This window comes from Lissotriton helveticus, chromosome 9 (genome assembly GCF_964261635.1).
Source record: "Lissotriton helveticus chromosome 9, aLisHel1.1, whole genome shotgun sequence".
Lineage (NCBI taxonomy): Eukaryota > Metazoa > Chordata > Amphibia > Caudata > Salamandridae > Lissotriton > Lissotriton helveticus.
In genome coordinates, this window is record NC_136070.1 from 749942583 (window position 1) to 750014671 (window position 72089).

At 46.4% G+C, this 72089-nt stretch overlaps 1 long non-coding RNA gene across 1 annotated transcript; it reads left to right on the forward strand.

Moving 5' to 3' along the window:
- The first annotated feature begins 12169 nt into the window (after nucleotides 1-12169).
- LOC144782960 (uncharacterized) lies at nucleotides 12170-13357 on the forward strand. Its single transcript, XR_013601337.1, has 3 exons — nucleotides 12170-12265; nucleotides 12380-12495; nucleotides 13297-13357. It is a non-coding gene; the product is annotated as an uncharacterized LOC144782960 (long non-coding RNA).
- The last annotated feature ends 58732 nt before the right edge of the window (nucleotides 13358-72089 follow it).

Here is a 72089-nt window from a genome sequence, read left to right on the forward strand (position 1 = left end):
GAAGCTGAACCCTGCAGAGGAGTGCAAAAAGCCAAGCTTGAACAGCTTCGGAAACATTGTTTGTCTGTCAAAAGCCGAGACTGGCTGTCGGACCCAAGACTTCTTCCGCTGACGTAGCTGAAAGACTATGTAAAAAAAAGAAGAATGTAGAATTATGAATGTGATCATGGTGGTGTGATTGAACACCCCCTAAACCATCCAATGAGAAGCTGATTTTTATGAATTGTTTCAACTGTTGTGGGTTGGACATGAAGGTTTTAGGATATAACTGGGGTGCCTTTAGGGGTGTGGTTTATGTAGGCTGATGCAGTGCTGAGTGGAGCAGAGAGAGTAGAGATAGAGGGGTGATTTGTCACTATCCGTCGGTTTGCAGAGAGGCCTAGCTATTCCTGTCCCTGTCCCATTCCTATATTCCTGAAATCTTTGTTCCCTGACTCTATTTCAAGGGGACCCCTCCACTACCTCCCTGGCCAGGGGAGTGGTATTTCTTTGATCCTTTGGGTTAGAATATCTTCATGATTTGTACTTTGCATAAATCATTTGCAAATGTATTTTTGTGTCTCAAACATATGTCTCTTCATCTATCCACTCCTTCATATGCATATTGTTCATTTGATGAGTATGACACTGTTTACATGTTGCTGATGTTTTCTCTCCCTTTTTGTGAGATTCTTTGTTTACAATGTAACCTATACGCGATGAGCCTTAATTTTTCACAATATTTTGAGATAAACTTTATTAATGTTACCAAGAGTCTGTGATTATTTAGCTAACTAGACAGTTAGATAGTACTATTATTACCTTCAACTTCTCAACTAATTGGTCCATCAACCAGAGGGAAGAGAGTTGATATACAGGTTCAATTATGTGTAAAAAAATATTAGATATGAACCTGCAAAGAAAACAAATTTTCACTTCATTAGAACTTGACCCCCAGCAAAACAGAGATTTCATGAGTTGGGTGAATGTGTATGGGCCATTTGTATGAAATGTTAATGAGTATTGTACTATTGATTAAGTGTAGTGCTGGATCAATAACCACATAATTCCAATGCACACAGCATAAACATACTCCACTCCATAACACAGAAATATTTACATTTACAATGCCAATAGCTCTAACTCTCATTTTCTAAATTATCATGTCACTGAAAACAAAACAAAAAATAAGTACAAAAATATTGGGGAAGATGTATCATTTTAGTAGTTTGCGAGTCCTTAATAGTGATTTTTAGCGAATCGCTATTAAGGACTCGCAAAATGCTATGTAGGTAGGAATTGCAATAATAATTGAGATTCCTTGATATTCCTCAACTGCGAATCGCAAATTGCGATTCGCAATTAAGGAGTACCTTCCATTTATTCCTATGGGCCTAAAGATCATGGGAATGAATGGGAAGGCATTTGCAATTTGTGAGTACCCATTAGGTAATCACAAATTGCAATTGCAATTTCAAGGATACCCTGAAGCACCCCAGAAATATCTATGCATGCACATGTGGAGCACATACATGCGCCACATGGCACTTTGAAAAATGCACAAAAGTGCATTTTTTGCGATTTCTTAAGGAGAAATCTCACAACTTGGGTGCTTCCTTTATTGCATTTAAGAAATCGCAATTTGATATTCCTTAAATGCATTCCCAAAAGAGGGAATCACAAATGTTGCGATTCCCTATTTTGCGAGGGCCTTTTGGGATGATACATCCCAAAAGGCTTTTTCCCGTTCGCAAATGGACCTATTCTGAGAATCGGCCCCTTTGCAAACGGGAAAAGTGCTTCATACATCTGGCCCATTGTCATTTAAACGCCAATAGATCTACATCTACATACATTGCAAATGCTTGTTTAATTAGCATGGGCACAAAAATATTGGGCAGACTGGTAAAATGCCAACAATGATGTATGAGTCTAACCAAATATGCACAGTTATTCAACTTACTGTGCAAGTTATATGTTTGTCAATAACACCTTGTAACATATTCATTATACCAAAATCAAAACACTTTATTTCCCCGTTTTTATACCTTGCTTTTTAGGTCTCGCCTACGCAGTGCGCATCCACTGCATAGGAGACCTTTAGCCGCCGTGTAGCTCTTTTTCCAAAGCACATATTCGTGCTTGTGGCGGCATATGACTTGCGGGAGTGCGCACAGCCGCGCGCCACAAGCACGAGTATGTGCTTTGAAAAAAGAGCAGGATGTGCACGCATGCACGCACCTTCGCCATGCTTGTTTTTTCTTATTACTTTTACAGAGTGTGTGAGCATTTATATAGCGCAAACTCGACCCAAAGGCATTGGAGCGCTTTACACCCGCATCAGTTTACATGCAGCTTGACTTGTTCGCCTTTGAGAGAATGCGCTAGTGCATGCCCTCTCAACTCGACCCGAAGGCATTGGGGCGCTTTACACGTGCACCAGTTTACATGCAGCTCGACTTCTTCGCCTTTGAGAGAATGCGCTAGTGCATGCCCTCTCGCTTGCAAGATTCTTGTATGCTGTAGTGGGCTGACTTGGAACCGGCTGTTTGTTTGCAGCATTGTCACTCTTATTTTCTGCCTTCTAGTTGGGCAGTTGCTTGCCATGCGTCACTTCCTTTTTTATCAGCAGCGCATTGACCAAGCACAGATTAATTAAACTTAATTAACTTGCCTCCACTGCTCGCATTGTGATTCAGGTACTATTTCTTTGTTTAAAAAAAAACAAAAAACTTTATGACTAGATCAATGCTGGCTGCTTCATTGTGTTTTATTTTTTTACATTTCCCCACCGGTTTCTTCTCTCCCTACGTGCACTCATCTTGTTTCTCCCTCCTGAGCCTTCCGTTACTCAACCCCACCTGAAAGACAATAGCTCGCCCTAAGGGGCTACCTATTGACTTTGCCAATGCTTTTTTGCATCTTTTCATCTGCTTCCAGAGCTGGGTGCGCCCTAGCCACTCCCCCTCCCTCCCCCCACTCCCCCCCAAGGATGAGGCTAGAGAATGTTTAAATAGGATCTGCATGACATAGCGCCTGGAAACCAGCACAGATCTGGCAGGATATCTCAGGCAGCATTTGCAAACTGTAATTTGAGCAGCATGTGTCACTTACACAGGATTCCTCAATGCTGCTGCTTATCGTTCTGGTGAAAAGACCCGCAGCAAAGGCCCCATTTTCTGGCCACTGCACGTTGCTATTCACAAATATGATCATGGCCCATTCCTAATCTAGAAACGGTTGGAAAACATTTTTCCTGTGGGAAAGCAAGTGTTGGGACAAGCGCACTTGTCTTAAACATTTACAAATAATTAAGCTTTTGAATATTCGTGAAAAGCTGCAACTTTTCTGAAGAACCCCAGTGGAAATGTTAGAAAATTACAACAAACAAACAAGCATTGACATAGCCAATAGATCTCGCCTTTGGGACCTTATAAGTGTTTCGCCATGCAACAGTTGGTGTTGTTGCACTAAGGATATTGTGCTGCATAACTAAATACTAATACTAAATAAGGTCCCAAAAGCGAGACCTATTGGCGACACCCTACTCGCTCCTAGTACGTTCGCTCCTTTGTCTGATCTTTTCCCAGCCCGAACACTCATATTCTACCATAATATGTGTATTGTATATATGCTTATAATGCGCATAATTGTACATGTTGTGAACCACTCTGATACCCTTGGATCCAGCTAGCGCTATACAAAACTCCTAAAATAAAAAATAAATAAAAAATAAAATGCCAATGCTTGTTTTCATTGCTATGTTTTACCTTCGCCCTTTAGTCTTTTGCAATTTTTGATTTTGGCGTTCCCCTTATTTTTCACTTGCCTTTGTTTCTATTCTGTTTAATTCTCTCTCCTCCCCCGCAAGATTACTTGCTTATGAATCATTCGCTCCAGCAAATATTTTTCCTGCTTTCAAAATGGATTTTAATTTAATTGCCCTTTAAATTAGGTTTCCGTTTCCGTCTTTGCAATTATTGCGCTTTTTTGTCTGTCTCTACTCATACAACAATGACCAGCTGCAATAATAGACAATTTCCAGGCGAATTATAGAGAAAGCAGAGTTTGGCATCCTGTTGAATTGTGTATCCCCTAACTCAGCCCGCGCAGTGATCAGCTGCTTCTGTCTGAACCTGCCCGGGCTGAGTTTCGTTTCCGCGAGCTGCCAAAGAGCAGGGGAAACACAATACGATGGGGATACCAGCATGGGCGTAGGAACTGTGGGGGACGCGGGGGACATATCCCCCCCAGATTTTGGAGTGGGGGGACACAGGGGACAAGGGTGGGGGGGACGAGGGGTTCAACAAATTTCCCCTCTACCTCCTGAGAGGGAGATTGGCAGGCCATTAGCTCGCGAAAAAAAGTGCGAGAGGTGCTGTGTGTCCTAATGGCCCTGCACTTGACCTGGCGCCTCTCCAGTTACCTGTCTGTGAGCCACCAATGATCCGATAGTCACAGCATAAGGTGACGTCAGAGGCCACTCGCCCCCCTGCCTCTGCCCTTTTGAACACTTTGTGCGGCAGCACCCCTGAGGCTCCAGGAATTATTTAGTTCTCACCTCAGCTGCCTGTAGCCAGTGCTCTGGTTGATTTGCTGGCTGACCTGACCTCGTCGTCGGACTCCTCGCCCCGTGTCTGTTGCCGGCTTGAAGACTGAAGAGCTGCAGGCAGCAGCACGCTCTGACGCTCGGTTAACTTGTAAGTAGGGGCAAGGGCTGTTACACTGCATTGCCAGGGGCGCCTGGTGACATTTGAAAGTGGTGAGGTTGTGGGGTTTACAAGTTGTGACTGAGTGGAGTCTGGAGTGCAGCATGAGCCTCGGCTCAGCAGCCTCGCCCTCACCTCTGCTGCCAGTGCTGCTGTTTTTAATTTTTTTATTTATAGTGCGTGGAAGCCCTCTCCTCGTCGCATTTTGTTTAAATTGTGCCCACGTATGTTCTGTCTTGATTCCGCACTTTGAATAACTCCCAATAACAAAGGGCCCTTTCAACCCGTGTTCCTGTAATTATTAGATTGGAATTGTGTAAATGTCACCGCGGACTAGTGTTTGCAGGCCTGTCTCTAAATTCGGCTATTCACGGGCATTGTGGCTCAATATGCTTGCTAAAATGTGATACTTTTCTAATTATCTGAATGAGGCTTACAAAGTAGATTTAGTTTTATGAGCACGGACGTGAGAAATCTAACCTCATAAGGACTGGGAATTAATCAGACGGCCGCTTACAAGGCTTTAAAGGGGCGAATGAAATATCTGCGAGGTAGGAAAATGGGAAAAGATTTTGGAGATTGTTGTACGAAATTGGACATTCGTGTGTTTTTAACGCATAGGCTGGGGTTGCTAGCGCTACCTTCTGTTCTGTCATTCTTGGCACTGTCCATTTGTGAGCAGCGTCCCGCACCGTTGTTCTTGGCATGCAGTCAGTGCAGTGAGTGTATACATCGCGGCCCCAGGTCACCTCACACAGCCGCAGCTCCGCACACACCTTTGGTTCTCTGGGCACACTAGGTGCAGGTCTCTTCTCGGGCCCGGCGCGGCGCAGCCCAGCCGCAGATTGGACACTTATATAATGCTCTGTGTTGACGTGCTGTAGTGTTCTTTAAGAACTCTGAGGAAGCCTTTTGGACATTTTCAAGACTTTCTTCCTTAAACTACTGTGATAGTTAAGACTGGCAATGTTTTCAGTATAACTAGATTCGTACTGACACATCTGACATTAGGTCAAAAGGTTTTTTTTTAATATTCATTTAGGGGATGGTGCTAGACATTGCTGTATTACATTGTGTATTCAGATTTGTCAGTGTGTGAAATGATATGTGATCACCTTATGCCTACACTGTAATTTTCATAGTGTATTTTCATTTAAAAGGCAGGGGCGGCTGGTGACATTTGAAAGTGGTGAGGTGTAAATACTGCACTGTGACGAGCGCGCACAGCGAGCGAGGCCCAACCACCTATGGGGGATTCGGGGGTTCTCCCACGAGAACATTTTGAAAAAAGAGTGGGCAAATGGTGCATTCTTAAGCACATTTGAGAAAGAGGTATCTTGGCCAATACATCTCTGGGAGTAGCCAGACAAGTCTCCTTGCACTTGCACAGATACATCTCTCTCCCTGCATTCGCATAGGCACAGTCACCCTGCACTCATAGACCCATTACTCACCCTTCCCTGACACATCACTAAGCCAGCATTCACCCATCCACATCACTCACTCTGGACTCACACAGGCACACTGCTCAACCTGCACTCACACAGACATCACTCACCCTGGACTCACACAGGCACACTGCTCACCCTGCGCTTACACAGACATCACCTACCCTGCTCTGTCACAGACATCACTCACCCTGGACTCACACAGGCACACTGCTCACCCTATACTCACACAGACATCACTCACCCTGGACTCACACAGGCACACTGCTCACCCTGCGCTTACACAGACATCACCAACCCTGCACTGTCACAGACATCACTCACCCTGGACTCACACAGGCACACTGCTCACCCTGCGCTTACACAGACATCACCAACCCTGCACTGTCACAGACATCACTCACCCTGGACTCACACAGGCACACTGCTCACCCTGCGCTCACACAGATATCATCGACCCTGCACTGTCACAGACATCACTCACACGGGCACACTGCTGACCCTGCACTCACACAGGCATCACTCACCCAGGACTCACACAGGCACACTGCTCACCCTATACTCACACAGACATCACTCACCCTGGACTCACACAGGCACACTGCTCACCCTGCTCTTACACAGACATCTCTTGTAAGCCACTTAGATGGAGCCAAAAGACTCGAGGAGTTCACACCCTATTTGGGTTTGAAAAGAAAGCCCTCACACACCGACCTAGTCAGTGTCATGCTTCATCATCGGGCCCCACCGAAGAGACCTAATGCCTCTTCGGTGTGCTGCGACGCCAGGAGACTGCGGAGCTGGTATTGTGTGATGGGTGTGTTGAGGGATTAAATTAAACTTAAAAGTGTCTAAAGGGTATCTAAAAAAAGGTTTATTAATGATCCCTAGGACACAATAAAAAGAGTTCTATGTGTCTGAATTGTAAAGCCAAAGGTAATGGATGGTTTAATTCAGAAATAACTTAGTCAACATGTTTCAGCCTTAGTGTTGGTTTAATTTTACCTAGGCATTCATCAGGACAATGTTAAACCCCGGCGGTATGGACTCTCTAATCGTCCACCCTAACCTGGGGGCGTGAAAGTGAAAATGAAAAAAATGTTTAAAGTGCATAAAAATTGGAAGAGCAAATGCTCATTCCGAAAAATCACTCCTAGTTATGGAGTGTCTTGGCACTTTAAAGTTAGGCGCTATCTGCACCATGGGTCGGGGTCCGGTTGAGGAAGTACGAGGTGTACAAGCGGGCTGCGAGTGCTGAGGGCGATGTGCCAGGGACACTCCAACCCCCCTCCTGAGACCCATGGTGCAGATAGCGCCTAACTTTAAAGTGCCAAGACACTCCATAACTAGGAGTGATTTTTCGGAATGAGCATTTGCTCTTCCAATTTTTATGCACTTAAACATTTTTTTCATTTTCACTTTCACGCCCCCAGGTTAGGGTGGACGATTAGAGAGTCCGTACCGCCGGGGTTTAACATTGTCCTGATGAATGCCTAGGTAAAATTAAACCAACACTAAGGCTGAAACATGTTGACTAAGTTATTTCTGAATTAAACCATCCATTACCTTTGGTTTTACAATTCAGACACATAGAACTCTTTTTATTGTGTCCTAGGGATCATTAATAAACCTTTTTTTAGATACCCTTTAGACACTTTTAAGTTTAATTTAATCCCTCAACACACCCATCACACAATACCAGCTCCGCAGTCTCCTGGCGTCGCAGCACACCGAAGAGGCATTAGGTCTCTTCGGTGGGGCCCGATGATGAAGCATGACACTGACTAGGTCGGTGTGTGAGGGCTTTCTTTTCAAACCCAAATAGGGTGTGAACTCCTCGAGTCTTTTGGCTCCATCTAAGTGGCTTACAAGAGACATTAACCTCTCTTCTTTTGTTTACTGTCATATTATTGGGGATCAAGAGAGTGTTCCTGTATTTCCCTACCTCTCCCATTGTTTTTTGTACTTACACAGACATCACCAACCCTGCACTGTCACAGACATCACTCACCCTGGACTCACACAGGCACACTGCTCACCCTGTGCTTACACAGACATCATCAACCCTGCACTGTCACAGACATCACTCACCCTGGACTCACACAGGCACACTGCTCACCCTATACTCACACGGACATCACTCACCCTGGACTCACACAGGCACACTGCTCACCCTGCGCTTACACAGACATCACCAACCCTGCACTGTCACAGACATCACTCACCCTGGACTCACACAGGCACACTGCTCACCCTGCGCTCACACAGACATCACCGACCCTGCACTGTCACAGACATCACTCACACAGGCACACTGCTGACCCTGCGCTCACACAGACATCACTCACCCAGGACTCACACAGGCACACTGCTCACCCTATACTCACACAGACATCACTCACCCTGGACTCACACAGGCACATTGCTCACCCTGCGCTTACACAGACATCACCAACCCTGCACTGTCACAGACATCACTCACCCTGGACTCACACAGGCACACTGCTCACCCTGCGCTCACACAGACATCACCGACCCTGCACTGTCACAGACATCACTCACACAGGCACACTGCTGACCCTGCTCTCACACAGACATCACTCACCCAGGACTCACACAGGCACACTGCTCACCCTATACTCACACAGATATCACTCACCCTGGACTCACACAGGCACACTGCTCACCCTGCACTCACACAGACATCACTCACCCTTCAATGCACTGCACTCAATGAGTTTCTAGTCTTTCAGCCTGTCTAGGCCCGACATTGCCTGGTGACACACTCCAGTACATAACACCACGTCAGCTGGGGCCTTTGAGCAGCTGGGGGTGCTCAGCACAGACCCAAGAATGCAAGCAGCCCCCCACAGACACTGGTGGTATTGTAGGCTGTTCGTCACTGCAACACCCTACACTGCAAAGGAAAGTGGGACCGTGCTGGCATTCAGCCACTTTTTCCTGTTCCTTGGTATCTGGCCTTTTTCTTGAGCTCATCACTTTAGTCCCTTTGCCCACCCTTGTGTTGTATCCAAAAGCCTCAAAGGAGAAGCCCAGCCATGTGGGTTGGTGCTGCTGTGAACTAAATGTATTGGCATGCAGCTTAGACAACAGTGAAACTTGCCATTCCGTACTTAATTGGTCTTATTTCACAGGTATGACATGACAGTGACTTCGTCCGGGAAGGGGGGGGGGCAATTACTACTACTAAAACAGCAATGAAATCAGCTGACATGAAAAAATAGAATGATCCAGAAAACCAAAATCCTGTTGTGATTGGATATGTTCTGTGACATACATTACATGTGTTTTTATAATACATGTGAAAAACACATGACTTTAGTTTTGGTTAAAATTCTTAATTTAGGGGAACAATTAATAATTTAAGGAATAAGTTACTTCCAGTGAATTTTGACAATTTTACACATACCTCCAGTCTCTCCAAAGATTTTGCTTCGTTAGTACCAGTGTAACATACAAATGCAGCAATGAGAAAGGTGACCAGTCAACCTTTGCAAAGGGCCCTCCACTTTGCAGCAACATAAGTCACATTTTATCAGTAATTTTTTATCCCGGTGAGCTACAAACCATTTTTTAGTTAAAATTGTCAGATTATTCAGCAGATGATGAATTATGGTGCAAATATGGTACAACTATAATTATGTGCAAACTAGGATATTTTGCTATTCATATTTGAACTGCGGAAAAGAGAAAAGTACTGATGACAGAAATTGCTTGGCTCAGAGACAAATGGCGTGTGATTCCACTTTTAAGCGTATTTGGGACATTCAGTGATTGGAAACATATCCCACTTTGTGAATGTATTTTAATGTCAATAACTCATATTAAACCTTAAATAAGCATGTGCGGCTATTGGTTGAATTAGATAGCGTAGTAGTTTGTAACTGGTCAGTGAAATGCCAAACAAGTACTAAAAATAGGGAAGTTTTGCTCTTTCTGGCCACACCTCTGCAGGGGTCACACCTATCGTACAAACAATGAACATAGTATTTGCACAATTTTTTATTTGATTTTTAAGTCTGGGAACTGGCAATTTGGTACTCACTCCTTTACATATTTTGGGAGCAAGGGCAGACTATGGCAGAGTACTGGTGCATTTACATAAAGGCTAGAGGTTCCATGCACCATGTTTGAGCCTTCGTGCATCTCACACACACTCACACTATCTCATAGTTCTGTGTTTCACAATTCTCTATTGCTCTCAAAACTATGTGGATTTTTACACCTGATGGTATCTTGGCTCAGGATACTGCTGGTGAAGATTTTGTCTCAAGTCCCTCAGTTTCATTTCTTTGTACTTGTCACCATTTAGCAACTGAGCAGGATCATCTTAGTACCGAATTTGAGTAGCCAGCACCTCTTCCAAGTCCTCAGACTGAGCTCCGGCTCACCTGAACCATTGTCTGATGGTAAGTCTCCAGAGTCCCAGGGCAGAAGGAAACGCAGCACTATCAGCCGTCGGAATCCAGTAGTCAGTCCGACCAGCAACTTACTGCCAGTGAGTGGATCAAGAAAATCGCAAAAGAGGGCTACGGCTGCCACTACTACTGCTAATAAGTAAGTGCACTATAGTATTGTCTAGCGTAAAAAAAAGAATGATTTCTTGGCCAATCTGTTTGGATACTTTTTGTCAGATTGTGGTAAAGCACTCCCTTTCTTAGCATCACATTATTTGTGCATTTTTTCTTTCTATGCTATGTTCTGAACAATTCTGTAGTACAGTACTTGTATTACTCAGACCAAAAGCCTCACAATGTATTATAAGCATCCTTTATATATTAGCGTTAAGGATATGTCTGATACTGTCTCCTCATTGGAATTTTAACCTTTCAGATTAACTAGAGTAATCACATAATATCTAGCTCCACAATAGGATATAATAGGGCTTTATATATGCTAAAGCGAAGTAGTAGTCTATCTTCATGACATGCAGTGCAGCGTACACACTGCCTTGAGTTAGTCCTTAAGTTTTAATTTAGGGTCGGCTTCATATATAGACTGATATTATGTAGGTCGAACACGCTAGTATAGTCTGTTTTCTATATCGATTCCCATCAACGTCTGACTTTAGTTACAATTTAGTACCAAAGAATAGTCCGTTTTTTATTTTCAATTATCCTATGTGGATCTCAGTCGTAGGCTCAGTGATGATAACGTTTATACCAAGAGAGAAACTTAATAAAGATCACTATATGGTATGCTGAACACGTTAGAATAGTCTGGTTTTTATATTTATTCTCATTAACGTTTTACTTTAGTTATAACGGAGACATCAAAGAATAGTCCTTTTTCTGTTTTTGGTTATCCTATGCGGACCCTAGTCGCAGATTCAATGACGACAATGTTCACGCAGCTGAGAAAGATAATCGCAATAAAGATTGCTATTTAAATGCGCTCCATTCTAACGGCAGTAACATCGCATTTTGACGATTGGAGCCGTCGGGACCCCGTTTCTCGCCGTCAGACTGTTAAGCTTCGCTAAAAATTAACCAGAAGGTAAGAGTAACATGTCCTTCCGAAGCCACTTGGACTATTAAAGACGAAACTATAGATTTACCTGGACATTTGTCCCTAAAGTCGGTATAAACTAACGCTACGTATTTCCCCGTAGCCTCGTCAGAAAATTAAGAGAAAGGAACTTCCCCACATCAGGAGGAGTCACATATCTAAGGGTACATCGACACCCATACAGGTAGATCCCTAATTCGATTATTTGGAATCACTTCCACTAATGAAGAGACGTAGTTAGTCTGTTGATATTGTTTCCTAAAGAGTTTTCATAACTTTTTTCTTTAGAGACCTACAAGCGCACGTATCGTACTTATCTTCTATAACCCTGTCCTCGTGACGGCGAGAAACTCAAGTCGTTTCATCCACTTTACCAGGTACAAGCTGTGGAGTTAAGTAGAATGAGACTGACCAGAATATAAGTATATAAACTTAGTTACTTATCTTGTTCTTTGGGTTTCTTTCCAGTTTTTCTTTTGGCTCTCCCAGACCTGGTTCCAAAGAACAATCATAAACTTAATACCAATCTTTTATATTAGAACAAACCTGTGCTTTGTTTGTTCATTATATCCTGATATTCACATCAGACATCAATTCATGGTAATTATTTGGATTAAGCTTCCTTATCTTTGAGCATGCATATATCTATTAGATTAAAAAGTGCCAACTAGTAACCATGACACTGTAACTATCATTCACTTTTTACATCTCTAGTGTCCAACTAGCTGTTCATCACCTTGGATACCGCTGATCTTTCAAAAGAAACGTTCTAAAGAAAGGAAAACATTTGAGTCAGTCCGGCTCTTATTTTATGCACATCGTTTCAAAATGTAAGTACATAAATAAAGGTATTCTGCTTTAATTAGGAAAAGTTCCATATAAAAAAACTTTTGGTCCATAGTTCTCCTCCATTTAAATGACAAAGATAGAAAGATGGTACTGTAAGAACCTAGTATCTATTATTGGTTCAGTATACCACAGTTAAAATAGCATCTATTATTCCTTATACAAAGTTGTCTAAATTTCAGATTCTTTTGTTCTGCCGCAGTTGTAGTCTAATTTTGGAGATATACAGGAAAATGAAGTAGAATGTCCTTGTTGACATGGTTAAATGAAGCTACCAATTTGAAAATGTGTTGTTTTTAAATCATGTTGATGTCGTCTTTTTGATTTAGAATTGTTTATAATTATTTGTTTTCTGTATCCTGATTTTTTGTATTTATAGAACATATTTGGCTTCTCCAGAAGAAGGCGCTGGTCGCCGAAACGCGTGTCGAGAATTATTAGGCCATATCTATTGTTTTAATGAATTTTTACAATGAGTTTTGAATTATGTATGATATTGATTCACAATTTCCTTTTCATGTATTATGTTTGATTGTCTTGTCATTTATTTTATGCATATACAATTTTGTGTTAACTTTTTAATATATATGTAAATAAATATCAGAATTTGAATTCATTGGTAGCTCTTTTTTCCTTTTAAAATCTTATGTTTACTGTGAACTCTAACTATTATTGCCTAGGTTGTTATTTATCGATTACTTGTTTTTCCCTGACCTAGGAATCTCAAATCCATTGTAATCAGGCGGTCCTTGATAACTATACATTATTATAATTTTCCCCAACAGGTTATTTTTGCTACAAGTACAACAATACTTCGCTTCTGAAAACCGGCTTGGCCACATTGCCTCTCATCTACAGCTAAAAGAGATTTTTCAGGTAGGTTCCTTTGCCACCATAAAACATATACTGCAGTGTCTTATGTATTGCTGAAACACTTTAGTCAGGTAAGATGCTGACTAGAATGCTATTCTTGCTGTGGAAACCTAAAGGTGTTATAAAACAACTGTGAAGCCTTTGCACATGCATCATTTCCCTTCACTGTTGCACTACATTGGAAGAGGATCCCTATACTGGAGGCAGGTTTTGCCCCTAACACTCCCTGTGTTGATTACATGGGAGAGTGCACACAAAAGATTGTTTGCAACTTTTAAACTGCAGATAAATATTCTGTATGTCCCCAAATTACAACTGCTACAAACTTTTTTGTTCCTTTTTTCTTAGAATGGATATCTGGAAATTCTTTGCCAAGAAACAGCCCAGTGAAGTGAACCTATATTCAGACAACTCAGAAATGAACTCGATTCATAGTGATGATATGTCAGAACTGCAGCCTGCATTTCAATATTGAGTTGGGGGCCACAAATTTAGAAATATCAAGTAATTGCACACCACTCCGAGGAACATTTTGTGGAGTTGTCACTGCCTCAGACGAATCAAGCAACAGTTCTTATGCATCAACAACTAGTCTTCAGGATACAGAGGAAACACTTGTAAGCACAGTGGCACCAAACCAACCGCACGAGAACACATTGCCAGTTCAAATCATTGTGACACAGTCACAAATGAAGAAAAAACGCATTCTACATTTTCAAGGAAGATGGTTCCAGGATTTCCCCTGGCTTCATTACAGCAGTAGAGTGGCAGGAGTACTATGCTTTCATTGTGCAAAGGCTAAGTCACTGAAATTGACTGAGCTTTCCAAGAACACTGAGGAGGCATTTTGCAGCGCACCGGTTACACCAACTGGAAGAAGGCAATAGAACGGTTCAAAAAGCACCAGACCAGTTATGCTCATTCATATGCTGTGAGTCAACTAGTACAGTATAGAGGAGGCCAGTCAATCAATCAACAGTTATCACAGCAAGTCCAACAACAACAGAAAGAAGCCTGGCTTTGTCTTAACAAAATCATTCATACCATAGCTCTTCTGGCAAAACAAGGCCTTGCACTACGAGGTCATGATGACAACAATGGGAATTTCCGTCAATTTCTTAGTGCACGAGCAGAGGATGTACCTTCTTCGAAACAGTGGATTACTACAAATCAAGCAGAATATCTCAGCCCATACATCCAAAATGAAGTTCTTCAATTATTGTCCCATGCAATTTTGCATCAAATCCGTAAAAATATTGCTGACAATCCATACGCAGTAATTGTTGATGGCACACAGGATATATCTGGCCAGGAACAAGAAAGCTTTTGTATTCGTTACATTGACCAAGATCTGTATCCTCATGAGGATTTTATTGGGCTGTATCAGGCTGATAATACCACTGGTACTGCAATTGCTACAATTGTCAAAGATGTTTTATGCCGTCATGGTCTTTCTCTGTCAAAGTTGAGACCACAAACATATGATGGTGCAGCAAATATGGCAGGGAAATACCATGGTGCACAAGCATTAATACGCCAAGAACAACCACTTGCTCTTTATGTCCATTGTGGAGCACATTGTACAAATCTGGTGATGCAGGCTGCAGCACATAAATGTTCCATATTGGAAGATGCACTACTTTATGTCCACAAACTTGGTAATCTGTTTGGGCAATCTATGACATGCCGTACAATATTCTCAGATCTCATCCAACACAGCGTAGAAGGCCCTGCAAATGTGTTAAAAATAAAGCCTCTGTGTCCAACACGCTGGACGGTCCGTGTAAAAGCTGTAAAAAAAGTCATGGATAGTTATGAACCTATTCTGGAAACCCTAGAACACTTATCAACATCCAAGTCCAGTGGTGATGTGTCTGCTCGTGCTCGTGGTATGCCTGCACAGTTTCAGAGAGGAACAACTGTCCTAGGTCTTCAGATTGCTCTCCAAGTACTTCAGCTTCTGGAACGTTTGAATATTGCCTTGCAAGGACGCCAGCAAACAATATCAGGGCTACTAGCTGCTGTTAATGTAACAAAAAATGCAATACTAAAGCTCCGTAGTGAAGAGTCGTTTGACAGTCTGCTTGATGCCAATAACCACATGATTGCTAAGTACCAACTTAATGCCATTGAAGTGCCACGACTGCGCCGAATCCCTAAACGGATAGATGATGGAGCAGCTTTTAGATACTGTTTCTCTTCATCTCACTCAGCGTTTTGACCAGGAAGGCATCCAAACATATGAAAAACTTGAACAAGTGCTTTTAACAGGCAATGGCATTGACTCTCTTGATCAGTCCAAAGAAACAGAACCTTTGCTGCTCTCTGCTCAATCGACTATGTTATTAAGTATGTTCAAGTACTCTTCAGTCCCAGAACTGGCAGACATTCTCAGAAAAATGCTTCCAGGAGAGAGAGCTTTCTTTTCACAGGTTGAAAAGCTATTACAGATTATTTTAGTTATACCAGTATCATCTTGTGAGGCTGAGAGAAGTTTCAGTGGTCTCCGCCGATTGAAAAATTGATTAAGATCAACTATGTCTCAAAAAAGACTGAATCATGTCGCCATATGCAACATACATAAAGAGATGATGAACTCAGTTGACCTGCATAGAATAGCGAAAGAATTTGCCCTCTGCAATGAACGGCGCAAGAAATTATTTGGCTTTTCAAAATAAAGTTCATAATTTTAAAACAGATTCCTGCAGCAAGAAAACCAATTTCTAATTTGTCCGATTGCATTTTGAGATGTAGGAATGTCGCTAAGAGCGTTTAGTTTATTATTCCTTTTTTTGTCCTGCCTTTGTTTTCTTGGTGCATGAAGATGCAAGATTCATATACATATTTTTTTCCCATTTGGTCTTTATTGTGAATGTAAATAAAAATAAAGTATACTTGCAGACTGTGACTACTTGCCTGCCTTTCTCAATATTTCTCTTCATAACTATGCGATTGTATACGTTTAACGCGCGTACGGTCTCGCACAATGGGCGATTTGTATAGGGTTACTGGAAAGCCCACAAGGTTGTCCCTGTCCCCCCCAGAAATTTAGTGTCTCCTACGCCCATGGATACCAGATATTGCACAACAGGTCGGCAAACTAGCACTATTTGATTTTCAGCCCAGCAGTGTGCCCGCGCAGTTCTTCCTACAGCATACCACTTCTTGGGGAGAGTTGATGTTAGTTTGTTACTCAGACTTTGGATGGAATTAGGCCTCCAGCCGGCGGAGGTGTACTAATGTACGGCCGTATCATTCGTGATCAAACGTAGGAGCTTCACAGATAGATTGCATAGAGTATGGGCCAATATTGAATCCTGGGGGTGCCTAATGGAATTGCGCTCTTATCTGAGTAGCAATCAGTGTTAGAAGTGGGCGTGCCCCTACTTAAAAAAAAAACTTCAGTCCGTTCCCCTACTTCTTTGTTTTAAAGAGGCGTCCCGGTACTGCAGAAATAGCCCTACTTTTAAAATTGCAATTTTTTCTTTCAGCCTGATTGGTGCACTTCGAGGAAGGCCTCTGCACTGCCCACGGCCTCCTCCTCCTTCCCCTCTGTGTCTAGGGGCCTGTAAAACAACACCAAAATAGCCATCAGTCTTAGGTTTGCACGAAAACTGCTACCTCTGATGGCCCTGCTGCTGCCATGATTCACACCTCATTTAGTGGGGCCGCTACTTGCCTGCACCCACTGCGACCAATACAATGGCCACATCAGGATACTTTGGTGTCCCCGCCCTTGACCTACTCTGCCCTTTATTTACGGGCTCAGGCAGACTGACGGTCGCCACCAGGAAAAAGCAAGCATTTGCAATGCAACAGGTCTCGTATTTACACAAGTTTTAGCTATTGGCATTGTAAATGAAAATGCCTTTTATTTATGTTTTTGTTTTTTAAACTTAAATAAAAAGCATTGTCATATTCAATGCCAATAGCTTAAACTCGCGTAAATGCTTGTTTACGCTTACTGTGGGTAGTTTACTTGTAATTTTTCGATTTGGGTATATATGTTTATAGGGTGGTGAAGCCATTAGTATTCCAAGCTATATGTTTTCAGTTGTGTGTTAACCAGAAGGGTAGGTCGAGAGGAACTCACCAACAACCATTCCATTCTCTGACAGGACTGTCCAACGCAAATGATGTGTACTTTATGTAAGATTTGATGGAGGAGTTATGAGGCACCAGTCTATTTTCTTTGCAGCCTGGAGCCAATGGAAATCCATTAGGGTCCCTGAAATTTCAGCTTAAAGCAAAGCCTTCTATCACGTTGTGCAAGGGATTTCTACTATAAGAGGCCAAGGATGGAATGGGCATTGATATTTGTTGTATATTGATTCTTCTTGTAATATGGCTGACAGTATTCTTGTGTTCTACCAGTGTCAGTTGATGGTCTGGTCAGCTGGCGAGGTTTTGTACTCAGCTGTGTCCTACAATAAATCTACATGCAATCAACTAGAAGTATCCTGTCATCTATCTTCATCTATTTACAACAATATTCTACTCATTCTCCACTTTGAATGCGAGTTCCACGGCAAATGGGTTCAGTTGAGTATTAAATGTACCAGCGCCCAATGCAGGAATGAAAATCTGCATTACTCTAAGTCTTCCTTGTCCCAATCTTTGGATTCCATCCCTCTTGCTCATGGACCAGTGTCAACCTTTCCCATATTACATATTGCTTGGTACTGAGTCCTTCCTGAAACAGGATGACACAGGCAAGATTTTAAAAAACAACTGAGTTATTTTCTTTTTCTAAAGTTCACATCACTCAGTAATCCTTTGGACACTCCGATTCGCCACACCTGACAAAGTAATCTTAAACGGAAGTTCAGATTTGCCAGTAATCATGTGGGAAGCCCTCAAGAGTGAGAGAGAGTATTGAGTAAGAATCAAACAGGACCAGGTGAAAGAAACACAAACTACAAGATAGCCCAAGGCTAGCACCTGCTGTTCATGGTGACAGTTTTTTTCTCCCAGTTCTAAAAAAAAATTCTCCACTTTATGGCCTTTGACTACTAGATGTGAAAGGACGTACCAAGGAGAAGCCAATGACTGTATGGGTGCCAGCATACTGCTCTGTTCTCTACTTCAAATTATATTGCCTGTGCATGAAACCAACATCTATTTGATCATGAGACCACTTGAGACCCTTATATATACTCTGGGGTGGTGTCGAATAATGATAGTGTGTCACAAGGTTCCCCATTGGTGGGTAGGAGTATCCGCTGGAACCCTTCAGAGAAAGTGTAAATACAGTTACACGCACCTCAGTCCAGAATACCCTTGCCTGATCTTCAGAGGCACCTAGAGCCCGCTGCCCCCCGCAGCGCATGGCGAGGGAAAACTGGCCCAAAACCCCCAGACTGTGATTCGAACACTATCACCCCCACAGGCTCTAGCTAAAGATTGGCTACCCATAACCTGGCAAGGAGAAGACACTTGCACAAGTCGACCCCTTGTGCCTGGCCTTCGAAGGACCCTATGAAGTTTAAAAAAGCAGCCTATACAACTGTATATGGATGCAGTGCAACCCCTGAAATAGAACTTAGACTGTGAAAATTGCCTGCCCCTTACGGACCCTTCTCATAAAAGGAGCTAAAGCAATCGCAACCAGGCCGCAAGAGTGCCCACATGTGTCCCATAGTCATAAGCAAGTAGCGGCATTAATGAATCAGCCTGAACCACAGCAGAGCCAGAGCTGAGCGGTCTTAGTGGGACACATGCGTCTGGGTGAAAGCTTACCAGAGGGCTTACCCCAGGCCCCTCCACTTTGTGTCAACCCCAGAAGAATAAAATGCCTATAAACAAAGATGTCTGCCCACGCCCGTACCCTTCAAGAAGGTAGATCAAAACAGTTGCCTACAAGCCCATAAAAGCCCCAAGCCTGTGAAGACCGACAAAGCTACCACACTGGCAACCCGTCCCTTCAACACCAGGCTTACTTCATAGGCATGGCACTATGTGTCCCCAACCTGCGTGAAAGGCTGGTTGGGACCTACTTAGGCAATCACTCCACTAGTACACGTGCCGAGTGACGTTTGGTGCTGTCTCTATGCCAGGTGTCCCTGTAGGGCACTCGATGGACCTAAGGCGGCTAAAGACAGCTGACAGATCGAGCTGGACGACTAGGGACCCTACTAATTCCTCACTGTGTACTGGTGTGGAATACTACCTACGATCTCTCCATCTTAGGTCCTGAATTACAACTAAAATAATCTGACTCAGGCCGAACTATTACTAGTGCCTCTAGCCAAAGGCCCTCCACTGCATGTGTAACCCCAGCAATTCGTCTAAGACTGAGGACAATAGTCGCCAACCTAGGACCCTGGCCCTAACTGGCCAAAAAACGCACCAACCTGCGTCCGAGAGATGGAGCCAGGTAGAGGCTTCGTTGTGTCAGCCCGACCTGTTGCGGAGCCAAACTCGAAAAGGTCTCAGTGGGGTCAGGCTGAAGGAGGTATGTGCGTCATAAGCCGGCCCAACTTCTGTGCAGCTTGCTCACGCATCACCTTAGTGGCGATGGGCCTGCGGATAAGACACTGGTGAAGCTGTGCTCCACTTAAGGGAGTGTCTCAGCGTGGGCCATAAAAAAGGAGGTATACGTGCGGCTTATGCAGGCCCAACTAATCAGCGGGGCTAACCAGTGTGCACAGACACTGTGCTGAAAATGCCTGGTACTTCCCAGATATACCGATACCTCACTAAGATTGCTACAAAGGGAGCACTACTTCCAAACCCAGCCCTCTTCTGGCACAGTCCATGCTAATCAGTTGCATCAAATAAAAAAGCTACCATATCGCTTTCTTGCGTAGCCCACCTAGAGCTAGCCGCCCCCAGCCAGGCTGCCCACTTCCGCCTGTCATGTGAGACCATATCCTATTGGTGCACTAAGAATGACATGCAAAGGCTATGACTGACACTTTCGTGTTAGAAAGAAACAATGGAGAGGAGGGAAACCTCTTATCTCTGACAATACCCATTTGACCAGCAAGGAACTCTAAGCAGAGCTGGTTAAGGCTGCATAATGGGATATCCCCATCTTGGGTAGTGCATGCGTGAGACCGACATATAACAAAATTGGGAGTCAGGTGCCCGATATGGAAAAGGACTGACGTAGCAGTTGCTCTACAAAAGAACACAATCCATTACTGCACATGGGATGTATGATATGCCCAGACACACTCGTTGATTAAAAGACACGCATATCAAATGTGTCACAGAGGATGTAAGAGATGCCCACACTCTTACACTGCTTGCCAAGAGAACACCCCGTTATTGCCTAGTGAATAGCGAATTGCCCAGGCTCAACAGTTATTCTAGATGCGAAAACATCCCAATAATGCACAGGAGCTACCTGCCCTACTCACGTACCAGTTGACTACCACTGAATAGTTTCTATGGGGCGTAGCCTGCGCACCCCAATCACAGGGACAGGAGTGATGCCTGGGGCGAAAATAGGTGTCCCAGACCCTGGCTCACTGCCCCCATAGTGTGCTATGACCCTTATACCTGTATATGGGTCAGATGACACCCCCATGTGGGCCGAGCGAGTCTCCAGCACGGTTCGCACATAACACATCCATTAGAAGCCCTGCCCCCTCCCCATCCATAACCTCACATTTCCCAGTAATGAGGCCGGGGCCAACAATGCTCCCCCACGCTACCAAGGCTAACCCTCGTTGTCAGTTCGAGAACTAAATTGACCAATTACAATCTCGTAAGGAGTTGGGTGGGCAATCACTTGCGTACCTCCAGGCACAGAGGCAGTAGAGAAGTATTATGTCTTGACACTAAGTCAAATCGTCCAAGTACTGAGTCGAAATGACCGTCGAACTTGGTTTGAGTGGATAATCGCATCAACCACGTTCCCTAACCACACTATTCAGGAACACGTCCTAGTGCCCTTTCTAAATTGTGAAAGGGGACCCGAAATTAAAGGAAGGTCGATACCCATTGACTATGGAAAGTCTTCCCAGTGACTTGTGAATCGAGAGCTGCCAATACTGCAGTCTAATCCTTCTACTTATAATTGGTACTCATTGTACCATGCACGCTACACTTGTATCCTGTACACCTGTTTGCTACCTCGATATCGAGATTGCTTCCTGTCCTAGCACAAGTGCCACCAATGCTACGTAACTGTAATTCTTGTGTTTGGCTGGCTGCCATTGTAATGCAGCCCTATGCCTCTACTTATTCATGTACGCTTATGTAACTTGCGCCCTTGCCACATATTCCTCCTGTAATGCACCGTTACATAAATCATGTTAAAATGAAAGGTGTGCACTATATTGCTCCCGTGTAACAGTTCTGCCCTTATTGTGAAGCGCCTGACACCTACGGGTAGAGTACACGCTAAATAAAGGCAAAATTAAAAGGGAATATGAGATAGAGAACTGCTGCGGGCTGCGAAGCGTGGTGAAGCCTCAAACCCAGTTCCCCCGCATAACTTATTAATCGTGCACAACTATGGCACTATCAGCGGCTCACAGGTAGATGCAGGCCCAGGAGAAACACGTGGGCCCATGACAGTACACTATACTACGGAATAGACACCTTGCAAAATAGTCCACCCGGTCCCTTAATTAACTGTGGCACCAATAGAGCGGCCCCCTGAACCAGCCAAGGCCGTCCGACACAAGGGTGGCCAGAAGGTGCCAAACACGAGGTCACGGCAATCCTGAAAAACCGCGAACCTGGGAAACTAGCGATGTTGCGCATGTCATCGAGCGCGCTACGGGCAGAGCCATCGGCCTCGGAGAAATAAAAACGTCCCCAATAAACGCTATATCCGTTCAGGGCTTAAGAAGTGCAAAAAGACGGAATCTTTACCACTAAACAATAAAGATACTCCCTAAGCACCACAGGGCGGGAGCCTATTAACAAGGAGACGACGTTACGTTGCGACCCAAAAACAACTAAAAGGAAGGCCGCAACTGCTTGTAAATAGCTTCCCCACTTGAGAATGCGGTAACTACCAGGCCTGAGCAGCAAACCCTGGTCTGAGTGAAGATCACAGTATCCAGTGCGAGACCTATTGCATAGAAATGATTGTAACTATTGCTGCTGGCATTTCCAGGTGTGGCAGCTTCCTGCACTTACCCCTGCTATTTACATAATATTTGTACATAACGAAGTCAAACTAAAATGATACAGCCGCGGCTGAGGCTCAAACCCTGTTCTCCTGCTTCAGAGTCAGCAGCATTATATGTAGAGCCGCCTCCACTCGATTTTGGAAAAGGGGGGTGGTGATGGACAGAGTTTCTGAATGATGCAGAATACTCTTACCAAGTCAAGAGATCATGGTTTTAATCCATCACCGTTTTTTAGCTCACTGCACCATCCCAGCTCAGAACTTGGCTATATGCAAATTAGTCTGTTCCTGTCCCAGTGCATGATGGGAACAGGGCAAACCAAACTACCAAGTCAATTCTTATACTGGGAAGGAAACAAGCTTCCGGGGACCGGTTTCTGGCATCACAGCCTTCTTCGGCCCGGCTTGCTTGAATCCTGATGGTGCAATGAGCAAGGGACTCACGTCTGAGTATACCCTCCCACACATAGTGTGGATAAAACCGATTTTGGAAAAGGGGGATGGTGATGGACAGAGTTTCTGAATGATGCAGAATACTCTTACCAAGTCAAGAGATCATGGTTTTAATCCATCACCGTTTTTTAGCTCACTGCACCATCCCAGCTCAGAACTTGGCTATATGCAAATTAGTCTGTTCCTGTCCCAGTGCATGATGGGAACAGGGCAAACCAAACTACCAAGCCAATTCTTATACTGGGAAGGAAACAAGCTTCGGGGGACCGGTTTCTGGCATCACAGCCTTCTTTGGCCCGGCTTGCTTGAATCCTGATGGTGCAATGAGCAAGGGACTCACGTCTGAGTATACCCTCCCACACATAGTGTGGATAAAACCGATTTTGGAAAAGGGGGGTGGTGATGGACAGAGTTTCTGAATGATGCAGAATACTCTTACCAAGTCAAGAGATCATGGTTTTAATCCATCACCGTTTTTTAGCTCACTGCACCATCCCAGCTCAGAACTTGGCTATATGCAAATTAGTCTGTTCCTGTCCCAGTGCATGATGGGAACAGGGCAAACCAAACTACCAAGCCAATTCTTATACTGGGAAGGAAACAAGCTTCCGGGGACCGGTTTCTGGCATCACAGCCTTCTTCGGCCCGGCTTGCTTGAATCCTGATGGTGCAATGAGCAAGGGACTCACGTCTGAGTATACCCTCCCACACATAGTGTGGATAAAACCGATTTTGGAAAAGGGGGGTGGTGATGGACAGAGTTTCTGAATGATGCAGAATACTCTTACCAAGTCAAGAGATCATGGTTTTAATCCATCACCGTTTTTAGCTCACTGCACCATCCCAGCTCAGAACTTGGCTATATGCAAATTAGTCTGTTCCTGTCCCAGTGCATGATGGGAACAGGGCAAACCAAACTACCAAGCCAATTCTTATACTGGGAAGGAAACAAGCTTCCGGGGACCGGTTTCTGGCATCACAGCCTTCTTCGGCCCGGCTTGCTTGAATCCTGATGGTGCAATGAGCAAGGGACTCACGTCTGAGTATACCCTCCCACACATAGTGTGGATAAAACCTATTTTGGAAAAGGGGGGTGGTGATGGACAGAGTTTCTGAATGATGCAGAATACTCTTACCAAGTCAAGAGATCATGGTTTTAATCCATCACCGTTTTTTAGCTCACTGCACCATCCCAGCTCAGAACTTGGCTATATGCAAATTAGTCTGTTCCTGTCCCAGTGCATGATGGGAACAGGGCAAACCAAACTACCAAGCCAATTCTTATACTGGGAAGGAAACAAGCTTCCGGGGACCGGTTTCTGGCATCACAGCCTTCTTCGGCCCGGCTTGCTTGAATCCTGATGGTGCAATGAGCAAGGGACTCACGTCTGAGTATACCCTCCCACACATAGTGTGGATAAAACCGATTTTGGAAAAGGGGGGTGGTGATGGACAGAGTTTCTGAATGATGCAGAATACTCTTACCAAGTCAAGAGATCATGGTTTTAATCCATCACCGTTTTTTAGCTCACTGCACCATCCCAGCTCAGAACTTGGCTATATGCAAATTAGTCTGTTCCTGTCCCAGTGCATGATGGGAACAGGGCAAACCAAACTACCAAGCCAATTCTTATACTGGGAAGGAAACAAGCTTCCGGGGACCGCCTCCACTCACCAAGTAGAAATCACTTCCAGACCAAAGAAGAGGAGTCTGTAGCAATGTTCTAAAATATATTACAAGAGAACACGGTGTGCGCACCGCTACGCCACAAATAATGCCAAATGCGCATAATGGGACCGGGGAATCTAATAGAAAAGCTTTGCGCTTCTCCCTGGTGACGACCCGCAACGCGGCCCGCAGGCCGAGTGGTACATCCGAGGAGATGGTAAATAATTCCAGAGGGTGTCGAAAGGTTGCACAAATCCCTAAGACCAAAATCGTAGCCGACCTACATAAGTGCCCATGTAAGCCAGCAGCCTACCTGCGCACAGTGTCGTAATAGCGTGTCCTGCCAGTGATCGAACAATAACGTCAAGAGACAACGAGACGGCGGAAAACACGGACACCGTACCCCATTCACTCCCTACATACTGAAGGGGCTGCATCGCCTGAAATCGCCCCGGACTATCTACACGCACGCGCCTATCACAACAAATAGGGCTTAAAAATGGCCGTCCACAACCGCAAACTCCGAGGGTCGGACCATGATGCTATGCTGCCCCTCAAAATGAGGTAGCTGCTGGCACCGCCGCAAAACACAGGAACTACCCACCACATACGGGCACACCTGGGAAACACAGACACATAAACGGCCAAGAGAGTCACCGGGCACCCTGATAAACCCAGGCACTTCCCCTGAAAACTGGCTGCACCTTCTCTAAACTAAGTAGGAACGCTTAAAAAAGCCCGTCCTACCCGTGCAGAAAGCAGACCGAGTCGTGCCTAGCCACCCGACAAAAACAATTGACTTACGAAGGTTGAATGCTCAGAGAAAGGAGCTTCCAAACCGCCCCGGTGGACACGAGGCCCCCTAGCGATGTACAACATCCCCTATGCATACCGCGCAACCGCTAGCCGGCCGGACCCCCGAAACATGGACCCGGGAACAGGCACATCACCGCCGTCGAACAATGCACGAGAAGCGATCGCATAACTTGGCAGGGTGTAAAGATGCTTCTAGGGAATCCAAAGAGAGGAAAAGTCAGCTAACAAACAGCAAGCTAGAAAATTATCAATACAGAGTGCCCGCCCGGCCACGACCAACTTGCACAAGATGGCCACCGGGAGTGGGGGGAGGGGGAAAACCATGGCGATGGCCGCACTGCGTGGGTGAAAGGGCCCCTCCTTCCAGGCCCCACCCCCGCCACGCCACCGGGCCCCGACAAATTCAGCCCCCCCCACGCACAGCCACCGTGCGAGTGATACATGGCAAGACTGTACAAAATTACCATTTGCTTAGAGGGGGGTACCTGGCCTAGAACACAGACCCAAGCTGAGCCCACACGGGGACAGTCGAAGCGAACACAGTTATGCCCCCAGTAGGATATCCGGCCATGTGTCCATGCCGCCAAGGGGGTCATGGCAGGGAGCAGGAGGTAACGACCAGTGACCCCTGCCCCCCAGAAACACCTAAACAAAACGCAGGCCGAGGGAAGGCACAAGATGGCCAGTGCCGTCGGTGACAACCACACGAGAGAAGGGGGGCGGTGATCGTAACAGAAGGACGGAGCCACCCTGTGGCGAGATCTCCTCACTGCACGCAGTATGGACACGGCCGAGCAATCGGTATCTTGGACACCCTATAACGCCATGTATACACTCTCCTGCCCCTGAGAGGGGCCGGCACTCCCTATACAGCAGGCACAATGTTCACCACCAACAAATTTGGACGAATCCCCAATTCGAGTGCGACAACGCTGATGTTCTGAAAGCCCGAGACACCCGTGCGCCGCTCACCGCTGAGTCCTCGCTAACACTGCATCTCTGCCCGCAAGGCTGAGACAAACCCTGCCACCAGCACTAGCCGGGCACCGTAGGCTATACTACAGAACCTGGTAGGAACTGCTGAAATGCCCCATAAAATTAATACAACAACGCTGGTTTGCCCCGTGAAATATAGCAGTTCTCAATGAAAATGCGAGTACCACACATAACAAGTACCGCATCACTGCTGATAAGTGCTACAGCTGTAAGCCCCATAAAAGACGTGCCTAAACCGTCCCAATAAAAGTGCATCAACCCTAAGAAGTGCTGGTGCTGCTGTGAAAAAGATAGGTGTCTGGAGAGATGGGCTGTTCCCATAAAAGTGCAGCATCCCTTCCGTGAAATGCTAACATCCCGTGAAAACAGCATCCTACAGACCGCTAAAGTAAAACCTCATGGGAGGGCCGAAGAAAAGTTACAAGTACGGTGCTAATAAAATTGCAAAGGCGCCCCTCCGAAGGGCAGACACTGTCCAGACGGCAAGGCTCACGAGACCCTGAATGCCCGCGCTCTGAATGACTGGCAAGTCGAGCGCGGGCTCGCACAAGAGACCTCCCATGCCCCCACGATAAATAGTGTCCAAAATTGCCCAAAACAAATCGAACCCACACGGGCTGGAGTGCTAAGCTCCATGCTAACAACACCCTGCTAACAACCCCATGCCACAGGGAAGTTACAATGCAGATGCCGTGCCCCAGTGACCTCCCGTGGTGCAGGGCCCCGATTGTACCATAAAAAAGTAAAGAACACAACACTCGCTCCAGCGTGGCGGAAAGCTGCTTCATGCCATCCAAGGCCTCTCCGTGGGATCCCGGACCAGCTCCCACGCACAAACACGGGCCCACACACGTGAGCCCAGCATACATGCCCCCGAATACCCGCGACCGGGCACTGGAGCACGGCATAGGCCTCTGAACCCCCGCTGTCCCCTCACCCGAAACGGCAAAATCAACAAAACCTTCAGCAAACCGACTCACCGCAAGCGAAGCCAAGACTTGGCCCGGCGGAAACAACAGCACTCCAACGCCAGACCAGGCCTCCGGCCCGCCAAGATGCACGCGCGACCAGAGGGCAACAAAACGGAGTCAGGGTGAGGGGACAGCGGACAAAGAGGCCGCTCGGTGGCGGGGGAGGAATATATACTCTCCCCCGCCCCCACCCGTCCGGAAGTGATGCGCGGGACCCTCCGGGGTCTTAGAGCACTGGGCTGCCCCGTGTGCCATCTTGTGGCACTAGTGGGGCCGCTCTCTTACTTGTATCCCCTGCAGGGACGTGTCGGTCGGCCTGCAATTCCTCCATACAGCCTTCTGTCCATCTTAAAATCTTCTCTCAAATACCCCTTAAGCTTTATCTGGTACTGAACGTATACTTGAATTCTCTTCATATGAGACACTCCGAGTTGGACTTTACGCGCCTGTGCCTGCGCCTCCGTTCAGCTGTGTACATGGGTGACAAATGCTGCCGTTCTGCACGCAGGGTGCATTTAGGTTTCTGTGCAGAAATACATTAGGGTTTCGTGTTAGTCTGCTTAGGTCATAAGGAGGTGTTGCTAAACCTGAGAGGACACCTAAACTATTGCTAAACATAGAGGTCGGCGCCCCCTCCACAGGTCAGCGTCCAGTGCAGCCGCACCAGTCGCACTGCCCTAAAGCCGGCCCTGCATACGAGTCATCCAAAGCAACGTCGTCGTCCTGCATCCCTGTGGGAATGCACGCGCTGTAAAACGACAACCAGCTTGGTAGTTTCTCTAATATTCAACAGTTTTGTTCCACACCTTTCTGTGTTCCAAGAGGCGGCAACACATGTATTTTACCTTTTGATTTTGCTACTGTAATCCATTGTCTCTATGAAGTGTTCGCGTGTGTCTCTGTTGTGCTGGGAAGCATCAAAACTATAACCGGTTTCGATGGAACCCATCTTCCCCTCACCCAGCAGGTCCCTGAAATTTCAGCTTGCAGCAAAGCCTTCTATCACGCTGTGCAAGGTATTTCTATTATAAGAGGCCAAGGGCGGAATGGGCATTGATATTCCACTCATTGTCCGCTTTGAATGAGAGTTCCTCAGCAAATGGGCTCAGTTGAGTATTAAATATACCAGCACCCCAATGCAGAAATTAAAATCTGCATTACTCCAAGTCTCCCTTGTCCCAGTCTTTGGATGGTGACTTTTTTTTCCCCAGCTCTAAAAAAAGTTTCCTCCACGTTATGGCCGTTGACTACTAGATGTGAAAGCATATACCAAGGAGAGACCAATGACTATATGGGTGCCAGCATTTTGCTTTGTTCTCTACTTCGAATTCTATTTCCTATGCATAAAGTGTACATGAAACCTACATCTATTCATCCATGCAGCCTTCTGTCCATCTTAAAATCATCTCTTGAATACCCTTTGAGCTTTATCTGGTACTGTACCTATACTTGAATTCTCTACATATGAGACACTACGGGTTGGACTATACGTGCCTGCGCCTCCGTTAAGTTGTGTACATGGGTGACAAATGCTGGCGTTCTGCACGCAGGGTGCATGTAGGTTTCTGTGCAGAAATACATTAGGGTTTCGTGTTAGGCTGCGTAGGTCATAAGGGGGGTGTTGCTAAACGTGAGGGGACACCTAAACTACAACATACGAGTCATCTAAAGCAACGTCGGCATCATGCATCACTGTGGGAATGCACACGCTGTAAAACGACAACCTGCTTCGTGGTTTCTCTAATATTCAACAGTTTTGTTCAGTGTTACAAGTTAGTTACAACGCACAGCCTCTCATCTTCCCAAGTAACAACCTATCATCACCTTCCGGCTGATTACTCCAAACCACCATGGTTAAGAAAACAAGCATCAATCTCTTGTCTGTATGGGGCCACGTGTTTCTATTTAGAAACACATGGCCTCATTGTTTCTTGGCAATCACTGCTTCAAATGGTTTGGTAACGTATCTTTTTACGTTTTCCTAGCCAAGAAAAAGTGGAACACAAGATGGAAATTGAAGGGTTTATTTTGGGTCAAGGATAGTTATTTGAGTATGCCTAGATCTGTTTTTTTGGGGGAGGGTTAGATGTGGCTTTACTATGCCCAAGTAGTAATTAGCAGATTCAATGGGTTGGGTATTCAGAAATAAAATAGAGTGTCAGTTATCATACTTGAAAATAAGGCTCTCCATTCATCATGGTAAAACGTTTACTTCTTCCCTTTCCTCAATAAACCAAGGATTCCGCATACACCGTATGTAATAAATGAAAATGCTTATGTTCTCATTTATCATTCCTGTAACCTGAGAGTTTATTTAATGTCCTCGGATGTGGGGCCGCCAAAAAGGAACTGTCCATTGTTCTTTCTCATTTGTACTCCTGTATGAGAAACACGAAATATAACTTAAGCACGCACACAAAAACTGTTGCTGGGTGTGAGGTGGGTGAAACGCAGGCGTGTAATTGAAGATGCTGGCTGATAGGAAGCAGTGATCCTGTTGTAACAAAAACTCTACTTACTATTGAGCTACCATTAAAGCATTAACAGGATCACTGTATTTCACAAACACGCATCTGGTGTATTGTTGTCAACATAATCTGTGTTGCTTTGGGAACTGGGGAAATGCAGCTAAGCCTCGTTTTCAAGTGTTTATGATTACAGCAATTTGCCAGAGTGAGCCTATCCTCTAGAGAGCATCATAGGAAGCCGTGTTTTTTTTTTACATTCAACTTTTTTTAATGGAAAATTGAGAACGTTTACAAAAAATGGATGTATGCACAATTATAATGATGACTTGAATGCGTTGTTATGGTATTCTGTGTAAAAAGAAGGCATAAGCCTGAAAAGGCAAGAGATAGCTAGCTAGAAAGATAACACAGATAGGATGAAAAGGAAACAAAAAAAGACGAACCGAATGTATGCCGGAAATGTAAAATGAGAACAAAGGATAAAAAGAAGAAATGGAAATAAACGAAGAAAATTGAAAAGAGACATATAACTACATTGAAATGGAATGTAAAAAGAATGGGAGCAATAAGAGACAAACGGCCACATGCATCAACCTATTTAGGAAGTGCAAACGGTGCGAATCGGTAAATTCGGCCGTTTGCACTTCCTAAATACGTTTTTGGGATGCATCAAAAGTATTTCAAAATTCGCATTTTTTTGCATTCTCTAAAAAATGCGAATGCATTTAAGGAATCGCATTTGTGCGATTCCTTAAATGCAATGCATCAATTTAAAAAAAATGCGAATTTTGAATTAGGAAGTGCAAATTAACACGAGGTTGACCCTCGTGTTAATTTGCGAAAATCTTCAAAAACGTAAAAAAATGCATTTTTAAAACTGTCATGTTACAGACACACATGTCCTTAGGACATGTGTGTGTGAAACATCCACTTAAAAATACATTTCAGGGGTGCAGGGGGGGGTCCTTTGGACCCCCCCCCGCACCCATGGAATGCATGAACATTATACGAATTCTAATTTGCAAATTCGCAATTTCCATTGATTCCTATGGGCCTTTTGGCCCATAGGAATCAATGGGAAATGCGAATTAGCAAATTAGAATTCGCATAATATTTGCGAATCGGTAAAAAATTCGATTTTTACCGATTCGCTAATATTATTAGAAAATATTCATGCATCCCGTTTTGCGAATTCCAAATTGCGATTCGCTATTTTTCGCAATTTGGAATTCGCAAACGGCCGGGATGATGCATGTGGGGGAAAGAGACAGAGGGAGAAGAACAGGATTCTGTGACTATCCAAATTAAAAACGGAGGTAAAAAGCAATAGGTGGAAATTAGAAATAAAATAGGTAAGAAGAAAAGCAGTGACAGAAAGGGAAGGAAACTACAAACAAGAACACCTGAAGACAAGCAAATAAAGAGGAAAGCACGTAAAAGAAAACAAGTGAATGAAGAAAACAATAGAAAATTAACGCGAAGAGCTATAATACACACAGAAAGGTTAAGATAATAGGACATGTAAATTAGGAAATAGAAAAGACATTGCATAGTATTAAAAAGGTCTCCTATGGGCTTGATTATAAGTTGTAAGGAATTTTGTGTGGTGTAAGCAGGCAGTCAGAATTACCAATACTGGCCGAATTCTCCACATAGAATTTAAGTATGAGTTGGAGCCTCCTGCAGGGAGAATAACTGCTAACCATGAATTACTGTACCACATTACTCAGTGAGTGGTCTTTCCTCACAGATATTGTTTACAGAGCCAGCACAAAATAATAACTCTAATATGGCCACTTGTGAGGAAAAGGATCTGTTTTTTCTTTGTGTAGGTAGAAAGGCAGGTATTTATTACAGAGGGGGAATACCCATTGCAGAACTGGTTTTCTAGGAGAAGTGGCTGATTATACTGGATATATGTCAGGCGTGTTCCCATAGCTCTGACCCAGGAACAAAGTGTCTCGACATCTTTCATTTGGACAGAAGATGCCCTGTGGGATTGTTTAGTGCCAGTCTGCCGAGACACGATATAAGAGTGGGATTGGGTTACCCATGGGAATAGTAACCCCATTGGCTAAGGAAGGTATATAAAGGAGGGGTTCACCCAATATTAGTCACTGGGACCAGGGTAGTTAAGGTACTGAGAGAGGGGGTCCCAGCAAACAAAAAACAGTAATTAGATAATAATCAAAAATTCCTGATGATCGTCATGATGACTCGGTTACGGGCGGATTGTTAATCGCCTTTCATCACTGAACCCCATATTGAGGATTCACTGATCCGTGTACCTGAGTAAGTGCCGCCATTTATTTATTTATTTATTTATTTCTGGTGGCTATTGTTTTTTAAGCTCCTGTCCCACAAGCAGTTTGGTCATTCTTACTCCATTCAACCCTGTAGGATCCTGAGGACTGATAATCGCCCTCCAGTAAATGAACTCCAATACGAGGATTTACTCCTTCTTTGGCTGAGTAAGTGCTGCGATTTACTCACCCCTATTTACCACTGGTATTTGTTGCACATTAAGACCTTGATCTGTAAACAGAATGGTCACTTTCATTTTATTCAATTTTGTAGGATTCTGTGTCTTCGTACATCGAGACTACTTTCCACCCATCCCTCTCAGATACACGACAGATCGGGTATGTCGTGTGTTATAATGTGTGTCTTTAATCACAGTGTAAACAATTTGATTGTTACTATACATTAAAATATGCCCTTATTTATTGATCAGGTGCCTTACCCCATCCCCCGTCCTGATGAAGACCCCGCCGAAGGGACTAACTAGTAACTGCCTTTCCCCACAGGGGTCGAAATGTCGACAGCTTTGTTTATGTTTTCAGCTCCACCCCCCAAAATTTGACAATTATAGTATCAAGTGGAGTATGATAATAGTTGGAATCAATTTCGGAATTATTATTCGTTTTGTATGTGTTTGATTACAATTACGCAAAAATTGCAAGATTGTTCAACTATACTTTATGTCACTAATTTCCTACCCACACTTCCATCACGCACTCACTTCCCTTCCTCCCCAGGGGCACTTGTAAATGTAAATATGAAGTGTTGTGAACCATACGCTGATACTATTTAAAGACATACTCACATTGTGATTAAATAACAATGCTTGAGAAGTAACTGTGTTATTAGAATTTTTGATTATTATCTAATTACTGTTTTTTGTTTGCTGGGACCCCCTCTCTCAGTACCATTGGCTAAGGAGTCCTCCCCAACCACAAACTTGAAATTGAAATAAAAGTAGCAGCCCTGGATGCCAGCCCCAAACACTACTGGACTCAGAAAGAACTGCACCTGCTGAACATGTGGATCTCAGAAAAGAAAGGTTGCACCAAGGAAGACTGCACCAGCTGAACCAAGACAGGACTTTACAAAAGAGAAGGGCTGCACCAGCTGTTGAACCTGTTGAAGAGTGATCCGAAGGGGTGACCTGTTCCCACTCCAAGGGCTTGTAGGCTAGCCTCCTATTAAGGTTCAGGCATACAAATGCTTTGGAAGCCTGCACCTGCAAAGTGCCCAGCTGAACCATTCACACTGAATTCACCCTGGACTCCACTGGTGACACCAGTTAGACTGAGTCCTAGCCCCCAAGAGGTGCCCACAAGTCATGGACCCTTGCCTAGGGCTACAGTGTATTTATTCTCCCTACGGCACTGCAACTTGCAAGCATAAAGCAAAAGATGAACTTCCTTGAGCTCAATGGGATCGATCACAAGTTCAAGGCAATTAGACTACCGACTCTTAGGTAGCTTCCAACACCATAAGAACCAAAGCTCTTCGCTGGACTGCTGGACTTTGCCTGCCCGTCAACATCAAGCTCACTGCTGGACTTTGCGCCAGGGTCAAAACGTCGACTATCACGCCCCCTTCATTCTAAAGCCTACATCATTATTTTGTCATTGTCCTTGTCCCCTTCCCCTTTTTGTTTGATCGAATTATATGGATAGTAATGTATGGGTAGGCTTCCTTGGTTGTCCAACTGAAAAAATTGTAATTTGAGTTGTACATAATTATCTTAACTTTGTCCTTTAAGCTATTTCTCCTTTCAATTCACTTGAGCACCCCCTTTTTTCTTTCTCTTACTGCAGGTTGCAGTTTTTCCTTTTCTCTATTTTTATGAACATGTAAATAAATTTGCTATTATACAAAGAGAGAATAAGTATAATTGGCTTTTTGTACTGTTTGTGTTGGGTTTGTGACATTAATATTGTTTCTTGCAAATAATACATCTCCTTTTTACAGATTTTATCTGTTTACCTCGAAAAATTAGAATCACATTAAGTGAGAATTTGAAGCTGTGTCAGGGACCATTTTGTTTCTACATAAAAACTGTTACCCAGGTCCTTTGACTCATTGGGTCAACCCCATTGTTTTAATGGTCTCTTGAGCAGGGATTCCTGCGAGGGTTCTATCTGTTTCATTTGTCTTTGTTAAACGTTCATTGATTGTGTATATACTTGTCTGTATTAATTATTGTATGTTTTGGAACATAGAGGGACATGTCAGGGAACGAAACACTCACCTATAGTGAAGACTATATAAAAAATCTTATTGAAGTACAGGGAGGTGGAAGTTTCTTGGGTCGGACGACAACCCCCATTGACTCAACATTAAATGAGAAAGTCAATAACCTAGAGAGACTTGAGAAAAAGTTAATTAGAACTAGATTACATGGACACGCACTTACCCAATATCTACCAGCAAATGTCATCCCGGTAGGTTTCAGGTTCGTAATGAACCTGCGATCTTTGTAGATAACCCCAAATTTAAGGGCAAATTAGCTTCATCTCCAATAACTGTTCAAGACATTGGATGGTTCTTGGGGTGGAAACTGCGTTGGAGGAGGTAGAACGAATGATTAAAGAAATTGGTGAACTAAGGAAGGAGATCACTGAAGACACAGCTTTGCACAACGCAAAGGAAGCTCTAGAGAGATTGGAGAGGACTTTGAAGGAATTTGATATCTTTACCCAATCCACTAAATTGGACAAGTTGTCCAAGGATATCAAATTCTTTGATAAAAAAACTGTCTATCCCTATTTAACAGAGGGTTACTATAACCAAGAATCGCAGAGAAGATATACAACTAGGGGGAGGGGAGGATATAGGAGGTATAATACCTTCTCCAACTCCTCTGTAAGTAGTGGTTCTGAATCTGAACAACCAACCACAAGTGCGGCTGCCCAACAGGATTGCCAATCCGATTTTTTAGAGCAAGACCCATGGCAGGAACAGCGTGGCAGGGGCCGCCCCTGGCAACGACCCAGGGGACGCGGACAAAGTACTTGGAATCAGGGCAGAGGCCGATCGAATTGGAACCAAGGGAGAGACTGATCAGGGAAACAAGTCCAGTTCCAGCAGGAGTCGCATGGCGAAATTCGAACTCGCAAACAACATTGCAGGTGGTAGAACCTCCTAGTATAGGTAATGAAGTCAGTCCTTTGATCAATCTCTCTAACTATGTTTTGACTGTAGATGAACAAAAGATTCTGGAGAAGGGACTATCTTTTGTCCCTACAAACTTGCCCAATAGTTTCAACTTAAAATTGGAACTTCACCAATTTTTTCGGAAGGTACGTTTGAAACATTATTTTAACAAAACACCACATCAACCTGTATTCAGTAATACTGGGTTAAGACCACCTTCCACCTTTACACCGCCTTCCCAAATGATGCCACACAAAGTGTTGGCTTTTGAGCAAATTGTAATGAGGGACATTAACAAACTACTCACAGACAGGAAATATGTTAAATATAATGTCTCCAGACAAGAACGTACAGCCCTAGAAAATCTGAAAATGAATTAGGACATAGTGATTAAGCCCGTCGACAAAGGCGGGGCTATTGTGATTCAGAACAGGGATGCTGTGAAATAAGAAGAAGGAGGCTGACGCAGGTGATGGTTACCAACGAGCGATTTATTAGCAGCTCGTAAATCACTGAGATGAAAGACCCCAGCCACAGCTGACAGGCTAATACTCCGCCTGCCATCGTCACTCTGCCAAAGGCGCTCACCATAGTATCTATGGTGAGCGCCTTTGGCAAAGTGACATTCCAACTGATGTCACAACGGCGCGTTCCACAGGGGTGACGGGGGAGGCGTGAAATGATGGAATGGTTGGCGGTTCCCCCTGTGTAGGCAGATACCACACATCCCCCTTCCCTGCACAAAACAAGAAAAACAGTACATAGGGAAAAACATTTGAACATCAGTTGATGACTATTCAGTAACATACTGCTCCAGGTACCTAGGCCGACTAACCACCCTTTGGTAGGTCCTGCGGGTAGGGTAGGGTTCCCCAGTACGCCCCTCCATGGATGGGTTCCCCTTTCTCCGGGGATTGACTACACTTTCGTCCTCTATGCCTTTGTCCTCTTTAGGGAGATGACACCTTATTACTCTCCCTAGATTCCAAATTTTCCCCTCTTGAGTTTTTACAGCATTTTTAAACAGTTTGACAATCCTTGTGGGTTTGGTAAACTCAGACCAGGTCGCCCTGCCAGTGGGTGCCCTGATTTTTACTGCATCTCCCTCTTGGAATCCTACATCTCTTACCGAATGCAATTTGTCATACCTGTCTTTCCTGTCTAACATGGCTTTATGCTCCCTGTCAACCCTCTCCGATTCTCTTGAGTGTCCAGTCCACCCTTTATGCCATCCCATCCAACCCGGTGAGAGTTTAGTGTTGGGTTTTCTTGCCCGGAGTAGTTCGAATGGAGCAACGCCGGTTGTCTGGTGAGGGGTCAGTCGGTAAGCTTCTAGGCACTTCCCTACTTCTTCCTTCCAATTCAGTCCATTGATTCTTGCCAGTTGGATGCTCTCCTTAAGGGTCTTGTTGAACCGCTCGACCATCCCGTTGGTCTCAGGATGGTATAGAGCGCAGCACTTGTGATCGATCCCATTGAGCTCAAGGAAGTTCTTCATTTCTTTAGAGCAGAGTTGCACCCCATTGTCTGTCAACAGGCTCTTGGGTAATCATTCCCTGATGAATAATTCCTCTAGGAACTCAATGACCACCTTGGTGGTGATCTCGGACACTATCTTCACCTCTGGCCATCTAGAATATAGGTCCACTAGCACCAAAATGTAGGAGGTGCGAATTTCACCCGACAGCAGGCCCACAATGTCCAGTGCCACATCTTCCCAGGGCCTCAACGGGGGTGGTCTACATTGCATGGGAGGCGTGTGTTGTTTCAACACCTTGTCGCTGATGGTGCATGATACGCAGTCTCTTACTTTCCTCTCAATCACATTATCCATGCTGGGCCACCAATAGTCTCCTCGCATCCTCTGTTTTGTTTTTGTGATGCCCAGTTGTCCTTCATGGGCCAGATCTACTAGGTACTCCCTCAGGTTTTTTGGGGGTATCAGTCTTGTGCCACGGAACAGGCATTCGTCCATGACTGACAATTCATTCCTGACCATCCAGACCGGGCGTAGGGTCACATCCTGTTTGTCTTTTTGCTTCCAAATTTCTTTTACCCTTGCGCACACTTCCATCAACTGGTCATCCGCCTTCAGGGCCTCTTTCCAACTTTCTTCTCCAACGGCTCCCTGGGTAATCACACAAACTTTTTCCGCTTGTGGCTCTTCCTCCTCGTGTTCATTCCCTTCGACCGCTTCCTCTTCCTTCGTTTCTCCCACGAGGCGCGAGAGGCAGTCTGCTGCGAGATTTCTTGTATCCAGGTACATATTCAACGTTGAACGTATACTCCTGTAGATTTACCGCCCAACGTCTGATTCTACTGGAGATCGCGTCGAGCCCTTTCTTGTTAAACACTTCGACTAGGGGCTTGTGGTCAGTTCTCAGGTTGAACTTGGTTCCCCAGACAAAGTCCCGGAACTTGTTCATGGCCCAGTGCACCGCCAGAGCCTCCTTCTCAATTACAGAGTAATTGACTTCGGACTTCTTAAGGGATCTCGATGCGAAGGCTATGGTTTCCTCACCCCTCTCTCCTTCTTGTGTGAGGACTGCCCCAAGTCCTTTGGAACTCGCATCTGTTGTCACGATTGTCTTCCTATTCTGTACAAACGCTTTGAGGCTTGGGGCTTCCACAAGTGCTTTCCTCACGTCTTCGAATTCTTTTTGGCACTGCTCATCCCAGCTGAACACTACGTCTTTCTTGAGCAACTGGCGTATCGCATAGGTTCTACCTGCGAAGTTCTGCACGAACTTGCTGTAGAACTCCAGCATACCCATAAACGATTTTATTTCCTCCTTGGTCTTCGGCGGAACTAAACTGATTATAGTGTTCTGGAGCTCTGCTTTGGGACGAATGCCGCCTGGCGTTACTTTGTGTCCTAAGAAGTCCAATTCTTTGCATCGAATCTTGCATTTTTCTCTTTTCACAGTAAGGCCCTGTTCTCTGAATCTCGCCAGCACCTGTCTCAATCTTGTATCGTGTTGTCCATTGTTTGCGCCGAAGATCAGCACATCGTCCTGATAGCACAGTACCCCAGGAATGCCTCGAAGGATGTTCCCCATGAGTCTTTGGAATACCGCTGCAGCCAAGACTAAACCGAACTGCATCATTTTAAATTTGTAAGCTCCCATTGGTGTGACGAACGCTGTGAGTTCCTGTGAGTCCTCATGAAGCCTGATTTGGAAGTAGGCCGATGTTAAGTCTAGCGTCGAGAACACTCTCGCTCCTTCCAGCAGGCTCATCATCTGAGTGATGTTGGGCAGCGGGAATTTGTCGACCACCACCTCTTTGTTCAGTGCCCTGAGGTCGATGCATAGACGGACAGACCAGTCTTTTTTCTTAGCAGCGACGATCGGCGCCAGCCACTCCGTCGCCTCCACCGGTTCAATTACTCCTTGGTTGCATAGTTTCTCCAGTTCTGCCCTAACTGCCTCTTGGATAGCTATGGGGAGGTTTCTTACTTTAGCTACTACTGGCACCGCATGCTCCTTCAGTTTTATTCTGTGAGAGTAGTTTTTTAGGCACCCTAGTTCTCCGCTGAACACTTCCTTGAACTCTTCCTCGATTCCTCCTAATGCCTCACCTACCTCTTGCACCAGAATCTGAGGGGTTTTGTTGGGGTTGAGGTATACTCCTAGTTCTTTTTGCGCTTGCCATCCCAGTATGTTGTCCCCCTCTATGGATACATAAACCTTAGAGACTGTTAATCTGTTTTTGTAGCCTACGGTGCCCCAAAAATACCCTTTCATGTTGATAAGTCAGCCACCATAGCCCCCTGGCCTGACATCCATTCTGCTCAACTTGAGCTTTCCTTTGCCCACTCTTTCAAATTCTTTGGCATTGATGATTGTTATCTTAGAACATGAGTCAAACATAGCCTCCAATCCTGTCTCTTCGACCTTTATCATGTCTTTCGGATTGCTAACTTGTCCACTCTGTACCTGCAGGACAATCTCATCACACACCCGTGCAGTGTTATCCTTTCGTTGCTTCCTGTACCCCTGACCACTCCTGCAGTATTGCCTGAAATGACCCTTCCTGCCACACTTACTGCATGTGTATTTCAATGCAGGGCAATCTTTGTCATTCGCCATATGTCCTTGCTTGCCACACCTATAGCAATTGCCCTTGAAGCTCCATCCTCCTTTGCTCTCCTTCTGTTCTTTCTGTACATTCTTCTGCTCTTTCACAGCTAACACAACTTCACTTTCTGCTCCGACTTCGCTCACATTGACCTTGCTTACGCTAACTTTGCTCTCTTTGTCTTGTTTGATTTCACTAACACACTGCATCATGTGTTCTACTTGCTTGGCTACTATAAGTACCTCCCTTAATGGTGGGTCGTCTTTCAACCACAACTCCTCACGCACACGCTCAGTCCTGCATGTTAACACAAATTGATCTCTGATTCTTTCCTCACACGCACCTCCAAACTTGCATGAAGCAGCCAGTTTGCGTAAATCTGATACAAAATCCTCAATCGATTCCCCTTCCTTTTGCCCTCTTTTACCAAAATGGTACCGTTCCATAATAGTGCTAGTTTTAGGAAGGTAATGTAGATCTAACTTTTTTAATGCTAATTTCAAATTCATTCAATCCTCTTGCTTCATGTGCACTCAACTCTGGGAGGTGTTCTAACACTTCCTCCCCTTCCGCCCCCATGTAGTATGACAACAACGCTACTTTCCTTTCTAACCCTAAATTTGGCCCACACAAAACTGCATAGTTCAGGAAGACCTTCTTCCATTTTTTCCAGTGAATGGCGGGTTCCCCTGGGTTAGTTAAAAAGAAAGGTGGGGGTGTTACGTTTTGCATGTTTTCCCCACTTGCTTTGGGTTATTAACACACCTATATTTACACGTTGACCAGCTATTTTTAAACTTTTTTTTGAAAACCAATAGTACATTCAGAATGTACCGTGAGGTATGAATCCCAAGGTGCCTGTTTCCTTATGCCTCATGGAAACTGATCTCCATACACATTTGTATACATCAAAGGAAACATTATCTTCATTATGATGTACAGATGTTAGCTTAGTTTCAAATGCTATTGGTGTACAAGTTCGCTGACATACTATGAATGGTACAAAATTAGGGGTTTGGAAATGGAAAGAAGGAAAAAAAAATAATAGTCCTTGTTTCACACACACAAAAATAGTCCTTGATCTTTATACCCAAAATACCAGTGCAATCAAGAAACAATTCAATATCCAGGTTTTCCGAGGGTAATTCTTAATGCAGCAAAGGTACAACATGGGCCTATTTCCATTGTGCCCACTAGATGGCGCTATTACACTAGGAATTCACTTTTCTCATATCCTTTCATGAGTGAATGCCCATCATTTATTCCTCTTACAAATTCCTCAAGTGGTTGTAATCATGAGTTGGTGCTCTTCTTTGCGCTCACCTTCGAGCAGTGTCACACACTTATTTCAGGCTCTGCCTTGCGCTTTTCATACAAGTTGTCTCCTCGCATTCCTGATTTTGCCCCTCTATTTCTCTCTCGCCGGCTGGTACGTTCGACTTCCCAACAGTCTTCCTTGACTCTCGCAGACCCTCACAGGCAGTGTGTCAGAAATTCCTATGCTGCTGTCATCGCACGTTTTCACTTATCATTGTTTCGGTGCCATGATGAGTAAGGCGAGGTTTATACAAATTTGGCACACACGTAACTGAGCTTAGGATTCCTCACTCTAAGTCTCCACGCACCCAAAGTCACGCTCAGACACTTGCCTGGTTCATGTACGATCTTCCTTACTACCTCCGTTTCTTCAGCCACAGTGCTTCTCTTGAGGCTGTCCTCCCCTCGACAACGCAAAATAGCCTGGAGTGTACCAATAAACTTTGATGCTTCTTCAATCCTTTAGTGTCCTGGCTCACTGTATTTTCTTCGCGTGTTGGGGTCGACTCCTCATAAATCTTCCTTTTGTCCTCGTCGCCAGTGTGAAATAAGAAGAAGGAGGCTGACACAGGTGATGGTTACCAACGAGCGATTTATTAGCAGCCCGTAAATCACTGAGATAAAAGACCCCAGCCACAGCTGACAGGCTAATACTCCGCCTGCCATCGTCACTCTGCCAAAGGCGCTCACCATAGAACGTTGCCTGCCGTGACATTCCAACTGATGTCACAACGGCGCGTTCCACAGGGGTGACGGGGGAGGCGTGAAATGATGGAATGGTTGGCGGTTCCCCCTGTGTAGGCAGATACCACAGATGCCTATAAAAAAGAAAATCTTAACCAATTGGCAGTTGAAGGAAATTATAGGAAATTATCCTCTGATCCCACTAAGGATATTGCATTCACTATTAGAACTGTGACGAATAATGCCTTCCGTGAGGGCGTTATAACTAAACATGATTGTGAGTACCTAAATAACATCTACCCCCGTCTCCCGACCATTTATACTTTACCTAAAGTACACAAAAGGCTGAATGATCCATCAGGGAGACCGAATATTTCGGGATGTGGTTCGATTCTCGAACCACTCTGTAAGTTTGTGGACATTTTTATTAAGCCCATAGCAGAGAACACCGCGTGCTACCTTAGAGACACCATGCAGGTGATAAATTTGGTGGACGAGAAAATATTTGACCCCACACAGGAATTATTGGTGACGATGGATATTACATCATTGTACACTAATATTCCACAATATGCTGCAATTGAGGTGATAAGAAAGGTACTAGATGAGAGAGTCAGACCACATAGAGTCCCCACAAATGTTATAATTGACCTTTTGGAAATTGCGATGACACGCAATTTATTTATTTTTGAAGGTGAATATTTTGAGCAGACAAATGGCGTAGACATGGGGGCGAGCTTTGCCCCAAATTTGGCAATTATTTATATGGACCGGTATGAACATGATTGGGTCCTCTGCGAGAACAATCCATACAGAGATAGCATTACCTTATGGCGTCGCTATATTGACGACGTGCTACTCATATGGAAGGGTCCAAATGAAGTTCTGATGGCCTTTTACACTTGGTTAAATGGGAGAGATAATAACATCCAATTCACCATGGAACATAGTAACCAAGCCATACACTTTCTGGATATCATCATTAAGGAAGAGAAATGCAGTTTGCATACCACATTGTTTAGAAAATCTACAGAGAAGAAAACTCTCTTGAGATATTCGAGTCATCATCCACGCAACCTCAGGGATAATCTCCCATACGGACAGTTCCTGAGGTTGCGGAGGAACTGCAGTCGCAAGATAGATTACTTTTCTGATTCCTCTATACTAATGACAAGATTGACGGAAAGGGGCTACCCTAGGAGCTTGGTAAGGAAAGCACGAAAAAGAGCGTGGTTCTGCCACAGGGAGGTGCTTCTAGAACCCAAGATAAGAATTGAGAATGAGGAAAGAAGGTTAACATGTGTAACAACCTTCAACATAAAAAGTACTGAAATTAAGAAAATCATCAATAATCATTGGCATTTGGTGGCAGAGGAGACTGGATTTCCGGACCCTCCGATGCAGGCCTTCCGTAAGGGTAGGAGTGTGAGAGACTATGTAGTACACTCCCTGTTGAAAAAGAAAAATGTGGAAACACAGACATTGTTATGGAACATCCCGCCTCTGCTGGGCCACTATAAATGTGGATCCTGTAAGGCGTGCTCGATGGCCGTAGAGACTAAACAACGTACATATAACAACTACACTCACATGATGCGAACCCATACCAATTGTAACTCCATGGGGGTAATTTATGCCATCCTTTGCCCCTGTGGGTTCATGTATATAGAACAAACAACACAGAAGGTGAAAAGTCGTATTCTGCAGCATTGCAGCAGGGTACGGTGTAAGGTACAAGGAGCTCCCTTGGTGGAGCACTTTGTGAACTTTAACCATCACCCTGAGAGTCTTAAATGGTGGGTAATTGAAAAAGTGGCACAGAATTCCCGGGGAGGTAACTTTGCTAATGTCATCAACACTCGAGAATGCAGGTGGATGCACCTCTTTGACACCGTAAATAGGGGTCTGAACAAGCAGGAGGAAGTTATGAGACAAATGGCCTCAATCCCCAATGGATGACTTTCTTTTGTTCTTATAGATTATCAGTCATGACTACTGAGTGAATACTATCTATACCATTATGTTGTACTCACAGTTGATAGAGCTATGAAATTACATATATCTTCATTTTTTAGTTTTTTTGTCATGTAATTTTTGTATTGTTTATTAGTCTTTAATTATATAATTGTATAATTGTATTTGCTCAATCGAGTATCTGTTGTGATCTGTAACCTGGAAATGGATATAGACACGTAGGCATTTAATGACGTACTGTATAGAAAAAGTGTGTTGATGCAGTCTGTTGAGAGTATGTTTACATAGTACAACCTGACTATGATTGTGAGAAGTTGGCCTGGTATATGATGCTCACTAGTTCTAGTGATCACCTTGTACCATGCCAAGCAACCCCCTTGGTGCAAGTTGTAAAGTCAACCTTATAGACAAGCTATCCTAGGGGTAGCATGGACTAAGCAGTCTTAGGCTAAACTCTGTAAAGGCATGTGAAGCAAGCTGTTTTACCATATACAATTCCTCGAATACCAAATGAAAGGACACCACACAGATGTATATTGAAAATATATATAGATTTATTTCTACAAATATCCCCTATACTCTTTATGAGCACAGAAGCAAATGTGTTAAAACAAAACACAGTTTAAATATACAAAAGTTGCACGAATATGGATGAGCCCTGGGGGCCACCTAAACCATATACAAAAATAGTGATATAAGAACCACTATGGGGAAAGTGAAGAGGCCTAGGGCCTGGGGAATCGCTGGAGCTGTTCGAGACTAGCAGTGATGAAGTCGGGAAAGGCCCGCGGGACTCGGGTGCAGTGCGGAAAGTGCACACACGCACCAATGCAATGTCAATGGTGCGTAAAAGTTACAAAGTTAGTTATTAAGGAACCTTCCGAGTGACCTAGAAGGATGAAACTTTAGACACAGACACTAGAGGTGTGTACCAGTGTGGGAACACCGGCGGTGCTGAGTTACCTCACCCACAGGAAGAGGGTGCATAGGGTCGAAGTAGTGTCGGGTTTCGTCACGCCGGTCGATGGTGCTTGGAGCTGAAGATGCTGCAGGCGGCTCGATGTGAAGAGTTCCGGTGGATCCAAGGGTGGATCTGAAGAGGTGAAGACCTGAAAGCAGAGGGGACAATGTTTAAAGTCACTAGCTAGTGACTCCCGTGGAACCAGGATGGAACCAGGCGATGTCGGGTGCAAACAGGTGATGTCGTGAAGATTGTCTCTGCAGCCACGTGGACACGAAGAGGTCAAGGACATCCAGGAGTCGGTCACGAGCTGTCCCACGTAGGCTCTCGCTGTTGGCGGTGTCGGCAACTTGATTGGAGCAACAGACCTTGGCTAAAGCAAGCCACGCAGGAAGTGATTCAAGCTTCTCACTCGGACCAGCAAGGTCAGAGTGGGAGCTCCTTTTTAAAGGAGCATGGGCCAATCTGGAGCAACCAGACCAGCGGTGTAATTCGTCGTTTTCGTCGCCAAGATGGCCGCTAGCCACGTGGCAAGTGGCCGGGATGGCGCGTCGAGTGGCACAGTGCAAAAGGGCCCCACGCAGATCGTGGAGATGCTGGGGGGCTGATCTTCGGTGCAAGAACTGCTCGAGGTTGGGGCTTCCCAAACAACAAAGCACAGCGTCGTGGGTGCCTCGGGTGCTGCGCAGTCAGCTTGTTGGGGGTCTTTCAAGAGGTCCGGTCCCACGTCTCTCAGTGCCTCCATGGGTCCCTTCTTTGCAGGTACTGTGGATCGGGCTGTGAGAAGTCTGGGAGTCTGGGTCTTGTCAGGCTCTGGGCTCGGGCTCCGGCGGGAGGTGGCGGCAAAGCAGAAGTCGAGTTGCTGGATGGTGCCTGTGTTCACAGGGTGGCCACTCCTAGGCCACAAGGGAGATGCTCTTCAGTCTTCTGTGCAGCAGAATGTCGAAGTCCAGTCGTCTTCTTAGTTTCAAGTTGATTCAGGATGATCTGAAGTCTCAGGACACAGCTCCCACTCTTATTTGAATCTGGGGGGCCGGATCACCTACTAGGTCCCTCCTCTGGGTGGGACCAGGAAGGGGAGTGGTTACACCCCCTTTCCTTTGTCCAGTTTCGTGCCAGGACTGGGGCTGGAAGGCCCCAGCACCGGTTTGAACTGGCCTATGCACAGGGACACCTTGTGTGCCCCAGGCATGTCTGATTCTATTCAGCCCTGTCTTACCCAATACACAAAATCCTGTCTGGGGTGGTGCTAGCACCTCCCAAGGCAGGAAACCCTTTTTCCAAGCTGCCCTCGCTGGAAGGACTCCCGGCAACAGGAGGTCAGACTCGTGTCTGTGGTGGCAGCATCCATTTTGTGATGCTAAGGCTCAGTTTAACTTTAACCGGGGTTCAGGTTAGGTACATGTCGTGTCCCTCTAGAAGGGTGGAATGCTACCCCCGTCACCATAACTGGCGAGGGGGTAGTATTCCAATTCGTATGACACCTTACTCGACATGTTTTGATAAAGCCAAACCCAAGATAGCATTTAACCGCGAGGATTATAATGCACTTAAGAGTATATGGTATGGCAGTATCATGAAACAGCTAAAGGACATGGTTCCGAAAGCTGCAGACAGGCTCAGCTCATGCCAGAGCACCATCTCACATATTTCCAAGCACTCTGCCTCCAGGATTGATGAGGCCTTCCATAGGAGTGACTGATAGGAACATATGTGTCCATTTTAGGTTAGGTATAGGCTTACTACACCTAAGTAAGGGGTGGTTACACCGACTTACCCCAGCTGAATGATCAGCCAGTTGTGTCAAATATGGAGGCCAGTCCAGGGGTGGCACAATACGTGCTGCAGCCCCTGGTAGGCCTTGGAAGCACCTATGCCCTGGGTACCTGGGTACACTGTTACAGGGGCCAATAAGGTGAACCAGTTCCAATTTCGTTATGTACCTAAAGTACATGGGTATCAATTTAGAGAGAGAACAGCAGGCTGTGGGTCTGACTAGCAGGCCCACAGCCACATTAAGTCATAAACCAGTGAAGCAAAAAGCAAAAATGTGGGGTGACCATAGGATAGCAGACCCTACTCTCCTACACAACCCCCCCCCCCAAACGCAGGGACATTAGACTAACCTTGACCAGTTGTGTCTTCATGTTTTAAGTGGAAGTACCTGGAGAGACCATCTGCATTACCATGGTCAGTCCCTGGGCAGTGCTCCACTGTAAAGTCCATCCCCTGTAGGGAAATGGACCACCTGAGCAGTTTGGGGTTTTCACCCTTCATCTGATTAAGCCATAAGAGGGGCTTATGGTCAGTCTGAATCTAGAAGTGAGTGCCAAACAAGTATGGTCTCAACTTCTTCAGGGCCCACACCACAGCAAAGGCCTCCCTCTCAATGGCTGACCAACGTTTCTCTCTGGGGGTCAGCCTTCTGCTAATGAAAGCAATGGGCTGGTCTTGACCATCTACATTAAGTTGTGAAAGCACAGCTCCCACTCCCAACTCAGAAGCATCTGTTTGGACAATAAACTCTCTTGAGTAGTCAGGACTCTTCAGGATAGGTGCAGAGCACATGGCCTTCTTCAGGTCATCAAATGCCTTTTGACAGCTTACTGTCCACTGAACCTTTTTGGGCATCTTCTTGGATGTCAGATCATTAAGAGGAGTCAAAATGGACCCATAGTTCTTAACAAACTTCCTGTAGTACCCAGTCAGGCCCAAGAAAGCTCTGACCTGAGTCTGGGTAGTTGGAGGAGTCCAGTCCTTTATGGTCTGAATCTTACTCTCCAGCGGTTGAACTTGGCCTCCACCCACAAGGTGGCCCAAGTATACAACCTTACTCTGCCCTATCTGGCACTTGGTTGCCTTGATAGTGAGGCCTGCCTTTTGCAGAGCCTCTAGCACTTCCTTCAGGTGGACCAGGTGATCCTCCCAGGTGGAGCTAAAGACAGCAATATCGTCCAGATATGCTGCACAAAAGTCATCCAACCCAGTAAGGACTTGATTCACCAACCTTTGGAAGGTGGCAGGTGCATTTTTCAAACCAAAGGGCATCACCACAAACTGGTAATGCCCACTGGGGGTAGAAAATGCTGTCTTGGCTTCAGACTCCTCAGCTAACCTGATTTGCCAGTAGCCAGCTGTCAAGTCAAATGTGCTCAAATACTTGGCAGAAGCCAATTTGTCTATGAGCTCATCTGCCCTTGGAATTGGGTGTGCGTCTGTCCTGGTGACAGCATTGAGTCCTCTGTAATCCACACAGAACCTCATCTCTCTCTTTCCATCTTTGGTGTGAGGTTTGGGGACCAGAACCACTGGGCTAGCCCAGGGGCTCTCTGAAGGCTCAATGACACCTAATTCCAGCATCTTTTGTACCTCAGCCTTGATACAGTCTCTGACATGACCAGCCTGACTCCGTGTGAAGCTGTCGCTCCACCCTTCCTCCTGAACCCATAGCGCTGCAACTGGTATCGTAGCGCTGATCCCCCACCACTGCCATAGATTAAATTTAGTTTAATCGAATTTGCACCCGCTCTGTTGCGTAGCGCTCCGCATTGCTTTGTGTGCTTAGAATAGTTAATCTGTGAACGCTCCGCATTGCTTTGCCTATTTTGCATATTTGACCTGTGTACGCTCCGCATTGCTTTAACATTTTATTCCATTGAAATTGTGCCCGTGTGTTCCACCGCCAGCTCGCATTACCCGCATTGCCTCTGAGCACAATCGCTACCTGATTGTGCCCACAGCATCCTGTTGCCCTGCTGTTGTATCATCCATTTTGTTGTGCCTGCAGCCCGTCCCTCCCCCTACGCTCCCGCCTCCCAGCTCCCCCTCCCACCCACTAGTCACCAGGAACGGCCCGGCTGAGGAAACTCTGTGACCAGCCTGACTCCGTGTGAAGCGGTCGCTCCACCCTTCCTCCTGAACCCATAGCGCTGCAACTGGTATCGTAGCGCTGATCCCCCACCACTGCCATGGTTTAAATTTAGTTTAATCGAATTTGCACCCGCTCTGTTGCGTAGCGCTCCGAATTGCTTTGTGTGCTTAGAATAGTTAATCTGTGAACGCTCTGCATTGCTTTGCCTATTTTGCATATTTGACCTGTGTACGCTCCGCATTGCTTTAACATTTTATTCCATTGAAATTGTGCCCGTGTGTTCCACCGCCAGCTCGCATTACCCGCACTGCCCCTGAGCACAATCGCTACCTGATTGTGCCCACAGCGTCCTGTTGCCCTGTTGTTGTATCATCCATTTTGTTGTGCCTGCAGCCCGTCCCTCCCCCTACGCTCCCGCCTCCCAGCTCCCCCTCCCACGCTCCGCCCCCCTTCACTTCTCTATTTATGTTAATTGCACCTACGTGCAGCGTTTTTGCTCAGCAGTCGCGCCCCTTGCGCGCCCAAGGTGCGCCAAAGGTAAGCCCGTCTACGCCCGTCCGCGCCTGGACCGCGCCCAGCGCCTGTCCCCCTGGTCCCCGCCTCACCCAACCCACTAGATTCACTTATGATGCCGCAACTCTCCACGCCCTCAACCCCGGACGAGCACCACAATGCTACAATGCCACCCCAGGACGTACTCACGGCCCATTCGCTTGCCTCTCGTGCAAGTTCAACTGTTTCAGAACACTCAAACACCCTTCCTCCATACACAGCCCCGACTCTAACGACCTGAAGTGTATCCTGCTGAACACCCGCTTGGTCCACAGACACGCCACGGAACTCTGGGACTTACTCGACACTGCGTCACCGGACATCGACTTCCTTACAGAAACATGGATGAACACATCATCAGCACCCGACATCGCCATAGCCATACCAGATGCTTACAAGATTACCCGTAAAGACCGCACCAATCAAACTGGAGGTGGCATCGCCATCATTCATAAGAACACCATCAAAATCACGACCAGCTCCGACGATAATCTTGCAACCGCCGAACATCTCCACTTTCAGATTCACACCAACCCTAGGACCACACTTAGAGGCACCCTCATCTATAGGCCTCCAGGTACCCGCACTCAATTCAGCGATGACATCACGGACTTCATCAGCCCACATGCCCTCGCCTCCGAGAACTACATCCTATTAGGAGACTTCAACTACCACCTGGAAAACAAACACGACAGCAACACCTCCACCCTTCTGGACAACCTGGCCAATCTTGGACTCAAACAACTTGTAAACACCACCACCCATATAGCCGGACACACGCTCGACCCCATCTTCACCTCCAGCAAGCACATCTCCTTCGATCGCACCACAGCTCTCCACTGGACGGACCACAGCTGTGTCCACTTCAACTACAAAACCACCCTGAACCACAACCGCCCACAACCTATTACTCGAAGAAACTGGAACAAAATCACCTCCGAACAACTCCTCACATCACTCAACCAAAACCCTCCTACCCTATCATCGGACCCAAACCAAGCGGCCACCAATCTCAAGCAATGGATCACCCTCAGTGCTGACGAATTAGCGCCCTTGAAAAAGCACCAGATCAAATCATCCAGCAAAAAGGCACCCTGGTTCAATGATGACCTTAAAAAATCCAAGAAGCTTTGCGGAGCCCTGGAGAAAACATGGAGAAAAAACCCAACCTCCGACAACATGTCCACCCTCAAAGCAGCCACCCGCAAACACCACCAACTGATTCGATCCGCCAAGAAATCAGCTTTCAAGGATCGTCTCGACAACAACAATCACAACAGCAAGGAACTTTTCAACATCATCAAAGAATTCACCAACCCCACCGCACCATCTAACGACATCACTCCCTCCCAAGACCTCTGCGATGCGTTATCCTCCTTCTTCTACAACAAAATTGCCGACATTCACAACAGCTTCGAGAATACTCCCAGCGTTCAACCCTCCCCACCCCCCTCAGACCCTACTCCGCCAACTAACAACCTTACCGCCTGGAACCCAATCACCACTGAAGACACCATCCGCCTAATGAACTCCATCCACTCTGGCTCGCCAACCGACCCCTGCCCCCACCACATCTTCAACAAAGCGGACTCCATCATCGCACCCCATCTCCGAGATGTCATCAACTGCTCGTTCAACTCTGCCACCTTTCCAGAAAGCTGGAAACACGCCGAACTCAGCGCCCTTCTGAAGAAACCCACAGCAGACCCCTCGGAACTCAAAAACTACCGACCCATATCCCTCCTCCCATTCCCGGCCAAAGTCATCGAGAAAGCCGTCAACAGCCAGCTCACCGCCTTCCTTGAATCCAACAACGCCCTCGATCCATCTCAATTCGGGTTTCGAGCCAAACACAGCACCGAAACCGCCCTCATTGCTGCGACTGACGAAATCCGAACACTACTAGACAACGGTGAAACAGTGGCCCTCATTCTACTCGACCTCTCCGCCGCTTTCGACACAGTTTGCCACAGCACCCTTATACAACGCATCAGCAGCATCGGCATACAAGGAAAAGCCTTGGACTGGATCACCTCATTCCTCGCTGGGAGAACTCAAAGAGTCCGACTTCCCCCATTCAACTCTGAGGCCACTGAAGTCATCTGTGGCATACCACAAGGATCTTCACTCAGTCCCACCCTCTTCAACGTTTACATGAGTCCACTCGCCTCCATCGCGCGTCATCACAACCTTAACATCATCTCTTACGCCGACGACACCCAGTTAATCCTTTCCCTCACCAAAGACCCTAACACCGCCAAGAACAATCTCCACAAAGGCATGAAAGAAGTAGCCGAATGGATGAAACATAGCCGCCTAAAACTTAACTCAGACAAAACTGAGGTGCTCATCCTAGGCTCTTCCCCCTCTGCCTGGGACGACTCTTGGTGGCCTTCCGCCCTGGGCACAGCACCCACACCCACAGACCATGCACGTAACCTTGGCTTTATCCTAGACTCATCTCTCTCGATGTCCAGACAAGTCAACGCAGTCTCATCCTCCTGCTTCAACGTACTTCGCATTATCAAAAAGATCTTCCGTTGGATCCCCCTCGAGACAAGAAAGACCGTCACCCACGCACTGGTCACGAGTCGACTGGATTATGGTAACACACTATACGCCGGAATCACAGCAAAACTACAGAAAAAACTACAACGCATCCAAAACGCATCAGCGAGACTCATATTAGACATTCCTCGCCAAGACCACATCACCGGACACCTAAAAGTCCTCCACTGGCTTTCCGTCAACAAAAGAATTACATTCCGCCTTCTCACCCACGCACACAAGGCCCTTTACAATCTAGGACCCGAATGCCTCAACACTTGACTGTCCTTCTACAAACCCACCAGACAACTAAGATCGTCCAATCAAGCCCTCGCCGCTGTCCCGCGCATCCGAAAATCCACCATGGGTGGCAGATCCTTCTCCTTCCTTGCTGCCAAGACCTGGAACTCACTCCCCACTCACCTCCGACTCACTCAAAACCACATCTCCTTCAGAAAAGAACTTAAAACCTGGCTATTCGACAAATAATGAACCCCTCCCCAAGCGCCTTGAGACCCTCTGGGTGAGCAGTGCGCTATACAAATGCCCGAACTTGAACTTCAACTTGAACATGGTCAGGCTGCCTGTAAATTTTGTTCTTTACAGGAAGACTATCACCAGTGTCCACCACATGGGTACACCAGTTAGTCTGACTGGGTGTCAGGGAGAACATATGTCGGTATGACTGCAAAACCTGTCTGCAGTCATGTTGCTGATGTTCAGTGAGGCTGCCATCTAAGGCCACACCATCAACTGAGCCATCCTCAGGATTCTGAGTCAGCAGGTCTGGGAGAGGGTCACTCTCTTCCTCCTGCCCCTCATCTGTAGCCATGAGGAAGCCCATGTCTCTCCTGTCAACATACGCTTTCAGCCTGTTAACATGGAGCACCCTGTGGGGGCTCCTGGGAGTTCCTAGGTTCACCAAGTAGGTAACCTCTCCCTTTTTCTCAATGATTGTATGGGGTCCAGACCATTTGTCTTGGAGTGCTGCTGGGGCCACTGGCTCCAACACCCATACTTTCTGTCCAGGCTGGTTCTCAGTCAAGACAGCCTTTTGGTCATGCCAGGCTTTCTGTAATTCCTGGCTAGCCTCAAGGTTTTTGGATGCCTTCTCCATATACTCAGCCATCCTGGAGCGGAGATCAAGTACATAGTCCACTATGTCTTGTTTGGGCTTTTTGAGAGGTAACTCCCATCCTTCCCTCACCAAACATAGGGGTCCTCTTACAGGGTGCCCAAACAACAATTCAAAGGGGCTGAAGCCAACCCCCTTTTGTGGGACCTCTCTGTAAGCAAACAGAAGGCAGGGCAGAAGGATATCCCATCTTCGCCTGAGCTTTTCAGGTAATCCTTTGATCATGCCCTTCAGGGTCTTGTTAAATCTTTCAACAAGCCCATTGCATTGTGGATGATAGGGAGTGGTGAACTTGTAGTTGACACCACATTCCTTCCACATAGCTGTCAAGTATCCTGACATGAAGTTTGCACCTCTATCAGATACTACCTCCTTAGGAAACCCCACTCTGGAGAAAACTCCAAGTAAGGCCCTGGCCACAACAGGAGCTGTTGTGGTCCTAAGTGGAATTGCCTCTGGGTACCTGGTGGCATGGTCCACCACCACCAGTATGAATCTGTGCCCAGATGCTGTAGGGGGATCCATTGGTCCAACAATGTCAATCCCTACCCTTTCAAAGGGCACCCCCACCACAGGTAGTGGTATCAGGGGAGCCTTTGTGGTACCACCTGCTTTGCCACTTGCTTGGCAGGTTACACAGGAGCGACAAAACTCCTTTGTATCTTCTGACATGTGAGGCCAGTGAAAGTGACAGACAAGTCTGTCTCATGTTTTGTTCTGGCCTAGGTGTCCTGCTAAGGGAATATTGTGTGCCAAGGTAAGAAGGAAGCCCCTAAATTGCAGAGGTATGACCAACCTCCTGGTTGTACCAGGCTTGGGGTCTCTACCCTCTGAATAAAGGAGCCCATATCCCAATAACCTTTATGGGTATAATGAGCATTCCCAGCAGCCTCAGCAGCAGCCTGCTGTCTGAGGGGTTCAAGGGAAGGACAGGATAACTGAGCCTGCCCCAAGTCTGCCCTAGAAGGTCCCCCTGTCCCCAGAAACTCAACCTGATCAGGTTCAAGCTCTATAGGGACAGTTCCTTCAGGGGTCTCCAGATCATCTTCATGTGAAGGCTGATCCTCACTTGTAGGCATTTGGGAAGGCACAGCCTTTACCCTCCTGTTCCTTGTCTTGGAAGGTACTTGGTCCATTGTTCCAGGATCCAAGACCTGAGGTTCAGAGAGGCAGTTTTTGGCCTGTGACCTGGTCACAGCAAGGACATGTGATGATATCCCTAACATCTCTGCATGAGTCCTGTACTCAACTTCTGACCATAGAGAGCTCTCCAGGTCATTGCCCAACAAACATTCTACTGGCAGATCAGCACTAACCACAACTCTTTTTAGGCCAGTTACCCCTCCCCAGGAAAAGTTAACAATTGCCACACTATGTGTAGTAGTGACATTGCTGGCATTGGTCACCAGGTAATTATCACCTGGTATGTACTGTCCAGCGTCCACAAAGCTAGGCGTCACCATAGTGACACTGGCACATGTGTCCCTGTATGCTTGAGCCACTTTTTCATTAATCAAAGTTGTCTGTCTGTACTTGCCCAAATTATTGGGACTGACAGAAGGGGAAAAAACAATTTTCCCATCACAGATCAGAACAGCCTGTGTAGGAGTTCCGACTAGGCCAGAATCTCCATCAGTTCCCAAGGTGATACCCACTACCCCCTTAGTCTGTGGACCAACACTGCCAACTGTACTAGTGGGTGCAGGTGCCTTAGGGGCTGCAGTGTTGGGGGCTCCACCCTTTTTACAATCACTTGTCCAGTGAGTGGTGTGTTTGCAAAAGCTACACTAGGGTTTCCTTTGACCTTCTTTCTTCTTCTTCTTGGAAGTTTGGGACCCACCCTCAGTATTAGTTGGGGCCCTGTTGAAGACTTCTGGTCTTTAGCTTTCTGCTCCCCACCCTTCTGGTCTGTTTTCTTTTGGTCACCACCCTGGTTCTGGTTCTGGTTATTTTGCTTAACTCTGGTTCTAACCCATTTGTCTGCCCTCTTTCCCAATTCTTGGGGAGAGGTTAGATCTGAGTCAACCAAATGTTGATGCAACTGCTGGTTCTGACAGTTATTTAAAATCTGTTCTCTCATAAGCAAATTGTACAATCCTTCATAGTCTGTAACCTTACTTCACAGCAACCAGCCCTCCAGAGCCTTAGTGGCACATTCAACAAATTCAGACCAGTCCTGAGTCTGTGTCTTCTGGGTATCTCTGAACATTAACCTGTACTGTTCAGTGGTTAAGCCTAACCCATCAATCAGAGCACTCTTCAGGACCAGGTAGTTTCTAGAATCCCCATCACTAACTGTGAGGAGTCTGTCTCGGCCTCTACCTTCAAAGGAGAGCCACAATATTGCTGCCCACTGCTCCTGAGGGACCTGCTGTACTTTGCAGGCTCTCTCAAGTACAGTCATCCATTTGTGGATATGATCCCCAACTTTGTAGGGGGGCACAATCTTACTCAGGTTTCTATTGTCATAGGACCTGTCTTTATCCTTAGGGATAGTGCTGCCACCAGTGGATCATAATCCACTCTCTCTAGGCTGCCTTGCTCTAGCAAGTTTCTCTTTGGCCAGGGCAACTTCTAATTCTTGCTTCTGGATCCTAAGTTCAGCCTCTCTCATTTTGGCCTCATGTTCCCTTCTCTGAAGGCTAGTCAACTCCCTTCTGGAGTTGCCATGAGAACCTCTAGAAACATGGGAAGTATTGGATTCACCTGAGTGATTCCTCCTCCTCCTATGCTCCTGGTTAAGCCCATTTGGGGGTCTGAATGGGTTGGACCCACCTTCAGTCCCAAATAAGCTTACGTTAGCCTGGTTAAGCCTGCTGACTAACACCTGGCTATTTCTCTCATCATCAGACCCACTTTCCTCCTCCTCCTCCTCTTCTTCCTCATCCTCTGGCTGAGTATCTCCAGTGACCTGGTCTTCCTCATCTATGTGGATAACAGGGGCAGGGGCATCAATGTGTTCTTCTTCAGAAGGAGAACCTCCATCACCAGTCCCTGAGGAGCCTGGTTTGGAGTTCTTTAGAGCTTCAGACTGGTCTAAAAGCTCTCTGAGGTGTCCTGCTGTAGGAGTAGGACCTGTTTTGATTCCTCTCATGGAACACAGCTGCCTCAGTTCCTTAAAAGGAAAGATAGCATATTTGGATGGTGCCCTTGGAGGGTCACTCTCAACAGAGATAGGTCCAGTGGATCCCTCTGCTCTAGACATTGCTCTAGTGTGGTGGATGTGTTGCAATCTACCTACACTTGTGTTTTCCTACAAAACCTATCTAGTAGTTGTAGTCAGGGTGTGCTACTCCCTATCCTCTACAACAACTAAGTTCAGTAGAACTTAAGTATACTAGTCTTGTTTTAGTGTACCTATCAGGTACCTGTATGATCTTTCAAATGATACTCTTAAAGGTTGTAATGGTAAAACAACAGCAAGCTCAAATCCCACCGCTGCCACCAATGTGAGAAGTTGGCCTGGTACATGATGCTCACTAGTTCTAGTGATCACCTTGTACCATGCCAAGCAACCCCCTTGGTGCAGGTTGTAAAGTCAACCTTATAGGCAAGCTATCCTAGGGGTAGCATGGACTAAGCAGTCTTAGGCTAAACTCTGTAAAGGCATGTGAAGCAAGCTGTTTTACCATATACAATTCCTCGAATACCAAATGAAAGGACACCACACAGATATATATTGAAAATATATATAGATTTATTTCTACAAATATCCCCTATACTCTTTATGAGCACAGAAGCAAATGCGTTAAAACAAAACACAGTTTAAATATACAAAAGTTGCACGAATATGGATGAGCCCTAGGGGCCACCTAAACCATATACAAAAATAGTGGTATAAGAACCACTATGGGGAAAGTGAAGAGGCCTAGGGCCTGGGGAATCGCTGGAGCTGTTCGAGACTAGCAGTGATGAAGTCGGGAAAGGCCCGCGGGACTCGGGTGCAGTGCGGAAAGTGCACGCACGCACCAATGCAATGTCAATGGTGCGTAAAAGTTACAAAGTTAGTTATTAAGGAACCTTCCGAGTAACCTAGAAGGATGAAACTTTAGACACAGACACTAGAGGTGTGTACCAGTGTGGGAACACCGGCGGTGCTGAGTTACCTCACCCACAGGAAGCGGGTGCATAGGGTCGAAGTAGTGTCGGGTTTCGTCACGCCGGTCGATGGTGCTTGGAGCTGAAGATGCTGCAGGCGGCTCGATGTGAAGAGTTCCGGTGGATCCAAGGGTGGATCTGAAGAGGTGAAGACCTGAAAGCAGAGGGGACAATGTTCAAAGTCACTAGCCAGTGACTACCGTGGAACCAGGACGGAACCAGGCGATGTCGGGTGCAAACAGGTGATGTTGTGAAGATTGTCTCTGCAGCCACGTGGACACGAAGAGGTCAAGGACGTCCAGGAGTTTGTCACGAGCTGTCCCCCAAAGGCTCTCGCTGTTGGCAGTGTCGGCAACTTGATTGGAGCAAACAGACCTTGGCTAAAGCAAGCCACGCAGGAAGTGATTCAAGCTTCTCACTCGGACCAGCAAGGTCAGAGCGGGTGCTCCTTTTTAGGGAAGCAAGGGCCAATCTGGAGCAATCAGACCAGTGGTGTAATTTGTCGTTTTCGTTGACCAAGATGGCCGCTAGCCACGTGGCAAGTGGCTGGGATGGCACGTCAAGTGGCACAGTGCAAAAGGGCCCCACGCAGATCGTGGAGATGCTGGGGGGCTGATCTTCGGTGCAAGGGCTGCTCGAGGTTGGGTCTTTTCAAACTTTAAAGCACAGCATCAAGGGTGCCTCGGGTGCTGCGCAGTCAGCTTCTTGGGGGTCTTTCAAGAGGTCCGGTCCCACGTCTCTCGGTGCCTCCATGGGTCCCTTCTTTGCAGGGACTGTGGATCGGGCTGTGAGAAGTCTGGGAGTCTGGGTCATGTCAGGCTCTGGGCTCGGGCTTCGGCAGGAGGCGGCAGCAAAGCAGACGTCGAGTTGCTGGATGGTGCCTGTGTTCACAGGGTGGCCACTCCTAGGCCACAAGGGAGATGCTCTTCAGTCTTCTGTGTAGCAGAATGTCGAAGTCCAGTCGTCTTCTTAGTTTCAAGTTGATTCAGGATGATCTGAAGTCTCAGGACACAGCTCCCACTCTTATTCGAATCTGGGGGGCCGGATCACCTACTAGGTCCCTCCTCTGGGTGGGACCAGGAAGGGGAGTGGTTACACCCCCTTTCCTTTGTCCAGTTTCGCGCCAGGACTGGGGCTGGAAGGCCCCAGCACCGGTTTGAACTGGCCTATGCACAGGGACGCCTTGTGTGCCCCAGGCATGTCTGATTCTATTCAGCCCTGTCCTACCCAATACACAAAATCCTGTCTGGGGTGGTGCTAGCACCTCCCAAGGCAGGAAACCCTTTGTCCAAGCTGCCCTCGCTGGAAGGACTCCCAGCAACAGGAGGTCAGACTCGTGTCTGTGGTGGCAGCATCCATTTTGTGATGCTAAGGCTCAGTTTAACTTTAACCGGGGTTCAGGTTAGATGCATGTCGTGTCCCTCTAAAAGGGTGGAATGCTACCCCCGTCGCCAGAACTGGCGAAGGGGTAGCATTCCAATTCGTATGACACCTTACTCGACATGTTTTGATAAAGCCAAACCCAAGATAGCATTTAACCGCGAGGATTATAATGCACGTAAGAGTATATGGTATGGCAGTATCATGAAACAGCTAAAGGACATGGTTCCGAAAGCTGCAGACAGGCTCAGCTCATGCCAGAGCACCATCTCACATATTTCCAAGCACTCTGCCTCCAGGATTGATGAGGCCTTCCATAGGAGTGACTGATAGGAACATATGTGTCCATTTTAGGTTAGGTATAGGCTTACTACACCTAAGTAAGGGGTGGTTACACCGGCTTACCCCAGCTGAATGATCAGCCAGTTGTGTCAAATATGGAGGCCAGTCCAGGGGTGGCACAATACGTGCTGCAGCCCCTGGTAGGCCTTGGAAGCACCTATGACCTGGGTACCTGGGTACACTGTTACAGGGGCCAATAAGGTGAACCAGTTCCAATTTCGTTATGCACCTAAAGTACATGGGTATCAATTTAGAGAGAGAACAGCAGGCTGTGGGTCTGATTAGCAGGCCCACAGCCACATTAAGTCATAAACCAGTGAAGCAAAAAGCAAACATTTGGGGTGACCATAGGATAGCAGACCCTACTCTCCTACAATGATGTGTTCACCAAAGTATTTTAAAATATGCATCAAAGTATTTTTAAAATATGCACCAATTACTAATGTGGTACAGGTACAAGTAAATTCACCTAGGTGCTGCTATAACTACTGTGGATAATTTGTTAGTAGAGGTCCGAGTGTTTTCCTCCCCCTCTCTAACAACAGACGTGTGGATACTTGTCCTTTTAATCGATTCCTAATCCTCGGATAAACAATTATAGAATCCTACCTGAATGTACTGGCATTTACTAGCCTCACTATTTGAATTGGGAATACAAAGTGAATTAGTTCCTTATTCTCGATTCAATATCACTAGAATGAACAATTATGGTATTCAGAAACCATCTTGAATGTATTGTGATTCTCGGAGGAATACTAGGGGATTAGTCCTCTCTCTGTTTCTATCCGGAAATTTTCAGTTTCTAAAGTTGTGGAAAGTGCATCCTCCCATGTGACTACACGTTGCGTGTACTTTCCGGACACACCCCCGAGCTTTAGATACTTTGACCGGACGCTGTTTGAGTCTGACGTCCTCCGAATTCCATTTAGTTTGGTGGCCGTTTTGAATAGCTATCCAACGGACCAATTTAATCCAGGTAACTACGGGTGCAGAATGTTTTCGGACGTTTTTCCCCCGCCAAAAACACAATCATCAGTTCTGGTTAGAGTACTATTGATTCCGGCCTCTTCTCTCGATACAGGACCCCCTTCATTCATTGGGCCCCCTCCTGGTCGGATATTGGACTCTTTACGACTACCTGTGAGAGAGTGCCTCTTCACTAAGTCACCCTTGGATGTTAACGGGGGTGAGTCACTGTTTTTCCAACAATTTGGTATTTACCGCGTTTAACATCGGGTGTGTGCCAATATATAAATTGATGGCTCGTGCCCCCCTTTTGTTTCCTCTTTCAAATAGAACGATAAATCCGGATAATCTGAATTTCCACATAAATTGTGCATCCTATTATCCATCAATTTTGGAATTACACATATAAGTCATCGATAGGTGAGTTTTGGTCTAAATAATCACTTGTCATTAGGCCAGTCAGACACTTGATAACTGTGCCTTTTGGAGATGGGCATTCAGTTAGTTCTTTTGTCTCTTGCAGGTGGCCCGTCCAGTCGTTTTGACGTGACCCCTGTACGTTACCCTTCGGTAATGTACCCAACACATTCTAATTGAAATAACTAGGAATCCCTTCATGTGATTGATGTACCTAACTCAATCTAAATTACTTTTTAGGTCCCCCGCCCCCCCTTACCCCAGTCCTGAAGAAGACCCGCAGCAGAGGTTGTGAATTTCCCAATTTGCGCCAGGGTCTAAACGTCGACTATCACGCCCCCTTCATTCTGAGGCCTACATCATTATTTTGTCATTGTCCTTGTCCCCTTCCCCTTTTTGTTTGATCGAATTATATGGATAGTAATGTATGGGTAGGCTTCCTTGGTTGTCCAACTGAAAAAATTGTAATTTGAGTTGTACATAATTATCTTAACTTTGTCCTTTAAGCTATTTCTCCTTTCAATTCACTTGAGCACCCCCTTTTTCCTTTCTCTTACTGCAGGTTGCAGTTTTTCCTTTTCTCTATTTTTATGAACATGTAAATAAATTTGCTATTATACAAAGAGAGAATAAGTATAATTGGCTTTTTGTACTGTTTGTGTTGGGTTTGTGACATTAATATTGTTTCTTGCAAATAATACATCTCCTTTTTACAGATTTTATCTGTTTACCTCAAAAAATAAGAATCACATTAAGTGAGAATTTGAAGCTGTGTCAGGGACCATTTTGTTTCTACATATAATGTGCACTGCTGGACTCAAGCTGCTGACCTGACTGTGGGCAAGAAAAATAATCTGAAAAGTTTCTAAGTGTGAAGGTAAAATCCTGAAAGGGACCAACTCCGCTCCTATATCAGACTTGCGCTCCGTTGTGGTCGGCCTAAAACTTTGACATTGCGCCCAGACCCTTGCTTTCAATACTCATAGAACACCGCTAACAGTGAAAAGCAGAACTTAACAAACATTTTGGGAGTGAATTGCAGTGACTTATTAAAGCATTGCACATATTATAATTCCATTTCCCTTCATCAGAGTTTTGGTCATTTTGGTGTCTATTTAAAGCTAAAAATGTATACTATATTTAGGTTGAGCGAGACAGTGCATGTACTGTCTCTTAAAATCCTGCTGGAATCAGTTAATGGACTTCAATTTCATCCCATTTCATGCCATTGCTTTTGATTTGTCTATGTCAGTGTCCTTCAAAAATCCCTGCTTTCTAGTGGTCAGTCCTGCCTCTTTGTTCCTTCTTTCTCTCTTCTGTTCCTCCCACAGAGCAGGGACTTAGTACTGTCTCATTCCACTATGATACTTTATGTGTTCTTTGTGGGACTACTTTTTTGCTTGGATCCCTGCTCTGCTACTGTTTTCTGTGTTCAACTCAAGTGCCCTACCTGCTTACATTTTAATATAGCATACTTACTCCCATCTCCTCTTAATGCCGCAGATACCTTACTGCTGTCTCCCCTGCTGTGCCTCCCGCTCTGTTGCTTCTAATTTATTTAGTTTTAATCAGGCTTTATGCACTTGTTGATGTTCCCTGTCAGTCGGGCTGTTTTTGGTAGGATAGTTTGGTTTGGGCTTCCTTTTAAGGTGGGAGTGGGAAGGAGCAGCAGGGGCGCTCGGCGGCCCACACTTTGATCACACTGCTCAGGAACTCAACTTATTTAGACTTATGGCATGACCCTTTTTACATTACACAGGATTCAGGCAGGAAACTCGCAATTTCTGAAACCAAAAAGCCTTTTATTTAAGTTGTCTCCCGTTCAAAGTTTCCCCGGCTTCAATATTGGCATATTAGGGTAAACTACAGTTACCCTATTTTTGTTTCAAAATATTACGTTTGCCAGTTAGAAATGTTGGCATGTATGCTTCTATTTGAAGCCTTTTTGGCTAAACATGACATGGATTTCCATGGATTTTATTTTCTCTCTGCTGGTATAGCCTTTTAAGAAACCAATGACATTGGATGTACTTTCAAGATAGCCGCTTTCTTTGCCCACAGAGAAGAACAGCGTGCGCCTTCCTCACTCATGACCTGTGACGTGCCCCGCAGCCCGCCCAATGCCAATTTCATTTGCCATCTTCTGCCTGAGCCCAGTTTTCCACTCAGCATCCACACTTTTGTAGAACCAGCTTTTTGGAGACTCCTCCGCACTAGGAGAGTCAAAGCCAGCGGTGCAGGGGACACCTAGAATCTACGGGTTCTGCTTGCTTAAATCATACATTACCAAAGAGACCAGGACAACCAGCCGTGAAGGGAAATAAGTTATTTATTAGCTTGAGCTAAGGACAGGATCCCAGAATGATACAAAGACAATTCTACGGAGACTGCTGCTTTACTCCTCAGCCTACACATATTTATAGCGTTAGCCACACCCACTTGCACAGTACAAGTTCATTATTCAGATAAGTTCCTCATCTGACAAGTTCTTTGTCAGTCTTGTGTGGTGCTATCGTGGCCAGGGGACATCTGTCTCTGATTGCACAATGTACGCAGCCCTGTGCTTCCTTGCCCAACTGGTGTGGTCACAGGCCACAGCCTCGTGCTTTCTCTATCAGTTGGTGTGGTCACAGTGCACAGCCTCGTGCTTCCTCTATCAGTTGGTGTGGTTACAGGGCACAGCCTTGTGCTTCCTCTATCAGTTGGTGTGGTCACAGGGCAGCTGGTTGTGACAGGCTGAGTTACCAACAATGGACAGGATGTGGCTGAGTCTCTGGCACAACTGGGGGGGTGAGGCACACAGGCAGCTTCCCGGAATCGGCTCGAGCACAAGGAGCAGGGAGGGTTGGGCAAGTGTTGACAGTGACGTGGAAAGCAATTCTTCACCAGGTTGCCGAGAGCATGGCAACACAAGATTGAGTCATGTGGGTCATTTTAAAACGCAGTTCAACAGTCCCTCATTTTGCCATCAAGAGGCAACAATCAATCGTCGTCTAGATCAATGTCCATCATTTCCTGGACCTCTCTCTCGGTCTGCAATGCACTGTACTCCAGGACATCTTCATTACCTAAATTACTTAACTTGGAGTTTAATAAATATACATATATACCACCATAATTAGGTCTCTTAACCTACACACATATAACTTGATTAGGGACAAAACCAGATTATCTTTTACTAATCAGAATAGGAAGCAATCCATGGACCTTACAGCTACTAGATACTATCATTACTCCATCTGTGTCAGTCCTTGTGTGGTATCAAACGGGCCATAGATATTATCAATGCTTTCAGGTGAAATGGTGATACTCTTTGTCTGAGTACGGGCTTGATACTGTTCTACTAAACAGAATACTACTCTTAAATGATGCCAGCAAACAGTAAGAACAGCCACACAAATTCACTTCTGTTGGACCATTTTGGATGCTTGAGGCAGAGCCACTTCCTCTTCCATAGCAATTTAGGCAGATGGGAACATATCTAACACTCGCTTTATATCATTGCACTGGAATTGCTTGTGCAACTATGCCAAAAGTCTGTTCTAAGCCTCTTTGGTAGGCTTCTATCGTCCATCAAATCTGCTTCCATTTCCTTCTTCCATGTTGGGCCTCTTGATCCAGGCCTTTCCATGAAAATAGCGTGTCTTAGTATCTGTTGGAGTGCCCTCCTGGCAAACACTCACAGCTCACTCGAAAATCTCAATGTCTAAAAGGCAGTGCACCAATATCTCTCCTCTGCGGCAGGCACTACAGATACCATGCTCTTCGGTGGTCGTGGGTGCAGATCATATTGTGCAGACCCAAGTACTGTTAATCAGGAAAGGGTAACAGGCTTTACCGTTCAGCAACATTCTCAGGCTCAAACACTTGTTATTCAGTGTCAGAGGACGCTTGGGCTGCTCTTCCATTCTAATTTTCCTTTCAACATAGGTATTACAAATGTAGTGCCTTTTGTCAATCTTGGATCCTCCGGTGCACTGCCCTTCTGTTGGAGCAAAGGAAAGGAGGGGGTGTGGTCAAATCTTAGGCCAAGGGGTTCAAAGAACCGCGCACTGTCAGAGGTTACCAGCACATGACAGGTAGAAAACTGAAGCCTCAAACCAGCCCTGCCGTCAACAACAGGGATCCTTCTTTTGTGCTCCTTTGCACTAAAATTCTTGATCTGTGGCAAACAGGGAACCAGCTCTTCTTTCTTCTCTGATGTCCAACGCCGTCTGATGAAGCAAACACAATACTTTGGAAATACCATTGTTGATACGCTGGCGATCGCTGTCCAGCCTTGCTACTTTCTGGGTGCTGGGACTGTAGGTCCAAGACGTCCGCCCCTCATCTGTAGCTGTCACTGATGGGAGTTAGGAGTCATCTTTGTCACCGTTCTGCAGGTTATTATGACTCTTCCTTTTACTCTGGAAGATCCGTCAGAACCTAGTGATGTAGGAAATGTGACACAGTTGTTAGTTTCCTTCAAATTAGCGAAAAAACAATTTATTGTATTTCACAATGGGACTGCAAGCAGGTGACCTGCAATCTTCAAGGGAGTGGCCAGACGCCATGGGACAGTCAGACTGGAAAACATCGAAGTGGGCCTAAAGAAAATTCTTGCAAACCAGCTTGGTCATACAAAAGGGATTTATACATAATATGGGGGTCCCTGGTACATCACTGCAGTCTGGGAGTGTGAACCTAAACAATACATCAACAATAATAAAAGGGCTGACTGGTGAAAGAAATACGGAAAAGGGAAATAGGACTAGGACACAGCTAAAATCCCCAATAACTAGGCACAATGTGACATCGATCAAGAGAAGCGGCAAAAGAAAAATCTATAGAAAGAACAAGAAATTACTTGGGTGATAGTCAGGCATGTGACACAGCACCAAGAGTACGGGTGATACAGTAAAGACCAAAATAGTATACACATTTTAACTCTACCACCGGCTGCTACACCATATACTGTAATCTCAGCTAATGATCCAGTTCCTTCCCCGCGGAAAATGAAACTTGGTTTCCTTTGAGGAACAAAACCATATACTACCTAGGAAGCAGAACAGGATTAACTAGTGCAATATCATGAGAAAAGTTTAGGTCACCTTTAGCAAGAACCACAGATTTATAGTTCCTCCTTAGGGTCCAATCAGGGAGCATGTAATCAAGGGCCGCCCGTGCATTAAGGGAAGGGGCAGTAATGTGACTAACTGCAGGTGACACGCATTTAATCCTGTATAACTTTTTTGATTTTTCTTCAATACCATTATAGCCAAATAGACATGCACTGGTGAAGTGTTGTCTCTCATGTTCACAGCATGAAATATCATATCTGTGGAATTTAGTAACCAGAACAAGTCCAACCAACTGTTGCGTAGCGATGGGCATTGTCATGACCATCCCCTCACAACACAGGGGAGCTTGTAATAGTACCAAAGTAAAATTTGTCAAAACAACGCAAAAACAAAAAAGAAACACACATAAGATAAAAACTCACATGCCAAGCCATCAGGTATACTTGCTGTATACCAAGCACAAAAAGCATAAACAAATTACAGTAGCACATGCAAATGAGCGGTGACACACAATACTATGTAATGCACTTTATGCACAGTGAACCTGCAGCCCGAAACCCAATAGTTTGGCCTGCCTAATTTGTCAGGTTTAAAATCAAAATTCAATTTCCTTACTTTCCTCACCCTCCTTTTGACAGCAGGTCACCTTAGTGGTGATCGGCTGTCAATACAACTTACTGTGTCGCTTCTGACACACAGGACCAGCAGGAACAATTCATAAAAGGACAAAATGCACAAAAATAGAAAAACACACGAACATTTCTTTTCAAAGGAGTTATGCAAAAAACACATCTTTTTTTCCAACATACTGCTGACAGCACCCTTCTTTTTGCAATTTGCATGTTGATTAGGTCCCACAGGTACATATGGAACACTCGTTCCACCACCTCTTGGAATGGACCATCACGGATGCATTTGCTGTTGACCTCTGCTTTTCCACTACTTCCCTACACCTACTGTAACATTCCTGGTACGTTCTAATCTTCTTTTACCCTGATTTCCTACCTATAGTCATTCAGGGCGCACATTTCACCTTTTTCCTCTCACAACTATGATGTTTTTTTTTAGTTTTTTGTTTTTTTTAAACCAACTCACGTGTCTTGTCAGCCTTAAAACCACCCAGAACAATCCATGAATGATCTGTGGGCAAAAGCAAAAATACACAACACAAAAAAAAAAAGAAACACTTCTCATAACACATAAAAATATCAACTGTAACTTTTAATCAGGTGATAAAACATAATACACATTAACGGAACACAAAATAGAAAATATACTTACTTGTAACCATCTTGTCAACTTTGCAATGACTAAACATGCAAGCATGTTAAGCCACCATAATTCTGACTTTCTAAAAGCAAAACTTTTTCACAGACACTCTGTGTTTCCCTTGCGCCACAATTTTTCCTGTGAAAAATACATCTGAATTTGCTAATTGTTTTTACCTGGGCGTGTAGCCCATAACATTCTAGGAAAGAGCTTCATCTAAGACTAATGCAATATTTTATTTTCTGTTAAATGAAGGCAACCATGAACCCACACTTGTCTAAAACCTGCCGGAGTGTCAGTGTTGCCATCTATGCCAACAACGCAATCTCTCCAGACAGGCTGTACCTCCCTCATTGGAAAACCCTTATTTAACAGAACACCAGATAAAGAGTCTCTGTAGGCTACTAGCCAGACCACCCAGGATATAGCGGCATGGATTAGCAAATTTAGTGGCACAAATAGGGAAATTTAGCAGCATTTTTGCGGCACTTTATTTTACTCCTAATCATTCATTTTCAGCATTAAAACAATGGAAACTGTTCTAGCAGAGTATTCCACTTTGAAATAGGCCCTGTGAAGTCATTTCCTTTGATGTCCCTTCCACTACCCCAAGCATTTTAGTGAATTGACGCCCATGCTCTAGTTGGCCATGTAACCCCCTCACCTTCCATGTCCAATGTGCCTGTATTGCATGCAATCAATAACTCATAGAAGCAAAGTCATCAACTTCAGAAGAAAATGTACTGTCAGGGGCAACAAGTGATTGGAGCTACCTCTGACGACTGTAAAATTAGTTTACCTGAGAAACGACTACACAATGGCCCCTCTCTCCCTCTCCCTCCCTGGGAGTGTCACTCTGACCCTCCCTCCCTCCCTGGGGGTGTCACTCTGCCCCTCTCTCCTTCCCTGGGGGTGTCACTCTGCCCCTCTCTCCCTCCCTGGGGGTGTCACTCTGCCCCTCTCTCCCTCACTGGGAGTGTCCCTCCCTCTCTCCCTCCCTGGGGGTGTCACTCTGCCCCTCTCTCCCTCCCTGGGGGTGTCCCTCCCTCTCTCCCTCCCTGGGGGTATCACTCTGCCCCTCTCTCCCTCACTGGGAGTGTCCCTCCCTCTCTCCCTCCCTGGGGGTATCACTCTGCCCCTCTCTCCCTCACTGGGAGTGTCCCTCCCTCTCTCCCTCCCTGGGGGTATCACTCTGCCCATCTCTCCCTCACTGGGAGTGTCCCTCCCTCTCTCCCTCCCTGGGGGTATCACTCTGTGCCTCTCTCCCTCACTGGGAGTGTCCCTCCCTCTCTCCCTCCCTGGGGGTATCACTCTGCCCCTCTCTCCCTCACTGGGAGTGTCCCTCCCTCTCTGCCTCCCTGGGGGTATCACTCTTCCCCTCTCTCCTTCACTGGGAGTGTCCCTCCCTCTCTCCCTCCCTGGGGGTATCTCTCTGCCCCTCTCTCCCTCACTGAGAGTATCCCTCCTTCTCTCCCTCCCTGGGGGTGTCACTCTGCCCCTCCCTTCCTCCCTGGGGGTGTTAATCTGCCCCTCTCTCCCTCCCTGGGGGTGTCACTCTGCCCCTCCCTCCCTCCCTGGGGGTGTCACTCTGCCCCTCCCTGGGGTGTCCCTCCATCTCTCCCTCCCTGGGGGTGTCCCTCCCTCTCTCCCTCCCTGGGGGTATCACTCTGCCCCTCTCTCCCTCACTGGGAGTGTCCCTCCCTCTCTCCCTCCCTGGGGGTATCACTCTGCCCCTCTCTCCCTCACTGGGAGTGTCCCTCCCTCTCTCCCTCCCTGGGGGTATCACTCTGCCCCTCTCTCTCTCACTGGAAGTGTCCCTCCCTCTCTCCCTCCCTGGGGGTATCACTCTGCCCCTCTCTCCCTCACTGGGAGTGTCCCTCCTTCTCTCCCTTCCTGCGAGTATCACTCTGCTTCTCCCTCCCTCGCTGGGAGTGTCACTCCCTCTCTCCCTCCCTGGGGGTATCACTCTGCCCCTCCCTCCCTCCCTGGGGGTGTTACTCTGCCCCTCTCTCCCACCCTGGGGGTGTCACTCTGCTCCTCCCTCCCTCCCTGGGGGTGTCACTCTGCCCCTCACAGGGGTGTCCCTCCCTCTCTCCCTCCCTGGGGGTATCACTCTGCCCCTCTCTCCCTCACTGGGAGTGTCCCCCCTCTCTCCCTCCCTGGGGGTGTCGCTCTGCCCCTCCCTCCCTCCCTGGGGGTGTCACTCTGCCCCTCTCTCCCTCCCTGGGGGTGTCGCTCTGCCCCTCCCTCCCTCCATGGTGGTGTCACTCTGGCCCTCTCTGGGGTGTCCCTCCCTCTCTCCCTCCCTGGGGGTATCACTGTGCCCCTTTCTCCCTCACTGGGAGTGTCCCTCCCTCTCTCCCTCCCTGGGGGTATCACTCTGCCCCTCCCTCCCTCACTGGGAGTGTCCCTCCCTCTTTCCCTTCCTGGGGGTATCACTCTGCCCCTCCCTCCCTCCCTGGGGGTATTACTCTGCCCCTCTCTCCCTATCTGGGGGTGTCACTCTGCCCTTCCCGCCCTCCCAGGGGGTGTCACTCTGCCCCTCCCTGGGGTGTCCCTCCCTCTCTCCCTCACTGGGAGTGTCCCTCCCTCTCTCCCTTCCTGGGGGTGTCACTCTGCCCCTCCCTCCCACCCTGGGGGTGTCACTCTGTCCCTCTCTCCCTCCCTGGGGGTGTCACTCTGCCCCTCCCTCCCTCCCTGGGGGTGTCACTCTGCCCCTCCCTGGGGGTGTCCCTCCCTCTCTCCCGCCCTGGGGGTGTCACTCTGCCTCTCCCTGGGGGTGTCACTCTGCCCCTCCTTGAGGGGTGTGTTGCCGTCTCTGGAGCCGCAGGAGGCAGTGAGAGCAGAGTAGGCAGACTCTGCCCCCGGGCACAGCCTGGCACCGACTGATGCGGAAGAGACACCCGAGGGCGGAGGGAAGACACAATGAGGCACAGCCAGTAATAGAGACAGTCTCAGGGACTGCCACAGACAGGCACACTGAGGGCAGCCAGGAAGAGACACGCTGAGGCAGCCAGGAAGAAACACCCTCGGGACAGTCAGGACCAGACACACTGAAAGCAGGCAGGAAGAGACGTCCTCAGGGACAGCCAGGGACAGGCACACTGAGGGCAGCCAGAAAGAGACACTCCGAGGCACAGGCAGGAAGAGACACGCTGAGGGCATCAAGGAAGAGACACACTGAGGGAAGGCAGGAAGAGACACACTGTGGCACAGCCAGGAAGAGACACACTGAGGGAAGGCAGGAAGAGACACACTGAGGCGCAGACAGGAAGAGACACACCGAGGGCAGCAAGGAAGAGACACACTGAGTGAAGGCAGGAAGAGACACACTGAGGGCAGCCAGGAAGAGACACACTGAGGGAAGGCAGGAAGAGATACACTGAGGCACAGCCAGGAAGAAACACACTGAGGGAAGGCAGGAAGAGACACACTGAGGCGCAGACAGGAAGAGACACACCGAGGGCAGCAAGGAAGAGACACACTGAGTGAAGGCAGGAAGAGACACACTGAGGGCAGCCAGGAAGAGACACACTGAGGGAAGGCAGGAAGAGATACACTGAGGCACAGCCAGGAAGAAACACACTGAGGGAAGGCAGGAAGAGACACACCGAGGCACAGCCAGGAAGAGACACGCTGAGGGCAGCAAGGAAGAGACACACTGAGGGCAGCCAGGAAGAGACACACCGAGGGCAGCAAGGAAGAGACACACTGAGTGAAGGCAGGAAGAGACACACTGAGGGCAGCCAGGAAGAGACACACTGAGGGAAGGCAGGAAGAGATACACTGAGGCACAGCCAGGAAGAAACACACTGAGGGAAGGCAGGAAGAGACACACCGAGGCACAGCCAGGAAGAGACACGCTGAGGGCAGCAAGGAAGAGACACACTGAGGGCAGCCAGGAAGAGACACACTGAGGGCAGCAAGGAAGAGAGACACTGAGGCACATCCAGGAAGAGACAGACTGAGGGCAGCCAGTAATAGAGACAGTCTAAGGGAGAGCCAGAAAAAGGCACACTGAGGACAGCCAGGAAGAGACACACTGAGGGCAGCCAGGAAGAGACACACTGAGGGGCAGGCAGGAAGAGACGTCCTCAGGGACAGCGAGGAAGAGACACACCAAGGCATCACCAGGAAGAGACACACCGAAGCACAGCCAGTAATAGAGACAGTCTCAGGGACAGCTAGAGACAGGCAAACTGAGGGCAGCCCGGAAGACACACACTGACGGAAGTCAGGAAGAGACGACCTCAGATACAGTCAGGAACAGACACACTAAGGCACAGTCAGGGGGAGACACACCGAGGCACATGTCCGGCTCAACATTCAGGAGAGGGGGTGCACGACCTCCTTCCCCTGGGGGTGCAGCAGCTGTGCAGTACCTTGGGAATCAGAGAGATATGTGTTTTCTTCATAAAGATATAATCTGCAAATGAGGCCACACTCCCCACCTCCTTAATTTTCGCGGGTACTTTTGTAAAAATGCGGCGATTTTTACATAAGTGCCGATTTCGCGGGCACTTTTGTAAAAATCGCGGCATTTTTACAAAAGTGCCGATTTCACGGCAAACCGCGAAATCGCAAAATCCTGGAGGGTCTGACTAGCGTGATCAGATCGCATAATAGTGCTGGGCCCTGTATGTCCCCTTTTTCAACTTTATGGCGAAGGTCAGACAGACCTGGGGGTGGATCTATTTCTACAAAATCCTCCCACATTTGGATCAGCATGTCACACATTTCACAAAAAATATCAATCTGTTGGATGCGTGTCCACTGATCCATCGTCATCCATATATCCTGAGCGATGTACATAGTGGTATTTTCCATCCACCTACGAGCCTTTTGACTCATAGCTAGTTGTTCCTGTGTATTCCCTATCAGTCTGCGCAAAGTGCGTCATCTGGGAGTGGGTGGCCTAGGCGGAGTTACATAAGGGAAATAATCACGGACCACTGACCAAGCATTCGCTAGTAGCCCTGCACTGGGGGAAGGTGTTAGATGACTGTCAACAAGGAATGTGTTAGTTGCAACGGGAGTTTGAGGCATATTAAGTTGGGCAGGCACAAGGCCAGTGGAAGGTGCAAAAAGGGGAAGGGAAGGGTGTACTTGCATTGGTATAGTGGCCTGAATAGTCGGGGCGTTGGGAACAAGTGACTGAGGAATCGTACAAACCAGGGCATGGGCAGGGGCAACAACTGGAGCAGTAGCGGGAGTCAATTGTGCAGGATCAAGGGCCGGATACATGGCGTGGGTATAGGGTGGAGGGGTGCTCAACATAGAGGACATGAGAGGGTCATCCTCCTTGTCCTTGGCCTTTTCGGGAACCTTCTTTGTAGTGTAACATCCATCTATCCGCATTCAATGTAATCTGTCATGTTTTACTATATCCTCTTCTATTCTCCTATTATCGTGATTCTGGGCTTTCTAAATCACACTCATGCGTATTATTTTAGCTTCGTTCTTTTTGAGTTTGATTTCTTTCTGTTTGGACTCCTTGCGCCAAACCCAAAAGGAATCAAACATCGCAGGTCTAGCTTTCCTTTGAAGCAACTTCTCTTCTAAATTATCTAGCACAGGAGGTTCAAAACTATCATACATTGCCCTTTGTAACTCAGCAATATCTTTTGTATACTTGTGCCAAAGTGAGCAAAACATAATTGGGCCAACACCATGTTTAGTATAAACTTCATGATTAGGGGTCCCCAAAGGAGGAATCGGACAAGATTCCTCCAATGCGGAGTCCTGTGTACAATAACAACAACACCATTTCCGAAACTTACTAAATCCAGGCATCTCTAGGCGCGTATCCTGGTTCCAAACATCAAAGGGTGAAATCAAACGTTTACAGCATATAACTGCACTTACCCTTTGGTTTTCGGCTTTGCAAAAGTCGAACAATACCTAAAACAAAGATACAAATCACCAAAGAAGTGGGCCACTCCCACTCTTACCTGACCATTAATCTTCCATCACACGGCAGGTGTCACAAAGGTCCCGATCTCCCAAAACTAGGAACCAGAACTGGGGCGTAAGTCGGGCCGCAGTTGGATAGCCCACTGGAGGGAGGAATCACGCAATTGGAGTCCTTGGGCCCACAAAGACAATTTTCAGTCAATGTAGTGGCGCGCCTCCCTTAGAGTTCG